Source organism: Hydra vulgaris, chromosome 08, assembly GCF_038396675.1.
Source record: "Hydra vulgaris chromosome 08, alternate assembly HydraT2T_AEP".
In the NCBI taxonomy this organism is placed as follows: domain Eukaryota; kingdom Metazoa; phylum Cnidaria; class Hydrozoa; order Anthoathecata; family Hydridae; genus Hydra; species Hydra vulgaris.
The window spans coordinates 28,812,738-28,884,826 of record NC_088927.1 but is presented as its reverse complement, the minus strand read 5'-3'; the positions used below and the strand labels follow the sequence as shown (position 1 = coordinate 28,884,826).

At 27.0% G+C, this 72,089-nt stretch overlaps 2 long non-coding RNA genes across 3 annotated transcripts; one reads left to right on the top strand and one right to left on the bottom strand.

The window, feature by feature from the left end:
• Window positions 1–6,961: 6,961 nt before the first annotated feature.
• LOC136084266 (uncharacterized) lies at window positions 6,962–12,006 on the bottom strand. The gene is made up of 5 exons (XR_010640442.1): window positions 10,543–12,006; window positions 8,338–8,503; window positions 7,331–8,229; window positions 7,145–7,177; window positions 6,962–7,070 (listed from the first exon to the last, which is right to left on the bottom strand). It is a non-coding gene; the product is annotated as an uncharacterized LOC136084266 (long non-coding RNA).
• A 15,724-nt stretch (window positions 12,007–27,730) lies between these two features.
• LOC136083726 (uncharacterized) lies at window positions 27,731–35,173 on the top strand. Of its 2 annotated transcripts, XR_010640022.1 has the most exons (5): window positions 27,731–28,090; window positions 28,658–28,733; window positions 32,775–32,858; window positions 33,545–33,902; window positions 34,914–35,173. It is a non-coding gene; the product is annotated as an uncharacterized LOC136083726 (long non-coding RNA). The 2 variants fall into 2 exon arrangements; XR_010640021.1 differs by lacking the exons at window positions 27,731–28,090; window positions 28,658–28,733 and having other exon boundaries at window positions 29,934–32,858.
• The last annotated feature ends 36,916 nt before the right edge of the window (window positions 35,174–72,089 follow it).

Sequence of the window (72,089 nt, the reverse complement as noted above, 5' to 3'; positions counted from 1 at the left end):
ACTTAGCAACTAAACTACATTTTGGAGCTTGGTCACCATGAACTAAAACCAATTCATTGGTTATGTCTTGTGCTGAAACTCCAAGTAGAGCACAGGTTTTAATATATGTTCGATATTCAAATTTTTCTATTAAAAAAATTTTTTTTTTAAACATATGATAAAATTTAAATAACTTTTTTAATAAACATTCAAAATATTTTACCAAGTACTTAAAATGTTCATAATTAAACACAGTTTAAAATGATATACAAATATTTAACTATTTCCTGTCTCATCGTATCTTTATAGATGAAGTTCTATGAACTTCTCTAACAACCTAAGTATTATTAGGAACTTACTGTAAAATCATTGTCATTGAACATAGGAAGTTGTAAATAAGAATCAAGACAAGTCGTTGACTCAACCAATACCTTCTTAAAATAAAAACTAATATTTTAAATTCATTCATATCATCTATATCATTCATAGAAATTCTCTAGAATATTATTAGGGAACAACCAAATAAACCATCCCTAAAAAATTTGGTAATAAGTTTTCAATCCATATACATATAAAGTAGCACTGCATTACCAATATAAATATATATATATATAAAAAATATCAATACAAGTATTTAACCTTTCTTTTTTGTCTAACTACTTTTCTATCATATGTTTTTATATCAAGGGCACTATTATTGATAAAATTTTCTGGAAGATCACAACCTAACAGCTGATTTAAGAAAAAATATTTTTACAATTATATTATAAAATTATATCCAACTACATTTTCTTCACAAATAACCAGACACAAATTAATACTATTAATTCTATAAAAAATAAAACTCATGATTTATAAAGGATGCAGTAATTTGCTAGAATCTGGCTTATATCAAGAAACAAAATTGCTTGACAGGGATATATAAAAGAATCACAACTTAAAAAATAAATAGCAGTTTACATATCCATGATATGCAGTTTGGTTTTATGAGAGGAAAAGGAACAACATCAGCAGAACTTAAATTTTAAGAATTACTTAAAGAAAAATAAGATCTCAAAAATTCTAAATACCTTTAAAAAGCTTTCTTCAAAGGGTCTAAAAAGATTAACAACTCTTATACTTTATAATTTTGAAACTAATAAAAGGTTATTACAGTAGAGTCCCGTTAAGTTGGGCACTCAAGGGTAATAGATAAATAGTCTGACTTAGCGAATGACTGAGTAAAGCAAAGCTTTCGGATGTATAGAGAGTTCAAGGGGAATTGAAAATTGTGAGACTTAGTAAAAGACTTATCTAGGGTCCGAGTTAACAGAATTCTACTGTAATATAATTTATACTAGTATTATATTATGTTACAAAATAATAAAAAACTACTTCTCATTTGGAGTATCAGGCAGAAACCTTTCTGTACATTTTAACTCCTCTTTACAAGTCTGAAAATATACATAAAAGTTATAATAGATATAAATAGTATATGGTACCACTAGTGGAATCTCACTAGTGATACCATATATAATCCTTTATATATAGTATCACATATATACACATACAACACATATATACATTAGGGCTTCCAGTTTGAACATGTTCAGGTTCGAACGTTTGACCTTTTGACAGTTTTTAATGAGATTAAGTTCAAACCTTTTCCTTCTAAAATTTCGAACATTGTGGATATATTAAAATGGACAACTTTGTTTCAATTTTATAACATAATTTAATAAAGTTTGTTCCTAAAACTTATAAATTTAGTTTGGCTAGTAAAGTAATACTTCTAAGTAATACTGAGCTTTATGATTTTACTTGTAAATAACAACTAATTTGGATAATGTTAAAGTTGTTAGCACAACTAAAATAGACAAAGGGCTATTTTCAATTTTCATGAAAGTAATTTTATAAAGTGCAAACTTTGTCAACTTTCCCTAAAAAACCTTAACAACAACAGTTATTACAAAATATTCAAAACCTAACATAAAATGCAAACTTTGAAATGCAATAACCTCGTAAGCTTAAGTCATTTTTTTTTTTTACCTTTTTTTAGCTTGTATTACTGATAGTTAGTGATATGTTTAAGCTGTTCTTGCAGCTAGTAAAGATTAGTAATTGAATCTTGAATATCAAAAACCTGTTGAAAAAAGATAAATATATTTTTGAAGAAAGAAAAATTTTTTAGATTGCCAGTAATGATGTGATCACCAGTAATCACATCAAATGACTTTTTGAAACTATGACAAGTCTTCAATGATACTTTTTTTTTTGTGTAAGTTTAACATCCATTTTTACTGGTAACATGTAATCCAGGTTGTACTGGATTACATGTTACCAGTAGCAAGATAACCTGACTTTATGTAAGGATAACCTGACCTGACGGATACTATTTAATTTATCACAATTAATCAGTTAAATATTATACAAAAAATATTATACAAAAATTAATATTATACAATTAAAATATTATACAAAAAAATACTTTTCTGACTACTTTATACTATATTTTTTTGTATTTTAAAACAGAATTATAAAGTTAGAACTATTTCGAACTTTTTTCAGAAACATTTCGAACTAGTTCAGCTTTTAACTTTTAAAAAAAGGTTCTAACTGGAAGCCCTGATATATATATATATATATATATATATATATATATATATATATATATATATATATATATATATATATATACACACTTATATAAATATATATACACTTATATAAATATATATATGTATATATATGTATATATATGTATATATATGTATATATATGTATATATATATATATATATATATATATATATATATATATATATATATATATATATATATATATATATATATATATATATATATATATATATATATATATATATATATATATATATATATATATATATATATATATATATATATATATATATGATACTATATATAATGTCCTTTTGATATTAGGGTTATAAGTGATCTGACATTTTGCTTTATTGAATTAAAAATTTACAAAACTAAATTATGGAATCAGTAAAACCAATTAGCTTTCAACATTCTTAACTTATTATTATAAAAATCATTCATAAAATAAGAAATATGAATTTACCTTAAAATCATTGTCATTTGACATAACTGGTTGCAAAAAAGAATCAAAAAAAGGCACTGATTTAACAGTAAACTCCTTAAAATAAAAAACTATATGTGTTATTCATATAAATATTAGATAAAAATAATTTCAATAATATTAGAGAATAGTCAATTAAACAAAACCACGCAGCATCTGTACAATATTAGGTCTTGAGTTTTTAATATATAATAATGTCAGTAAATAGTACTAATGTCAGGTACTTTCAATGTTTTGAACAGTTATGCAATCAAGATCAAGAATTTCACAAAAGGTATAAGTTTCAGAATAGATATACCCAATATTTCCTCTATTATAAATGGTATTAATTTAATAAACAATATCAATGTTATTAATAAATAGGAATGCTGTAATAAAAAATGACTTGGGATTTTATATTATCAGCTTGTTTTACACGTTTAGCAATTACATCAATCGTTTTCTGAAAATGATTTTTAACTTCAATATGTTGAATTTTTTAATTCAGAATCTATGAGGTGCATTATATTATTAGTGTAATCAGTGATCAGAAATTCGTTGAACACTCATCTAAGGGGTCATCCAAAATCATGCTGAGTTTAATTAATAGCTATAAGCAAGAAATTATTGTCTCTCATGCTCAGAGGATTTTATATTATTAAAGAGATTTTAATAATATAAAATTATTAAAGAGACGATAAAATTTTCCACACAAGAGAGACAATAATCTTAAACTTCTTAAAATTTATTTCTGTATGACGTACTTTTTAGAAAACTCCTTGTGTCTCATGTGTCTTAAAAAAAAATTTATATTACATTATGGAGTAGGTAAATCAATTGGACCATCACAATTTTTAACTTATTAAAAAACAAATCATTCATAAAATAAGATATTTATTAGTATAATTTACCTTAAAATCATTGTCATCTGACATAACATGTTGCAAATTAGAATCAAAACAAGTCTCTGATTCAATGATTACATCCTTAAAATAAAAAAATTATAATTCCTATATATTTATAAAAAAATTATTATGCATATATATCTTAAAATTATTATTTTTAAATAATAAGGAAATAACCAAAGAACAAAAAAGCATTTAAGAAAATTTAACTATGAGTTTAATTCAATAAAAATATTATAACCTATATTATCACTATAGTATATATAAATATGCTATAAACGAATAGCAATTTTCTAATTATTAAATCTATAGGGAATATATATATATATATATATATATATATATATATATATATATATATATATATATATATATATATATATATATATATATATATATACATATATATATATATATACATATATATATATATATACATATATATATATATATATATATATATATATATATATATATATATATATATATATATATATATATATATATATATATATATATATATATATATATATATATTATAGGGATATATATATATATACATATATTATATCTATAGGGAAACCAAAGAACAAAATAGCATGCAGATTTGCTAAAAATTTAAACATGAGTTTTAATTCTATAAAAATGATATACTTTATATTACCACTATAGTATATATATATATACTTATATACTATAGTGATAATATACTTTATATTACCACTAAAGTATATAATTGTTTAATAAAAAGTTATATAAAATAAAAAATTTAATAGTCTAATTTACCTTAAAATCCTTGTCATCTGACATAACAGGTTGTAAATTGGAATCAAAACAATTCGCTGATTCAAAGGTTCCCTCCTTAAAATGAAATAATTCTTATTTGTATACATTTAGACAAAAATAATTTAAACAATATTAGGGAAATTAAAACAAGTAAACAAAAGACCATGCAGCATGTTCTATTTTTAAATATATATTCTTATTCATATATAGTTTGTAATTCTTTTTTAATTAATAATAAGGGAAACCAAAGAACAAAAAAGCATGCAGATTTGCTAAAAATTTAAACATGAGTTTTTAATTTAAAAAGCTGTTATAGTTATATCAACACTGTAGTATATGTAATTGCTAATAATTATCACATTTGTAGTCGATATTTCTAAACTGATGAATGGCTACACTTTTACTAAGACTTTTACTTTCCTTCGTCTTCGATTATCTTTTAGTCTCTCATGGAAACCTTATAAATAAATCATTGCAATATGAGCATCTGCTAATGTTGCTTCTCTTTATTGTGTTTTCCATTTTTTACATATACAAATCTTTTATCCGTGTCTGTATGAAATACTGTTGTCACATTTGGGCTGGTTGATCCAATGATGCCTTTTCTCTTGCAGACAAGGTACAAAAATGTATTGTAAACGTAGTTGGAGCTGTTTTATCTTTTAAGCAAAAATGGGAGTGAATAAGACGTATATATATATACATATATATATATATATATATATATATATATATATATATATATATATATATATATATATATATATATATATATATATATATATATATATCACACACACACACACATATATATATATATATATATATATATATATATATATATATATCTGTGTGTGTGTGTTGGTGTGTGTCATATTATTTATACATTTGATTTAAAATATATTTATAGTATTTGCTTCAAATAGCCTTGTAGTATGTGAAACAAAAAACTATTTCATTTTATTTTAAAAATGCAATAGTAAAAATTACCTTCAAATCAATGTCTGAGATAACAGGTTGCAAAAAAGAATCAAAACAGGTCACTGAATCAAGTGTTAACTCCTTATAAATTTTAGAGAAAAACAATTTGAATATTACTGCGGCATCCTTAAAATATTTAGTCTTGAATTTTTAATCTATATAAATATTATAATCTATATTAGCACTGAAGTAAGAATTTATTTCCACTGATAAAAAACTGCTTTTATTCTATCAATGTAAGTATTTAACCTTTATTTGTCCAACCGTTTTTCCTTTAAAAGTTTTGATTTCAAGGGCACTATTATTAACAAAAGCTTCTGGAGCGTCACAACCTAACAGCTGATTCAAAAAAAAATTAAAATTTGGTAATTTACAAATTATATACATTTATGTTCTCTTTACATAGTATAAAAATTTATATCAAAGTGAATTTTCATGAAGGTGAATTTTCAATTATTATAAAAAAAATTGCACTGTCAAGATTTAAAAACTAGGCATAAACTCACTAGAATGTGGTTTATATTAAGGAACAAAATTGCTTGACCAGGATATGAGAATTTTACTATAGCTGGATAGCTAGAGCATTATTATAGTTGGTAAAGGTTAATATTTATTATTATTTTGGAATTCTCTAAATATTTCATTTTTTGTTTCCATTAAAGCCATTCAAACTGAAAATTTAAAATCCATCATTTCACCAACTTAATCAAAAATAATTACTCCTTATCACAACACCATCACAAACAATTTCACCAGCCAACTACGGAACTATAGTTATAATAATCCTGTAGTAATACTTTAAAAATTAACCAACCAATTATTTGAAACTGTAGTAAAATAGTTTCCGTGATTCTATAAGTGATTTCAATAAATATAGTTTTGTTGTAATGTATTTACGTTGTATTATAAATACCTTTAAAAAGCTTTCTTCGAAGGGTCTAAAAAGATTAAAACTTTTATATTTTATAACTTTGAAACAAATAAAATATTGTTAAAATTTATATTGGTTATAAAATACTAAAAAACTACTTCTCGTTTCGTGTTTCAAGCGGAAACCTTTCTGTAAATTTTAACTCCTTTTTACAAGTCTGAAAATAAACATAGAAATTATTTAATAGATACTTATATATGAAATTAATAAAACTTATATATGATATGTGAAAATAATGATGATGATGATGATGATGTGATGATGATGATGAAACCTAAATCAAGATTAAAAAAATTTTTTAGGTTAAGATCTCTCAGTATTCTCTATACCATTACAAAAGCTTTATTTATAAAACAGACCTTCACTGCAGGATACCCTGAATTTTTAGGATGAATAGAAGCAAAAACCTATAAAATAAAAGCATATTTAATTCCAAAAAAAAAATTAAGTTCATTGTCTATTATTTATAATAAACACACACCTCAGATGCCTTTAGAAAACTTTTTCTCAAAATCTAAATTGAAAACCAAATTTTTAAACAAATATTAATTGTTCTCCTAATAAAGCAATCTACTGTTGCTTAAAGCTATTTTTTTAAATTTTTTACAGTTGTCAAGTACATTATCTGAGTAAGTATAAAAAATAATATGAATAAAATTTCATAAACCTTTCCGCGAAGTAAATCACAAACATCATCCATTGTAAATGGTTTTAAATAGTCAGTCTAAAATAAATCCATTTTTTTAAACATAGTATTTAGTAGACCTAGGTCTGGTATTTAGTATAAAAATAACTATAACTGTAACATTTCTAGATAAATAGAATCTAAAAATTCACTTCTCCCTACATATATAGCAGGGATTAACAGTGGTTTGAAGTAAATAAATTAATTAGCAGGCAGTTGTATTTTAAAGAGTAAACTTGTACATGTAGCTCTCAATGAGCTATTTGGCATCACAGAACTCAAAATCCGAAATTGTAGATAACACTCGAATGCATTTATAAGCAACACTCATTTGCATTTGGCATATCCTTAGATAGTTGATCAATGTATGTACATAGTCTTTAAAGATTATGTTTTTTAAAAGGTGTGATATATAATTATAATAATTGAGGGAAAATATTAAATTTCATTAAATTGTCCTGGTTTAACTGCACTTTAAGTCCCTTATAACAACAACAAATCAAAGAATAATTAGTTTCAATTCAAATATTCAAACAATTAGTACTTCAAAATATTTAAAAAATATTTGCACGTTTTTATATTTTTTTATATAAATTGGCTGTACACACTTATAGTAAACAAAAAAAATATAAAAAATATGATAAATAAATAATAATGCTAAAGTTAATAAAGATTTAAACCATACTGAATCTCTCCACTTTTGATTTATTTTATCACCATAGTCATAGCGTAACTCTGTATGGTTAGCAATAAAACATTTTGCAAAAAACAAGACATGGTAGCTTTCACCAATCTTGCAGGACTTAGGCCTGCAATTTGCATATTTTTCAGGCGAGTCATTTACATAACGCCCATATGAAGATGTAGATGTTGCATCGATACTAAATTTTATTTTAAATATAAGTATACTATATTACTGACAAATAGCATTTTTTAACAAATAATTGAACTAATCAATTTTTTTATTAATTATCATGGTTTATAAATACCTTATTTTTTCAGAGCCAAAATTGACATCATAAATAAAGCATCCTTTTTTTAAAAAATAGTATTCTTCATGGCGTTTTTTTGCCTCCAATCGAGATATAATTTCTCCTTTATATTCTAGGAGAACTTCATTCGCTTCAAAATCTCTTAAAGTAAATATTCCGTAACCTGTATTAAATAAAGTATATATATATATATATATATATATATATATATATACACACACACACACACACACACACACACACACACACACACAAAAACACACACGCACAAACACACACACACACACACACACACACACACACACACACACACACACACACACACACACACACACACACATATACATACACACATACAACCACATATAAGTATGTATGTATGTATGTATATATGTATATATGTATATATATATATATATATATATATATATATATATATATATATATGTGTGTGTGTGTGTGTGTGTGTGTGTGTGTGTGTGTGTGTATGTGTGTGTGTGTGATTTAAGTGTAGACATTGTGTATAGGAGCTTATGGTATTTAAAAGACGTCAAATAGTAGGAATTCTCTTAATACAAATAATAATATATTTTGAGTAATTCAAAAAACGCTCAAAAAAGTTTTATAACATTTTACGAGTTGATGATGCTGGTGACCATAACCCAGTGAAAATTTCTCAAAATAAATTATTATTTGTATTAAAAGAATTCGTATTATTTGATGTCTACTTATTAAAGGGTGATGTGGAAGTTATCAGACAAATCTGAATTTAATTATTTTAGCGTAATATTTAGTTTTTGTAGTTTTGTGCGCAGGCATAAACGTTCTATAAAATATAAACTTTATTATTTGAAACACAATTATTTAAAATGAGGTTAAATGCAGCTGAACGAGAATCTTTTCGAAAGCGACTCAAAATGTTTTTTGTAAATAAACCTAATATAAAAAAAAAAAAATCATAAATCATTTTGAAAAGGAAGGATTTGCTCGAAGTACAATATATGATAACCTAAAAAGACTTAAAACTATTCAATCCTTTTCTGATAGAAAGCACCCTGGCCGTCCAACATCCTAGACTAGAGAAAAAAAAAGCTGAATTAGCGATACATGTCAACAATCAAAAATGGGTCAGTCAGAGAAAAATAAGTTTTAAATTTGGTGTAAATCAATCGACAATTGGTCGTCAGTTAAAAAAAATGAACATTAAACATAGAAAACAAGCAAAGATTCCAAAATACACTATAGAACAACAGTTAAAGGCAAAGAAAAGAAGCAGAAAACTAGTTAACCAACTCTATAACACAAAATCGCTTCTAGTCACCGATGAAGAAAAATACTTTTGTTTTGCAGGGGACAACATGCCTGGAAATTCTGGATACTACACAAACAATAAAAATACATGCCCAAAAAGTGTTCGTTTCATAGGAAAAGAGAAATTTCTGAAAAAATTATTAATGTGGATAGCCATATTTGACCATGGTATGTCCGAGCCATTGTTTCGCACTTCCAAGGCTGTAGCAATTAATTCATCGATCTATATTGGTGAATGTTTAAAAAAATGATTTCTTCCATTCATTCACAAGTATCATGGAGACTTTAACTATTTATTTCGGCCAGATTTAGCAAGTTCTCATTATTCAAAAGATTCTATAAATTGGATGGACCAATATGTCTATTACATTGATAAAGAATCTAATCCCCCAAATCTGTCTCAAGCACGACGAATTAAAAACTTCTGGGGACATTTGGCACAGAAGGTTTACGAGGGAGATTGGCAATCTTAAACAGAGCAAGTTTTGAATAATCGAATTAAATTAAAACTACAAGAAGTCGATTTAAATTTTTTACAGTTGCTTATGAAAGGCGTCGGAGCAAAATTGAGATCAATAGCAGATTGTGGTGTTTTTTCATTTAAAAAATAACTTATTTTTTATTGAAAGATAATTACATTATTTTAAGAAAATATAATAATAGTTTTTTTATTTATATATAGGTTATTGACATTTTTATTTTGTCCGTAACCTACGCATCACCTGTATATATATATATATATATATATATATATATATATATATATATATATATATATATATATATATATATATATATATATATATATATATATATATATATATATATATATATGTATATAGTATAAAGTAATATAAAGTATAATATAAAGTAATGTAGAAAATAACTTACCAATTTCATTATTGATGAGCTGTTTTTTAAAATAAATAGATTCATCTTGCTTGCAAGCGTTAGTCAGCTTGACTTCTAAAGATTCTTCTGATCGTCTCTATAATAAAACTAGTTATAAAAATATGAAAAAATAGTGTTTTCATCCCTGTAGACTCATAATCTCAATGGGGATACTAAAATCAATAGATTATTCAGTCAATCAATAATCATCTTAAACAATTTAGATTTTATGACTCTAAGCCTAATGTTCAAAGTAAACTCTGAACATTAGATTAAAATAATCAAAAGTAAAGGTAGAAAAAAAAATCCCTTTAATTAAATTAGAAGTAGTATTTGTTTTTTGCTATATTTGCTGGATTTTAGATATGCTCACTAGTTTACCTCACTGGTAAACTAATGAGCATACTATGACATATTGTTTTTTATATCCAATTGATTTAAATTGTTCATGGTTAAATCTATTACAGTTAATAATTTATAAATGATTTTTGCTTCAACTGCTTCTTTTTTAAGATTGTTCCATATATTTACTGATCTTTTTGTTAGGAAATTGTGTATTGGATTGCATCTTGTTATTTCTCTTGAATAACTCATACTATTTTCTTGTGTTTTTCTGCAAGAGTTTTTGTTATTCATTAACAATCTTAAATAATTTTATTAAATCAGCTCTCTTTTTTCTTGTTTCAAGAGCTGAAAAAGATCTTTCTTCATATGAAATCTTTTTAAAGACTGGTAAAAATCTTGTTACTCTGTGTTGTATTCTTCCGCTTTATCAATATCATAAATTCACCAATAATGTGATGATAATGGTGCTACAAATTATATTACCGATCTGATCAACGTTAGATATAGTATTCTAAACATTTTAAAGTCTATATAGCTGAAAGTTTTTCTTATCATATTTATTACAGGACTACCTTTCAATTTGCACATATCTATATGGGTTTTCTACTGAAATCGTTTGAGAAATGTGCGCCTAGATCTCTTTCTAGCTTAGTATCTATTCTAGTTTTAGATCTCCCATTTTGTACTCTACTTTTGGATTGTTTAAACCACAACACATCACTTAACACTTGTCTACGTTGAAGCTTAGTAACCATTTGTTAAACTGTTTCATTCCATAATCTAAACCAGATTGAGCTGTTTTTGATTCTTCTTAAGAGCCATTATCTGAAAAAATTAGGCAATGCTCAAACGTGATAACCTTCAATTGCGCTCAATTTTATATAGTAATGCTAATAGGGTAAGAAGGAAGCCTGTAAATTTTTTTTGTCTAATTGTTTTTATTTGTTGAGTTACGGTTGGTCAAACTTTTGTTTTTTTTTAATACTTTTTTATAACTTCTACGGTTTTTTGATTTTTAAAGTGAATTTTAAAGCAATAAGACCATTGCACCAAAATATTTTTTTCATTTAATGAAAGTATAGGCAGAACTTTAAAAAAAGAAAAAAAAACAGGGAAAAACCATTTCACTGTCTAAAGATCATAAGTTGAAATCACACACTTCTGAATTTAAAGTCAGTTTTAAATAGAGTTATCTTAGAGCAGAAAAGGAGCCTGCGAGTAGCCTTGTTATTTATATAAAGAGTTGCTAATAGTGACTTTAATTGTGCAAAGAAAATGAGGGGGTATCGTTTACAAAAAAACTTATGAGTCTTCAAACTATAAAAAAATGTTCTATCTAGCGTTTCAAAATCAGACATTATGGAAATTGGGAAAAGTACCCAGGTTAGCTGTATAGATTTTGTATTACTCCATGTTACTATTCTTTTATTTCGATAAAAAAAATTTGAGGGGTAATATTGCATTGCTGAAATAACTTCACTGCAAAAAGTTATATTTGCTATATATTTAAAAAATATATATAACTTTATTCTTGAAAAACATTTTCAATTATTGTTATAACAAACAAAATGATAAAATAAATATATGTGCTTTAATTTTAAATATTAAAAAATACCGCTTATTGTTTATTTAACACTGGTAAACTAAATTATTCCGTTAAAAATTAAAAAAATCCGGTTATTTTTATTTTGATGAATTATGAAAAAATAAATAAAAAATTTAAACCGGATTTTTTTAATTTTTACCGGATTAATTTAGTTTAAATTAAAGCACGTATATTTATTTTATCATTTTGTTTGTTATAACAATAATTGAAAACGTTTTTCAAGAATAAATTTATATATATTTTTTTTAAATATATAGCAAATATAACTTTTTGCAGTGAAGTTATTTCAACAATGCAATATTACCCTCCAAGTTTTTTTTATCGAAATAAAAGAATAGTAACATGGAGTAATACAAAATCTATACAGCTAACCTGGGTTGATTATTTATATATAGTGAATAACAAAGCTCATAAAACTTGATCTTTGTTGCTTTCAGTTTTTACTCGTCGTTTTCTACCGCTTAGAAACAATTTGATCCATTTTATCACCTTTCCAGTTACTCTGTAGTTTCCAGTCTGCTGCGAGTTTCCCAAGTAGTCTTATATTTGACACTGTATCATATGTATTTTTCAAAATCCAAATAAATAACATCAACTGGGTCACTGGGTCAAATGAGATATAATCTAACTTTATTGATTTAATGAGATATATTCTAATATAATTGAAGGAAAATATTTCATAGAATAATTAAATACAAATATAGATTTTAAAAGTATCAAATTACATACACAAAAAATTACAGTATTTCATAAAATGAAAAAAGTTGCATTCAATATTCGTTTGATTATTAGAATGTGAAATAATATGTTTTTTCACTATATTTAGTGTTATTGTAGTAAAACATTTTATTTTTTAAGATTTTAGAGAAAAACTAAAAGATTTTTTATTTAATTTTTTTCTATTATTCACCTCTCCAAGGCCCGAGGAGGTAGATTGCTAGCCTAGACCAAAGCCCTCAGTTAATGTATATACACTCCACTGCGCCAATCCCTAGATAGTCTGTAGATGTACACTCCGGTGCCGGCACAAATGCGTGTGTGGCCCTCCACACACGCATATAGGGGGTAGAAGACGACCCCATTAATGGAATTTTTGCTCGTTTTTTTGACAAATTAATCCTTTTTAGATCAGTCAGTTTGCAAATGTAGAACATATAGTAAAGCCTGCAAACTTAGACTTATTTTAGTCAGCAAATTTAAAAAACAAGGACCTTTTTTTTGAGTAATTAAACATCCTTAAAGCACCCCCATCCTTAAACCACCCCAACTTGTGCAGACACGACTGCACCTATATCTAAATCAGTACACTTTGAACCACATGTTCAAAAATTTATAAATTAAAATAATCTAAATTCGAATAAACAACGTATATATTTAAAACTATATACATTTAATACTACTTACAGAACTAATTAAAACATAAAGTTTCATAAAAATAAAATTTCTTCTCAAAGAATCAAATTCTGGTAGCCTGTGTTTAATTTCAAAGTAACTACCACTACACTAAATAGATAACACAGCTTGCTGTTGTTAATAATTTTATTCTATTTGTAACATATAAAAACAACTAATCAGAAATCGCTGCCATCTATATATGAACTAATCAGATTTAACTACCCTGACTTTAAGAAAAAAACTAAAGCCATAATATTGTTGCACTAGACACATCATGAGAATAAAATACAAGTAGCAATTTTATATTTGAAAATATATAATTACATATATAAATTCATATATAAATTACATATATAAATTCTTATATCTTAAAATAAGACTTTTAGTAATTTTCACATTTTTAAAAAAGCATGGGAAAAAGTTAAGGACTTTGTAGAACTTATTATTCTTGATTTTTATTTTGTTTAAAATTATTTTAACTGACACTGCAAAGATAATTTTCATTTCAATTTTTGATTTTAACGTTTTCAAAAATTTGTTAAAGTCAAACCAGTCTTTAAGTTAAGTGTTGGGTTTGTTAGTCCATATGTTTTAACAAGATTTCACCATAGAATCCATATCCAGTCCACCCCTCCCTCATAAAATTTAATGCATCAGTTAGTTCAAGAATCCATATCTTCTCAAACAGAGTGTCAAACTTTGGAATAAACTTATACAAATAGTTGTAGAGTCTGAGAGCTTAAAAAAACGACAAATGAGAAAACCTTGGTTTAGAACAATAACAACAAAAAAGTGCTTGGCTGCTAATGCTGCTAAAGTGCTTGGCAACAAAATGCTGCTTTGTCTGAGCTTGCTGATAAAATCCGCATAGCTTTACAACAAACTAACAAACCAATATATATATATATATATATATATATATATATATATATATATATATATATATATATATATATATATATATATATATGCATATATGCATATATACATATATATATATATATATATATAGATATAAATAAATTATGTCAGTGTATTTTACAAATAGAGTGCTCAATGTTCTTAAAGAACAGAGCAATAATAAATTATATACGTATATATATATACATATATATATATATATATAAATATATATATATATATATTATATATATGTATATATTATAAACATATATATATACATATATATATATACATATATATATATATATATATATATATATATATATATATATATATATATATATACATACATATATATATATATATATACATACATATATATATATATATATATATACATATATATATATATATATACATATATATATATATACATATATATATATATACATATATATATATATATACATATATATATATATATATATATATATATATATATATATATATATATATATATATATATATATATATATATATATATATATATATATATATAAATCAGTAAAAAACACTTATCCAACTTTTATCTTCTACTTTAAGTTTCACCATTGCTGGATCATCAGGAAGAGTACTCTTCCTGATGATCCAGCAATGGCGAAACTTAAATTAGAAGATGAAAGTTAGATAAGTGTTTTTTACTAATTTATTATTGCTCTGTTCTTTAAGAACATTGAGCATTTTATTTGTAAAATACACTAACATAATTTACATATATATATATATATATATATATATATATATATATATATATATATATATATATATATATATATATATATATATATATGTAATATATAAGAGAGAGAGAACAACTAGAAAAACAAGTGAGTTTTTAAAATAATCACAATTGGAATTAAAATATAAAAACAAAGAACAAAAAGATTTCTAATGAATTCTTTTTATAATGGTTTAAACCATTATTATGTAAGAACCATGTTGGGACTATTGTAAACGTTTACAATAGTCCCAACATTTTTCACTGATGTGTGTAAATCAAATCAAATATATTCTGAAATTAGTTGTTGACGTTTTAAGGGTATTTACAACAGAAAAAGTACTAATATAAAGTAAATTCCTAACGAATACAAAATTAACATAAACATAGCTAAGCTATCAAATAGCATAGCTATGTTTATGTATTCTAAAAATATTCTGAAACTGTATAAAAACTGCAGTATTACGCAGTATTATTGCTGTTATTACTGCAATTTTTTTTTTTAATAATTTAAATTACAGGAAGTCATAAATGTTTTTGTTAAATAAAGACATTTATGACTTCCTGTAATTTAAATTTAAATTTTTGAATTCCTCGACTAATCTCAATACATATTTTAACAGCTCCTAGTATTAAATAACATTCATTATAATAATGATTTACACTTACATTTCCATAACTTTTCTTCATTATTTAGCTTGGTTATTTTGTTTTGGATTTCGGTTAATTTGTAACAATTATGCTATCGCGTGATTTCAAATTTTTTATTAAAACTTTGTAAATATATTTTGTAGGAAAACTGCAAACATAATTGTAGCAAAACCCCACATGTAACAAAAACGCAAGTTCAATGTAACAAAAACGCAAATATTAATGTAACAAAAACGCAAGCTCGTAACATAAACGCAAAAAGTAGCAAAGGCGCAAATGAGAGTGGTAACAAAAACGCAAATAAGTAACTTAAGCGCAAAGCTTGTAGCAAAAGCGCAATGATTTCCCGGATAGATATTCTTGTTATTACTATTGTTATTATTATTATTATTATTATTATTATTATTATTATTATATATATATATGTATATATATGCGTATATGCGTGTGTGTGTGTGTGTGTGTGTGTGTGTGTGTGTGTGTGTGTGTGTGTGTGTGTGTGTATGCGAGTGTGTGTGTGTGTGTGTGTTTGTGTGTATGTTTAATTTATCAAGTCACTAGGAGTTCTTTGTATAACTAATCCTTCAGCTTCATTTATAGAATATATTGGGATTGGTACATTTTTGCATTCTTTTTTTTTTTTTTTTTAATAAGATCTGTTTGTGATTTAGGTCGTCGTCAACATAAGAATTTGTTTTTTCACATATGTTATGCAATACAAAACAAGCATAAATAACAGTAGGAACAGACTCTAGTTTAAGGTCAACCTTTCTTGTTAAAATACCCCATCTAGCTTTAAGGTGACCAAAAGCGCACTCAATAGGATTTCGTGCTCCTCTAAGCATGTTGTTAAAAATTACTTCTTCATTATTTGAATAATGTTCATATTCTTTCATACAAAATGGTAGTAATGGATAGGCTGGATAACCAATAAGATAATTAGGTAACTTCTCTGCTTTTTTTGTTGATTTTTGAAACGTTTGAGGAAGGATAAAATTTCTTAACTTCATATTTATTGATGAGTTTTCAAAAACTTTAAAATCATGTACACTTCATGGCCACATGTATCAACATCCTTAAAATAGCATTTGTAATCACATACAACTTGAACACTAAGAAAAAGATATTGCTTATAGCAAAAAAAGTCTTTGAGTTAGTTAATGGACGACGAATAGAGATATGGGTGCTATCGAAGCATCCAAAGGCTTGTGTCATTCCAAATTTACATTCAAACTCTAAAATTTTATTTCGCATTTTGGTTTGATTTCTTGGAAGAGCTAGATACTTTGGCCAGAGATACTTTGATATTGCCTTACAGACTGAAATTATAACGGCAGAAGCAGTGAATACTGCATTTCCAAAAGTATTTGTAGTCATTCTTAAAGATCCAGTATCTTTTAAGTAAAATAAAGTAATGGCTACTTTTTTTATCTGCTGATAGAGTTCTAGAGTTAGGCGAAAAAGAGTCAGGAGATAAATAAGGACTTAACTCTAAAACCAAATTCATGAAATGAAACAGTAAATGCCTAAAATTTGTTTTCCATACATTAATGGAAGCTACACCAATTATTATATTATCCGACCATAAATCGGTTTTGCCAGTTTTAAACCAGAAACTACGATTTTTTCTTTTAAGGCGCCTCTCTCTTTCTTGTTTCATCTTTTGTGGTGATTGTGATCGTTTTCGTAAAAGAATAATATTTAAAAAATTATCAAATTTAAATTTGTGAAGATTATATAATACTATTAGGCTTTTAAGAAGTATTATTTGCGTTATAACACCAGTTAAACATATTGTTAAAATGCAATGTATTTTTGTTGTCGATAGCCGCCATCTTTAAAGTTATTATTTTACCGAAAAAGAGGCTAGCCCTGCTAGAAAAAACCAGGCTTACCTCAATATCATTTTTTATTTTTTTGGCAAAAATTCATATAAACGCACTTTTAAAACTGGCTCGTTTTTCGGGCTAGCTCAGAAACGGGCTAGCTCTTGTCCATACAAACAGGCCCTTAAATTAAAAAATATAAATGAGCGAAAAAGGAAATATTTTTACTAGATGTTTGTTTAAATTGCAAAATAGTTTAATTGACTCTATTAAACTATTATTGATATATATATATATATATATATCCTGATGATTCTTCCTGATGAACTTACTAATGGAGTAACACTGTGTAGAAGAAAGAAAAAATTAGATAAGTGTTTTTACTAATTTATATATGTATAAAAATATATATATATATATAATATATATATATATATATATATATATATATATATATATATAATTATATATATATTTATAAATAAATATATATATATACATATATATATATATATATATATATATATATATATATATATATATATATATATATATATATATATATATATATATGTAAATAGGTATATATGTAAATAGGTATATATTTATATAAATATATGAACGTATTTACATATATATATATATATATATATATATATATATATATATATATATATATATATATATATATATATATATATATATATACATATATACATACATATATACACATACATACATATATATGTATATATATATATATATATTTATATATATATATTTATATATATATATATATATGTATATATATATATATATATATGTATATATATATATATATATATATATATATATATATATATATATATATATATATATATATATATATATATATGTTTATATATATATAAATTAGTAATGTTCTTAAAGAACAGAGCAATAATAAATTAGTAATAACACTTATCTAACTTTTATCTTCTACAGCATGTTTCGCCATCAGTAGGCTCATCAGGAAGATGAGCCTACTGATGAAGCCTTACTGAGCCTACCAGATGAGCCTACTGATGGCGTACATAAGTTCACAGATATTTATTAAACAAAATAAAATTTAAAAAAATTAATATTTAAAAGAAGAAAAATTCAAATTCAAAGTAGATTTCTTATTTTTCAGAAAAAAAATTAGTTTTAATTATCGTTATTAAAATCTATAAATGCTGTAAATCTATAAATGCCTTTTTTCTAATATAATCGACTATAATGTAAATAATTAAAGACTTTACACTTTTTCAGACAAATATAGTACACACTAATAGATAATACAGTATGCACTAATAGATAATAATTTTAAACAAAAATTCAGCAATTTATATTTAAAAGAAAAAGAAATGAGATTTAGAAAAAAAATTTAAGTACCGAAAGAATTTGCCGTCGAGAACTGCTGTAAAATGACGTCACATATTTACTTGCCTAATATTACAGGTAATAAAAAAGTTAGCGTTCTGCAAAAATAAAAAGAATAACAAGATTAACATATCGTCAGTTTTATTAACTATTTCTTTTAACTTTTTTTTTTAAAAAAAGATATTCAAAAAAAAGTTATTCCAGACAAATTTGTTCCAAAGATACGGTCTACGAAATGATATGCAAAAAAGACTATGATTGGTTTTCGAAAATAACTGCATCAAAAAATCATCATTTTGTAGATCGTACTTTTTGTTTTTTTTGTTTTGTTACAAATAAACTATGAAAAAGAGACGGATATAATTTCGTTTTACATTTGTACATAAAGCAAAGAATATAAAGTTAAGTTGATATATGTTTAAGAAACTTATTTTGCTTAGGAGAGGCTTCGAATGAGTTTGCCGATCATACGAATTATCGAAACACGTTCTGATAACGATGAAGAGGCTCTAGCTTACTTTAGTTTGTTTAGGTATTAATGTTCTCGGCTCAATAAGTATAAGAAATCAAAAACAATATGCTGGTAGTTGTAACTCTTTTTTTTCTTTCTATTTTCTTGAGGAATATTCTATTGTTCTATAGCCTTTGTAATGATTAGCATGATTCCAGCACCAAGCAAAGTCTTCAATTAAAAATAGAATCTAAGAACTTGAAAGATTTGTAAATTCGAGCTAAATATAGTATTCAATAATATACTGAATTTATGTTATAATAAATTGACATAAAATCTTGATAGGTATATTACAACTAAAATAAATTTTAAAAAATTGTTTCCCATCCACAGCAAGATTTTTGGTGTTTTCTCTTTAGACAATATAATCGTCTATCTTGCAGACCAGATAGTTTACGGAGATATCCCGATTGTTTTTTTTTATTTTGATTATTCTTGATTCTGATAACCTCCAAACGAGGCTGCAACAAACCACTATTAAGTTCGGAATTACTAGAGAAAAAGAATAGAGTTATACTAGCTCATATCATTATAATTAAATGAGCAATGATCGGTTGACAAAAGATTTAAGTTGAATGTTGTAGGTTGTAAGTTTAAATTAATAACTGAATAACAGAAACTTCTTATAAAGAATTTTAACTACGATGAATATGCTGTTACTTATTCATTGTAGTTTGCGTGGCATTTATAAATGAATAAATGGGTAATTTAATTGAATTAAGATGCATTTATTATATATGTATAAAACACAAAAGTACAAAATTTTATCGCACATGTTAGCAATGAGAATTTTATACATAAGACTTTTGACGACCTGAACAAATAAATATATTTTATCGCTAAAGATCTTTTAATGGTTACATCATCAGCAAAAAGAAGAAACACGTTATTAGGCAGCAGGTGTTTTTTTATCGTAAGGGTAAAAAGTTTTTCATTTAGTTTTGTAAATTTTTAATGATATTTTGCCTAATTTAAACTATTGAGGAATTTTGACTAGCTCAATGTTAATGTTGCTAAAACGTGTCATAATGTTATTGTGAGAGAGAAATAAATTAGAATCATTAGGAAATATAACAGTCATTAGGTTTGATGCTTTGATAATAAAGTTCCTTGTGTGTTTCAAATGTAGTGTTTTATACATACCAAACGATACGTTCTAACCTGCATAAACAAGTTGCTTTAGATTTTTTAGATAACATTTAAGCCAAAATATTATGTTATCTATATTTTCCACATCTGATGTTAGAGAGCTTTTTTATAAATATGTAAATTTTTAGCTTCTTTCGTTTTATCTGATTTGGTAGAGCTTTTTTTAAATGTGTTGGTTTTTTACGTACTTGTATCTCATCTGATGTGATACAAGTACGAAAGCTTATACCAAAATGTGTTGATGTCTAAAGTTCTTATGTTTTTTCAATCCTCTTAACTTTCTCAACTTGCTTTAATGTTAATGAAGGTGAAAACGCCTTAGTTCTCTTTTCATTAAAAAAACAAATTCTGTTTTTGGAAAAAACATGCACTGCACTCGTTTATGTATTTAAACATGGATTTTTTTAAAGCTGATCGTACCGCGTCCCTGGAAATGCCTCAAATTCTCAACTTGTTCCTCCCACCTTGTTCTTCGTGATTCGTATTTTTTTGGTTAAAGAATTGAGAGAGGGTTGTAACCATAATAAAATAGCCTTCTCAGCTGTCGTAATCCTCTCGACATAGGAGAAATAAATAAAATTAAAAAAAAAAGCATTACTTTGCACAAAAAAAAATAATAATAAAAATAAAGGCTGAAAAAGCTCTAAAGTTCTCACTGATTATTCAGATAATTCAGAAAGAGAAAAAGTGCAATAGATTTATCATTTACGCAAAACGAAACTTAAAAATAAAAAAACTTTCAGTTATAAAAAATTACAAAATCAAGAAATTTAAAAACTAAACTAGATTAAAAATACTTTAACCTATGATGGGCAGCTAAAAAATTACTTACAATTGCAAAAATTATCAAATCATTTTATAATCATTTTTTCGCATTCTTATATAATACTTTTATATTAATATTGGTGCTATAAGTTTAAATAATTATTTTGTTTTACAAAGTTAAATACTATTTTCAACATTAATACTATTTATTTAAGAAAACTCACATGTTAATCAATAGGAATAATCACAAAATATGTTATAATATTAGCACAAAATATTAGCATTTGGTTAAGCCACTTTTTGCATCGTAACTGCTTCTATTCTTTTTGGCGTACTTTGAATTCAATTTTTTACATTTGCTTTCAATTCCTGATCAATATGCCAGACATTATTTAGTGTCTCTATGCAGGACCGGCGCGAGTAGGTGTCACGTGTCGGGTTACCATAACAGAAACTACCGACAAAAAAAGAGAGGTCCTCGTTTTTTGAAATTCGCCGACTGCCTAGCTTCCTTGTCGACATTTGCCGACTGACTTGTCTAAAAGGGTAAAATTTGCCAACTAAATGAACAAAAAATGTAGTGAGGAGGGATGGGGGGATGAGGGAGGAGTGTGTCTCAAACACCCCCGTATCCTCTACTTTGCGCCGGCTAATCTCTATGAGACTTTTTTGTTGATTATAATTTCGTATCAAATTTTTCGTTTTTGAAGTTCCCAGGTATTCTCAAATGGGCTTTGGTCATGTTTAAGAAACAACAGGCCACGACTAAACAGTAACATTTTTTGACTATCTTGTCAGACTATTTTTTGAAATATCTTGTTTCTGATTTAGCTTTATGACACGGAATCATTCATAAAAATCATTTGGTTGGATTATTAAACCATTCATGCAACTGAGGAATTATTTTGGTAGCAAATACTTTCTAAAATATATCCTGGTTCAACTTCCCTTCAGTAACATAAAGAAGGCCAAAGCCCTTATCACTTATAACTAACGACACAATCTCAGAGGTTTTACCGTCTCTATAACATAGTAGGAGTTGTATTTTTCTTCTTTCCAGCATCTAACAAAAGAAGACATATAATATTATTTCGAATTGGGAATTATCTAAGAAAATAACTGAAAATAATTATGAAATAAATAAAAATAGCATTGTAAAAACTCATATAAATGTCTTAATCAGTGATGTGGTTGCAATAAAGTATATACTTACACTTTCCCAATCTTCAGCAGACTAATGTAGATATTATGAAACCCAAGTGAGACGTTTTGACTTCATTTACTTGTGGGTCTTTAGCATAAAACCCCAGTTCTGCTATTCGATTTCTTGTAGTTCTCTAAGGATTCTTGATACCGACTTCTTGGATGATTTTATTAATTACTTTACTACCTTTTCTTTGGTTTCCAATGTAAATATTACAAATTGCCCAATTGTAATATTTGTAAATACAAAATGCCAATCATCCCTACACGCATGATGCGTGGTCTCCCACATTTTCCACATCTTGCACTTCATATGGATACTTTTTATTAAGTTTTTCTTTTATTCTGCTTTCCGCCATCATAGAAACATTAAATACATATGAAACTTTAATTTTGGGATTGATTTGAATAGTTAATTATGAAATTTGTATGCAGCCAAGATAACAATATTGCATAGAATATGTGAAAGAGCTCATTTTTAGGTTTTTGCATATTATAGCTTATCAATGCTAAAAATTACAACAATTCTTTATAAATGTTACAAATTCAAAAAAAAAATCTTTTCTTGCGAGATCTAATTTCACATTAGGGAGTTTGAGAAAACTATTTTGATTTCTATTTCTAATTATATGAATGCTATTTTGTATATGAATGTAATTATGTAAAAATGTAATTATTAATAATATCCATTCTTATCTATTTAATAATTTCCATTTATATATTAGTTTCTATTCATCAGAAAATATATTCCGAATATTTTATATCCTCCATTTATTAACAATTATTACCATTTTTTGTACTGTTAAGAAAGCGTTCATAATTATAAGCCTATCAGTTAATGTTACGTTAGTATATATTAAATGTTAAATTAAATACATTATGAACATCTTGGGAGAAGGTGATAACTTTGGCTTGAACATTACTTGATTAAAAATATTGTGCTGTGTTATTGTGAAAGTAAGGTTATCAAAGCTATTACAAGTTAGCAGTAGCAGTGTGAACTTGATTTAACTTTGAAGGTAATGCTTTCTTCCTAACCCATGTCCTTTCTTTGATCAGAGCGGGCATCAAACGTTGGTTTTGAGCAATACCTATAAAAAACTGCGCCATGGCTGCTCAAAACCTTGAATAATAGTATAAAAATTTTCAAGTTTTTTGTAAGGTCTTTCATCTTTGAATTGCTAGTTTTGGCATTATTTTTGAGTCTGAATTTTTAATTTAAGATTTATGTTTTTAATAATAAGAGCGGAAGTAAAAGCGGAATATTACTTTTTTTATAATGTTTCTGTCAAACAAAAATCTTTTTTTGTGATAATGTCATATACATTTTTTGATAATATTTTGAAAATTATCAAGATGCTTGAATCACAAAAACTAAAAAACACGTAACACCTTGGTGAGGATAATCGTTTTTTATTTTTAAATTGCTGTACGTTAAATAGAAAAACAAAATTTATAAATAAACTAAATTTTTTTTTTAATTTTGTTAAAAAGTGTTAGGCTTCATTAAATGCAGACACAATTATTACGATTTTTTTTTTCTTTTTATCTTCAAACCTACTGAAACAAAAAAATTGAAAAAAAATAATCTGGCTTAAAATTATTTAAATGACTTAAAAACTTTCTAAATTGTCTAATTCTGAAAAAGGCTGAACTGAAAAAGAGGTAAAAATAACTTGAACTAAAAAACAATTTTCTATAATAAATGATTTGATATTACGAAAAAACTGTTCTCAAATTTGATTCTTATTTAAAATCATTATTTATTTTTCACTAAAAAATTAGACGCTGATAAATAACGTCAAATTCGATTATAATTTAAAGGTGACAAACAAATACATTGTGTATTTGTTTGTCACTCGAAATTTAAAATTCGCGATTAGGATTTTTAGGATTAAAGATTTTTAAAACGAGTTTTGAAAATATTTTTTGATATTTTTAAAGAAAAGTACGACTTTATAAAGAATAAATTCAAAGAAGTTAGCATCTTAGGAAAAAAAGAATTTTTAACAAATAAACAATGTATACCAATGTTGGTAAAATATGATATAAGAAGTTTTGAAAAGATCACAAACAGTTCTTATTACTCCACCATAAGATGTGGTATTAAGAATAAATAACTTTTATTCCTAGCAAAAGTTTACTGATATTAAAGTGCGAGAGGTTAATAAATTAACCTTTCGTACTTCAATTCCAGTACACTTTTGAATGGCCTGATACTGTCAACGTTGCTCATAAGCAACGTTGTCAGTATTAGACAATTCAATTGCGATTACGTAAACAATAATTTTGATTCTTTCGTGGTTTGTCCAGAAACTTCTGCCAGGTACAAATTTTAGAGATAGTTTTATAGTTTTAGTTGAAACTATGTTTTAAATTTTACTGCGCATGTTTTTTATAATTTATATACAATATAAAATATTTAATACACCTTTTCTATTTATATTTTTCAAAAATAAATATTACGTAAAATCAATGTTTAAACTTTCATAAAAAATGTGCTTACTTTTTTGTTTGTTGATCTTTTACTTGTCTATCTTTAATATAATTTTTTTTAATTTAAAAGAGGACGCTGGGCAAAGCCCCACCAACCAGTCGGATGTTGGACCAATCCATTACTTTATTTAATATCTGATAAAAGGTATTTGAACTTTTTGTACCTATTTTTATAATATAATTCATAAAGTGGAAAGTAATTAAGCTAAATATTTTATATTGTAGTTTTTTTTAAGCATTTTTAATATTACTTAAGTTACATGGACCATATCTAATCTAAATGCCAGATTTTACTTTTATATCACACAGGTGATTATCAGTTTTTAATTTATTAGCTAGAGTTTAAACCATAAATAGTAGCACATTTATTAGCCTATTTTTTCTTTTTATATTGCCCGAACTATCATTTTTTATCATTTTACTTAATGTTTGTTATCTACTTATTTTATTTTATTATTTATTGTTTTTTTATGGTGCGATAATTTTAACCATTAATAAACCAGCGGATCTATATTGACTTGTTTTATCATAGACCATTGTTTTATCATTTGTTTAAGATGACTACAGCGTGAGTTACAGTCACCCTATTCCTGAGTCCTAAAATTTTATTCCTCCTACAAAATAGTCTTTCATTTATGATTCTCACCCAATGACATCATCTACAATCTACTTCTATTTTCACAACTCCCAGGTCTACGTAATTGGACGGCTCCTTTGGTCACTTTTTGCGACCATTGTGTTGCATAAACAAACAAATTTATTCATTGTGGCTGGTGAGCCCCGACTTTTTCCAATGTACACCACAACGACAAAACGGACATTAGGCTATCCCGCTGGATGTGGTTACGGCGCTCATTAACCTAATGACCACGCTGACACTCACGCACACTTACATTCAAAAGCTCCACAATGCACGTCAGATCAGCGCTCGTTGACTATGTGCTCGGATCTAAAATCTCACTCCATAGCACATCATTACACACCACCTTGGGGCAGAAGCTCTTTTGGCTAAGAGTAATGGCTTGTGGCCTACGGTGACTAATGTGTGCATTCGATCAATTGAAATCCATTCTGTAGATCTTACGTCTGGCTCTGAGTGCTAGCTCATAAGTGCAAGGAGTGAGTGTATTTTTTAGTGTTTAGTTGTTTTTTCTGAGTGCTAGCCCATAAGTGCAAGGAGTGAGTGTGCTTTCTATTCACCCGATTTGAAAGTGAACGAAAACATAACGAGACCAAACGAGACGACCAAACGGTACATACTTATGCACTACACCCTCACACCTGTAGACATAAACAGTCTCTAAAATCAGTATATAAAATATATGTTCTTTATTATTAATTAAAATGAAACATCTGGTATAGTATGTAAACTTATCCTCTTTCTTATAATAATTTACAATATTTCTAGGGGTTATATATACCCTCGTTATTCAAGTAATATAAAAAACCGTTAAAAAAACAAACAAATAATAAAACTTCAATGCAATGTGTTCTTGCGTCTTAAAAAAGAAATATAAGGTTTCCAAAACGACGTTGTGACGTAATCACCGTGGTCTTCATTCAAACCGCCTTCACCCGGAGAACACTGGTGAAACTGTATTTCCAAGGACTCTCTCACTTTTCTCTTAAAATAGTCTTCCTCTACTTTAACAGTGTTGTTATTATTCCAGCCAAAGGCACCATGGCAATTTCTGGAATGCCCCGCTACGGCCGAATTTTTCCATTTTGATGTTTTTGATGTTGGCAAATGCGAGTTGAAACCTTGAGTTTTGTTTCACCTGCATAGGGCTTTCCACACGAACACTCCAGTTTGCAGACTCCAGGATAAGAGTTGTTGGGAAGTCGAGGCTTGTTTTTTTGAGTTATTAATTGTTGAAGGTTTTTTGGTGATTTAAAAACTGGAGTATAGCCTACACTTTTAAATATCTGTTTTAATTGATTACTTAATTTTGGTACCCATGGTAGAGAAATATAATTTGGTTCTAGTTTATTGATGTTATTGTTGTTGTTTTGTTGATTATTTTGCTTATTGTTTTTTATTTTTTTGACAATGTTTTGAAGTTTTTTTTTTGTTATAACCATTTTTTGTAAACATTTATTTAAAATATGTTCTTTATTATATACTTTATTATCTGACGTCGCTAAGTTAGTTTGTTGTGGTTTGCACTATACAGTGTTTACTAACGTTTGCACTATACAGTGTTTATTAACATTTAAGGATTTTTAAAATGAGTTTTGAAAATATTTTTCGATCTTTTAAAGGAAAGTATGACTTAATAAAGAATAAATTCAGAAAAATTAACATCTTCGGAAAAAAAGAATTTCAACAAATAAATAATGTAAAGTATTGTTGGTAAAATATAATATGAAAAGTTATATAAGAAGTTTTGAAGAGATCACAAGAAGTTTTAAAGAGATGCTGTCGACGTTGCTTATGAGCAAGTTATTAGGCAGTTCAATTGCGATTACGTGAACAATTCCTTTTATTATTTCGTGTTTTGTCCAGAATCTTTGGCCAAGTACACATTTTAAAAATAGTTTTATAATTGTAGGGCTAATTGTGAAACAATGCCAAGCCACAAAAACAAATATTTGAGAAAAATGACTTTTAAGTTTTATTTAAATCTATAAAATCTGTGCTTTCAGTAAGATGATTTTATAATTATAGCTTCAATTTTAAGAATTATGCCTTAATATCTTTTTGGCTATTGCGTATACTATTTATGATTATAAAAATGATAAGAACTCATTTTTGAAAAAAGAGTGGCTTGTCATTGTTTCACAATAAGCCCTTCAATTTTTGTTGAAACTCTGTTTTAACTTTTATTGCGCATGTTTTTTATAAATCATATACAATCTAAATATTTAATAAACCTTTTCTATTATTATTATTTATATTATTCAAAAATAAATATTACGTAAAATCAATGTTTAAACTTTCATAAAAAATGCGCTTACTTCGTTTTTTGTTGACCTTTTGCATTTCTATTCTAATACTATGTCTATGTATTATATATAGAAACAAAATGTCAATAATATTGACCTTTTGCATCTATATATAATACATATTTTTTTCACATTTAAAGGAGGACTGTACGCAAAGCCCCACCAACCAGTCGAATGTTGGACCAATCGACTACTCTATTTAATATCTGATAAAAGGTATTTGATCTTTCTGTACCTGTTTTTATAATATAATTCATAAAGTGAAATGTAATTAAGCTTAATACTGTATATTGTAGTTTTTTTTAAGCATTTTTAATATTACTTAATTTACATTGACCATATCTAATCTAAAAGCCAGATTTAAACAAGTCTTCTATGTTCATATTTTTTTTCTTTTATAATTTACACTTAAGCGTTATTTTTTCATAAGACGAAACGTATTTTGCTCCCTGTATTAAATGTGTAATACCATTAAATAAATCGAAATATCTTCTTGTTTGTCCTCATACTCTTGAATATCATCTTATTCAGTTTCATCATCATTTAATTCATTTTTGTTCTTTTACTTTTAGTTTGTTTATTAACAGTTTTATTAACATTAATAAAGCAAATAAAGTAAGTTTTAAGTAACTTGTTCAAATATCTTCTTTTTTTGTTTTTGAGAAATTCAAGGCATAAAAACTCTCCAGAATAAATTTTTTCTTTTTCAATAAATTAAATGTACAAAGCAAAGATGCATTTGTATAAATTTTTTTTTTGTTTTCTAGCTTAAATAACAGTTTTACATGCAAAGTATCCTCAATATATAAAAAAGTTAAAATGCTAGAAATTTGTTGTGACGTTGTTACGACGCTCTCACGACGTTGTTAAGTTAGATTGTAGCTAAGTTCTCGCAAAGTTCGTTTAAATTCGCAAACTGAGTTAAATCGAAGCCATATACTGAATATTCATTATGCTTTGATTACGATTTTGTACTCATAAAATTTTGTTTAATAAAAGTACTGTTTTCTATTTGCTCCACTATTCGTTAAAAAATTCGTACCATTGTTTGTTAAAATCCAGTTCAAGATTCAAGAATCTGGATTTAGCTTTTTAGTCAAGTTAGGTATAGTATTAGCTATGCTATTTAAAATTTCATTTTCATTCAAGGAACCTAAATAAAGTGTAGGAATATACTCCACAATAGGATATGTTTACTTTGGGTAAATTTAATTTTGATTATTCAATATTTAAAAGCCTAATATCTTAAATAAATATTAGTTATGTACATAACTAATATTTTTTATGTATATTTATGTAATAAATATTAGTTATGTACATAACTAATATTTTTTTAAGATATTAAGCTTTTAAATATTGAATAATCAAAATTATATTTTCCCAAAGTAAACATATCCTATTGTGGAGTATATTCTTACGCTTTATTTAGGTTCCTTGAATGAAAATGAAATTTTATGAAAGTTTTATGAAAGTTTTAAATTTTATGAAAGTACATTTAGCATATACATCCTAAATGTACTTTAAAACTTAAAGTAGTACATCTCTTTTGCTATTTTAATGTTGTCTTGTACGTCCAAGTTGTTAAATGTATAATAATTATAAGTTATTCTGTTGCAAAATGCAAACATCAGGCAGGCTTTTTCTTAAATATTTTTTTACTTTTTTCTGTTTTCTAATGTGTTTGTTGAAATTATTTATCATTTTAGTTTGATTCTAGTAAATAATAAAGATTTACAATGGCAAATCAATATCTAATACTGCCTTTAGAAAATATTAATAATGAGTTATTTTCTGCATACGAAAATTCTGCAATAGAAGGTATGCAAAACGCTGCAAATAAAGCAAAAATGGAAGAAATTATCCCAGGTATACATTCTTGTTGTGTATCAATTGATGGAACTTGACAAAAAAGAGGAAACTCCTCGTTGAACGGTGTAGGGAAAGCAGTAAGCAAAGAAAAGTGTTTGGATGTTATTGTTTTATCAAAACATTGACAGGGTATAATATGAGAGTGTATAATATGGGGTGGAAAAAAATGGACAACAGAATAAGAATGGACAACAGAATAAAGTTGGAAAGTTGCACATAATTGTAAAATTAACCATTAAAAATTATCAAAAGCAATGCAATCCTCGAGTGCTATTGATATATTTCAGCAATCTGTAAGTTGAAATAAACTAGTTTATAATGAGTATTTTGGAGACGGAGACGCAGGGTCTTACAAAAAACTTGTAAACTCCAAATCCTACGAAGCGCAGTTTGGTATTACATCTGTTAAAATTGAATGTATTGGACATGTAAACAAACAAATAGGTTCTCGACGTAGCCAGTTTTTTGAAAATACAGTTGTTTTGAAGCATAACTTTTAGTAGAAACAAGATCTTTTAATTAAAAAATCTCACGCACGAGATACAGGTAGCACTCACAAGTATACTAAGTTTGAAAGTAAAATGAGCTTTCACAAATGAGTAATTGTGTTGTTTGTAAACTCTATTTTTAGGGGTTATTATGACTATTATAGGCTTCTATGTCATCATGTATTTTTGGAGTTCAAAAATATATAATTTTTTACACATTCTGTATCTTCTTTTGAGAAAATTAATGTTTAAGAATAAAAAGTAACCTTTTTTGATTACATAGGAACCAACTTAAACACAGTTTTTTATGAAATCTTTCAATGTGCTAATTTAATTGTTAATGTGCTAAACTCCTAATTTAACATTTCTTATTTGTCTAAATTTTTAATTAAAAATTTATGTTTTTTATGTATGTGAGCGGAATTTTTTTTTTTTGTTATTCGCCTCCCGAAACGCCAAGAAGGCCACTACAAATGAGGAAGCTACTTGTGGTTATAACTCTCTCTCAACTCTTTAATTCCGAAACACGAACCTTGACGAACAAGGAAGCTGCACAGAGAATCAAGTTGAGCGCGGTTTGTCCGTGGTGTGGTGGAAATCAAACTCGGAACCTCTTGATTATGAAGCGAGCGCTCTACCACTACCCCACTACCGCATCAAATGAGAGCAGAATGTTACTTTTCTATTATGTTGCTGTCAAACAAAAGTTTTATCTTTTATCGAAATTTTATATTGCGATAAATTTTATATTGTTGAAACACAAAAACAAAAATACATTCAATGCCTTGGTGAGGATAATCGTTTTTTTTGTTTAAGTTGCTGTACTTTATAAATTTTCTATTATTATTTTGCCTCAAAAACTTAGTCTTCATAAAATGCAGATCTAATTAGTTTGAAATTTGTTTTTTAATGTACAAACCCACTGAAAAAAATTGAGAAGAAATAACCTGACATAAAAATATCTAAACCTTCTAAATTTCTGAAAAAAAATGAACTAAGAAAGAGTTATTAAAAAAAAACATAGATAAAAATAACTTTAAAAAACTAAAAAATAATTTTCTCTAATAACTTAATTGATATTACAAAATTACAAAACAATTTCAAATATATTTAACATTATTTAATATATTTAACATTACAAAATAAGAAAAAATATATTTAAAATGTACCTCAAAATCGACTTTTATTTAACATTAGACGTTGATAAATGACGTCAAATTCGATAATAATGTGTAGTTAAAACTTATTAGTTTGTCACTCGAAATTTAAAAAAGTGTTTTAAAATGAGTTTTAAAAATATTTTCCGATCTTTTAAAGGAAAGTATGAGCTTATGAAGAAGAACTTCAAAAAAGTAAACATCTTTGGGAAAAAAAGATGTTTCAATTTTTTTTCTATTATATTTTAATAGAATTGCTTCACAATATGAACCAATTTTATTGAAAAATAATGGACAAAGTTTTGAAGAGATCACAAACTTGTATATCGTATTACCCAGCTATAAGGTGTGGTTCAGAGATTAAAAAAATTTATATTCCAAGCAAAAGTTAACTGCAATTAAATTACGACAGGCTAATAAAGAACGTTGACTGCATAAGGCAGTTTAATTGCAATCATGTGAATAACACTTTTATTGCTACGTGGTTTGTTCGGAAACTTCGGCAAGGTACAAATTTTAGAAATAATTTTATAATTTTTGTTAAATCTCAGTTTTAACATTTACTGCACATATTTTTTATAAATTATATTTATAATTTAAAACATTTAATACATCTTTTCTATTTATATTATTCGAAAATAAATATTCCGTTCAAAAAATGATTAAATTTTCGTAAAAAATGTGCTTACTTTTTTTTGTTGTTGACCTTTCAGATGTCTACCTTTAATATAATTTTTTTTTAGTTTCAAAATAGTAATGTGGGCAAAGCCCCACCAAACAGTCGGACGTTGGACCAATCCTCTACTATATTTAATATCTGATAAAAGGTATTGAGCTTCCTGTACCTGGTTTTATAATATAGTTTATAAAGTGAATTGTAAATAATACAGCTAAATACTGTTTTCTATTTTCTTAATTACTTTATTTTATTAACAATTTTATTAGCTTTAATGGAGCTAAAAAGCATGTTTTAAGTAACTTGTTGAAATATCTTCTTTTTTTTGTTTTTGAGAAACTAAAAGCATAAAAAACTCTTCAGAAAAGATTTTTCTTTTTCAATTAAACAAAAATGTACAAAGCAGAGATGCATTTGTATATATATTTTTTTGTTTTTTTCTAGCTTAAATAACAGTTTTACATGCTTACTATCCTCAATATATAAAAAAGTTAAAATGCTAGAAATTTGTTGTGACGTTTTTACGACGCCCTTACGACGTTGTTAAGTCATGTTGTAGCTAAGCACTGGCAATTTTCGTTTTACTTCGCAAATTGAGGTTAAACGATGTCAATTACTGAATATTCGTTAAGCTTTGATTACAAAGTTTATCAAGTATTCTGTCCTCATAAAATTTTGTTCAATAAATGTACTATTTTCTTATCGCTCCACTATTCGTTAAATAATTCGTTCAAACGTTTGTTAAAATCTAGTTCAGAGTTCAGGAAACTGAATTTAGCTTTTTAGTTAAGATATGTATAGTATTAGCTGTGCTGTTTGAATTTTTTTTCCTCTTAGATTAAAAAATGATAGACTAAATGATGATATGTAAAGAAAACGTATCACCGAATCTCAAGAAAGAGTAGTAAAATAATCCACAATTGGATATGTTTTTTTTAGGAAAATTCAATTTTAAGTATTCAATATTTAAAAACTAAATCTCAAGAAAGTATTAGTTATGTTGTTAAATATTTTTTGTTCTTTTAAAGACAAAATGGAGAACGAAACAAAATTGAGTATATTTCCAGACATTGTTTCACCGTACTGAAATAACATCTGGAAATATACTCCATATGTTTACATCGGGGAACAAATACCCTTCGCAACTTTCTGCTGAGCAATATTTGGTATATTCGTACTACAAAGAATATGACAGGTAAGAGTTATTTCATTGTAGTTTTATCCATTGCGTAATTGAATTTCCTTTTTTTAGATACACATAGATACACATTAAAAAAGTAAAAAATATAAAAAATTAAAAAAAAAATAGTTACAGTTTATGATGTACTTTAATTTACACTTTATTAATTTATAGAAATTCATAATTAAAAGGTTGTAATGTAGTTTCGAAATTCATCTCACCTGCCATAGACTAGCAAAATTGAGCAAACAATTATGGTATTTGTATGTTTGATATTTCTCACACGCCTATGTTAAATCACTTTTAAGTTTAATACGCAATCGCAGTAAAGTTAAGAGTACATTGAGATACTGAAAACAAAAAACGCTTGCTGATTTTTGTTTTCAGTATCTCAATGTATTCTCCATGAAAAAACGCATGTTCTCCATAAAAAAAAAGCATGTTCTCCATGGGTTCCGTGAGGGTACTGTGTGGGATTCATGGGAAGTTATATTATAATTATAATAAAGATTAACATTATTTTATACTATTTTATCTATTATAATTTTTAATTTTGCAAGTTATTATTTGAATAAAATAATATAAAATGAATGTTTTCAAATCTTTTTAAAGATTACACAATACTACATCATAATCATCAAGACAAGGTTGAAAACAAACAAAATGTTGTTATTGTTCCTGGCAAAAATAGTTTTATTTTAAAAACGTTTTATTTGGTAGAAAATGGTATGTCTGATTTATAAAAGTTTTTTAATATTTTTTGTATCTAACATACTGTATATCAAATGTATTCCGTTTAGAACAATGTCATACTAAAAATGTTAATTTAATTTTTTTTGCTGATATTTATTTTTGTAGTCATTCTTATTAATATTTCTACATGGATTCGATTTTCAAATTCGGGTTCATGTTTTTGAGATGTCGGGTCAAAAGTTTTCGTTTTAAGGATTTTTTATACATATTTTACATTATAAATTTAACATAAATATATATAACTCTTATTTTTAGTTTTTAAATTGTTTTTAGAAAAGAAATCAAGAAGATTTGTTATACACTGGAAAAACACAAACTTAAAGGATAGCCACGAATATATTCGAAGTGAGGTATCACGAGAACACTCATTATATATCTTTGTCTTATCATTGTCATATTATGTTGAATAGTATAATAAAATATTATGTAATTTATGTGTGAATAAATTTTTATAATTATAAATGTAATAATAAAATATTTGTGTCAAAGTTATCCCAAATGGAGATATATTGATAAAGAATTAACTCCTTTTTTTATACCAAATTTATTGATAAGTTTAACTTTTAATCTAATTAATCTTTTCAATTTTAAATATTGTGACCAATACAGTTTCTACATCCAAAATGATTGGCATATATGTTTATGACTACGTTAATTATATATCCTTTTAGTTTTATAGCTACAAACTTTATTTAAAAGTACATTTAGAAACTATATTTATAAAAGTTATGAATTTAGACGATACTTTTATTTACTAAAAGATTTTTAAAGTTTATTATTAATTTGTAAATTAGTTTTGTATAAATTAAGAAAATGAAGTAGTTTATTGGTACATTTCGTCCTTCCTCAAGTTTTAACATTTTGTAGTTTTAATACTGCTCCTTTTTAATATTACTTCTCCTCTGTGTTCAATGAATATTTGTTGGTATACATGAAATTAAAAAAATATTTAAGTGAAAAATATTTAAGTAAAAAAATATTTAAATCATGCTTTTGTTTCTTTTTGTTTTTGTTTTTTTGAAATGTATACCGTGCTTAGTGTGTATGTTGGTACCCCGTGGATGGGGTACCTTGTTACAAAAGATAACCCACACTCTCGTTACACTTGATACACAAGGTACCACATGATACACATGGTACATGGTACACACACTACTTTTGTATTACAACGCACTATGCGCTGTAATACAAAATGATATATTATTACAGAGCACCACTGATGTGCATTTAATTGGAAGTTAACGCATCTTTCTTTACCGATGTCGCAAAACTTGCCCAGAGTTTGAACCTTGGAACCTTTGTTTCTGAGGCAAGTGCGCTACCACTGAGCCACGACTGCTCAGAATTTATTATCAGAATATTGAGCTGATATTTTTACAAGACATCGAATTTTTGTTTATATTTCTGTGTTAAAAAAAAAAATTTCTAATTTAAACTCTATTACATTTGTAAATTAGGTTGTGCACCATGTGTATTAGGTATCTTGTGTAGCGAAAATTTTAGCTCTTATTTGCAACATAATATAGTTCACACTGGTAACAAAAAAGGAAAAAATAAATTCATTATTGGGGATTTAATTATGGGCTGTTTTCTTCATAACGACGTCAAAGAAGTGAGAAGTTTCTATGATGAAATTTTTTTAGCAGGCGCAGTTCCCCTAATCAATCATCCAACTAGAGTAACTAAGAATTCTGCTACCCTCATTGACAACATTTTACTACAGACATCTTTAATAACTCCATCCAAATTGGTATCATAAAAACTGATTTATCGGACCACTTCCCTATTTTCCTAACCCTCAACACAACATTATCTAATAAAATTAAACAATATAGAACTTAAACGTATTTCCATCGACAAAAAAATAAATGATTTTAAACATCAACTATCATTACTTCATTGGGAGCATATCAACTTTAATGAAGATGCAAGTACTATTTATAATAAATTCTTCGAAGCCTTCTACTTAGAATATGACGCGAACTTTATTTGAAAAAGTTCGTTAAAATCTTCAAAAAATTATTATTCTAATCTGATAATCTGATCAATAAGTTTAAAAACAACTCAACGCGCACCTGGCATAGAATAAAAGAAATAACAGGAAAATCAAAAAATCACTTAAGTTCTTTGCCACAAACTATAAAATTTGAAGATGTATATATGTGAACCGTGCAAAATTGCAAACATGTTTAACAAATTTTTTACTAAAATTGGAACCAATCTCTCTAAAAAAACTCCTATGACCGAGAGTTCGTTTGATGACTACTTGTGTCATATAAATAAATCTCATTATAACAACGACGAGCTTGATAGAGCCTTTAAATCTCTAAAAAGAAATAAAGCTATTGGTGCTGATGAAGTAAGTGGTAACATAGTTGTAAATTGTTATGAAAGTCTGAAAGATATCCTTTATAAAGTATTTAATGCATCTATAAAACAAGGAGTTTTCCGGATCAATTAAAATTTGATAAAGTTATACCAATTTACAAACAAGGCGATAAAACAAATATTAACAACTATCACCCAATTTCTGTTCTTTCAACTTTTTCAAAATTATTAGAAAGAATAATATATAATAGAAGATTTAAATATTTTGACCAAAATAATATACTATATACCAAACAATTTGGCTTTAAAAAAAATATTTCATCTGAGCACGCAACTGTTGAATTTGTTAGGGAAATCACAGAATCTTTTGAAAAAAAACAATATACTCAGGAGTCTTTATAGCTCTTTCGAAGGCTTTCAATACCGTTGACCATAAAATATTGCTTAAAAAGCTCTAATACTATGGAATTAATAATAATATGCTAAAATGGTTTCATATTTACTTATCAAAAAGAAAGCAATTTGTTACCTCTAATGATGGCCTTTAAAGTGACTAAATTGAAATAACCTGTGGTGCTCCACAAGGCTCTATTCGAGGTCCATCTTATGTTATTAATTTATATTAATGATTTAAGTAAAGCAGCTAATCTACCGAGTATTATGTTTGCTGATGATACGAATTTGTTCTTATTAAACAGTAATAATATGGAGCTGTTATCTGATATGAATAAAAAACTTAAATGCGTATCTGAGTGGTTTAAATGCAACAAATTAACTTTAAACTTTGATAAAACAAAATACATTCTGTTTTACCCTATATCTAAAAAATGTTTTTTCACCAACAACCATGCCAAAAATTCTTATTGATGAACTTAAAATAAAAAAGGAAACTTATACTAGTTTTCTTGGCATTTATCTTGATGAGAATGTTACATGGAAACCGCATATTGAATACATTTGCACTAAAGTTTCTAAAAATATAGGAGTCCTCTTTGAGTCAAGAAAGTGTTTAAACAAAACCATTTTAATCCAACTCTATTACTCATTAATACATAGTTATATTAACTATACAAATATTGCTTAGGGGAGTACAAGCAAAAGTTAGTTGCGTACTCTTTATCATCGTCAGAAACACGCAATAAGCTTAGTTTGATTTGAAAATCAACTTTCGCATAAAGGTTTTTATTTTAAAAGTATAAAAGTACTTAATATTTATGAAGTGAATGTATATAAAACACTATGTTTTATGTTTCAATGGAAAATCAATCATTTTATCATTATCATTACACATTTTAAAATATTTTATTACCTTAAAAACAAAGTATACACTACTAAATGATAACTCACTCTATGAACCCTTTGGTAGAACAAAATTCAATCAGTTTGTATAGCTTATTGTACACCAAATCTCTGGAGCAAAATCATTTTACCTAATTTTGATTTATCAATTACCTACCCAGTCTTTAAAAAGAACTTAAAAGAATTCATTCTTTTTAATGACAATATTTTGAAAAACTTTTAAAAATAAGAAATTAATATAAACACGCTCTTTTGTTTTTGTATTTTGTCATTTTTATTTCTTTATATTTATTAATAGCTTAAGTTATATTTTATTGTAACGTTCTATGGTTCTGGCAACAAGATCATTAGATCTTCCATCAGATACCAAGTTTTTATTTAAGCTTTCTTTTTGTTATTTTTGTTTTTAATCTTATTGATGTGGTGATTATATTCTCTACTATAATTTATTAAAATTATAAAAATTCCAATATTTGTAAATGTAAAACTTTATATTAAAAAAAAAAAAAGAGGAAAATTTATACATATTAAAGTGTATGTATCTACACATACACTTTGGTATGTATAAATAGCCAGCTCGTAGCGTGTGCGAAGTGTGCAAAACACACAGACGCAGCATTAAAAAGGTGCAAAATTAAAATTCTGCTTAGAAACAAAATATATAGGCCTTTCTAGATCTATAACTAAAAATGAAAAAGCTACTAAGTCTATTTTAGTAAAAACTGAGTTGTGCCCCTTGTCCAATCCCAATCAGTTTTTTTTTCAATGTTTTCTGCTAACCAATCAGACGGAAGTTTACATTTTATGTTTATTTCTGGACAAGATGGCCGACATTGATGCTAGCTTTACTAATATAGGTCCCCGGCTTAAATTTCTTATATCAGTTGTGAATGACATATCTGCACCTTATTTTCCAGATTTAAAAAACATTTTCTTGAATGTTTTTATTATACAAATCTCCTTGTTTGTCTATTATTTATATAATTATTTTTACTCATTTTTTGTTTTGGTTATTTTTATATATATGATAATGGATCCAATATCAAAGGTAAGGTGTTTAAAAATTATGAAATTTTTTTCAAAAATTCAAGCTATTTATAATTTTTTCTCTGCGACTACAAAGCGTTGGCAATTTTTTGAATCAAAATGTTGCAAATTGACAGTAAAGTCATTAAGTACTACCAGATGGGAAAGTCTTGTGAATGCAATTCGTGCTCTAAAATTGGGATTAAAAGGAATTTATTGTGCATTGAAAGATGTTGTTAACATTGAAAAAGATTCTGTTACTAGATTAACTGCTGAGTCATTTGCATCAAATTAGGCAGTTTTGAATTCATGAGTGGCGTTATGGATTGGCACGATGTATTAATTAAAATTAATTGTACTAGCAAACTATTACAATCTCAAACTGCAGGCGTGAAGACTGCAGTAAATACATTTAAAAAAAAACTATCAATTTTTTTGTTACTAAACACACTAAAGATTCTTACAAAATATATATTTCAAAAGCCAAAATTCTAGCTAATGATGCAAATTTGACTGACGAATTCAGTTCTATTTCGTGAAAGAGCAAGAAAAAGAAAAAGATTTTTTGAAAATGAACCTTTTGAAGAAGATGGTGATATACAATCAAACCAAAATTTTAAAAAGCAGTTTTTTGATCTTCTCTTTAAAATAGCTAAAGAATCGATAAATGAACGATTTGAAAGTTTTTCAAGTACAATAGAACCGTTGGAGTTTTTGTATGATATCAACGATTGATAAAATAGGAGAAGAAGACATAATAATAAATGAAGATTACCAGAAAAAGTATTGACTTATGGTGAATCAAAAATTGTGTATTCAGAGGATTTGTTTCTGGAACTTAATTTGTTATTACGGAAATTAGATGAGAAAAAATCACCGGAATCTGTGCTTAAATGGATCTATGATAGTCAGCTTGAAGAACTGTTTCCTAATGTTTGTTTTTCCCTACAAATATTATTAACACTACCGGTAACAGTAAGTACAGGGGAACGTAGATTTTTCAAATTAAAATTAATAAAAAACTATTTACGATTAAAAATGGGCCAGGAACGTTTAAATGGTTTATCAATAATTTCCGTTAAAAACAAAATTGCTGAATCTGTAGATATTGATACTTTAAGATTAAATATTGCAAAATCTGAAGTTAGACGTTTTCCGTTTTCTAACTAAAAATATGTTTAAAATCAATAAAATTGTTAAAAAAAGTTATTTTATTTGTTGTATGTATTGTTTTATAATTTAACAAAAAATATATTTTTCTCGAGCAAGCTGACGCTTGCTCGCGAAAAATATATTTTTTGTTATATATGTAAGTGAGTAAGTATGTGTATTTATATATGTTTACATACAAACAAAAATAAAATAAAAAAAATTATCACACCGGAACACATTGGTCAAAACAGCAATTACTTAGTATCTACGTCTTTATTGATTGTCAAGAACTTGAGACGATTTGAAAAAAAAGAAGGAAAAATAAATAATAAAGTGATATTTTATTAAAACTGAAAAAGAACATATCGGTGAAAGAAGAAAATATTATTAATTTCTTAAAAAACTGAATATTTGGATGTTCAAGAACTAAAAATAACTGAAAATTTGAACAAAATATTACCCGGATATAAAAATTCGTAAAAAAAATTTCTAAGTAAAGACACACAAGTTCTGCAAGTAAACATTTTAACCACTAACAAGTTATAAAGATAAAAATGTAACCTATGCAAACTATATTATGGAAGTATATTAAATAATAACTAAAAAAATATATATATATATATATTTATATATATATGTATTTCAAAAAAACAAAAACAAAACAAAAAGAAACAAAAGCATGATTTAAAGACATAAAAATTTTTTTAATTTCATTTATCAGTTCGATATCCTAATTAAAATTATGTGAATGGTGTGTTGTATTTCTGTGATCAGTGAATTCTGTGAATAATGTGTTTTAATTATTTCCTAATGCCTTAATACATGGTTGTGTAAATGAAGAGCAGTATACCTAAAAAAAAGGCATTTCTAAATTCAAGAAAACTAAAGAGTATGAAGCTCTGCTAATCACAATTAAATGTATACCAATAAATATTCATCAAATAATTGAACACAGAGGAAAAGTAATATTAAAAAGGAGCAGTATTAAAACTACAAAATGTTAAAACTTGAGGAAGGACGAAATGTACCAATAAACTACTTCATTTTCTTAATTTATACAAAACTAATTTACAAATTAATAATAAACTTTAAAAATCTTTTAGTAAATAAAAGTATCGTCTAAATTCATGACTTTTATAAATATAGTTTCTAAATGTACTTTTAAATAAAGTTTCCAGCTATAAAACAAAAAGGATATATAATTAACGTAGTCATAAACATATATGCCAATCATTTTGGATGTAGAAACTGTATTGGTCACAATATTTAAAATTGAAAAGATTAATTAGATTAAAAGTTAAACTTATCAATAAATTTGGTATAAAAAAAGGAGTTAATTCTTTATCAATATATCTCCATTTGGGATAACTTTGACACAAATACTTTATTATTACATTTATAATTATAAAAATTTATTCACACTTAAATTACATAATATTTTATTATACTATTCAACATAATATGACAATAAGACAAAGATATATAATGAGTGTTCTCGTGATACCTCACTTCGAATATATTCGTGGCTATCCTTTAAGTTTGTGTTTTTCCAGTGTATAACAAATTTTCTTGATTTCTTTTTTAAAAACAATTTAAAAACTAAAAATAAGAGTTATATATTTTTATGTTAAATTTATAATGTAAAATATGTATAAAAATCCTCAAAACGAAAACTTTTGACCCGACATCTCAAAAACATGAACCCAAATTTGAAAATCGAATCCATGTAGAAATATTAATAAGAATGACCACAAAAATAAATATCAGCAAAAATAATTAAATTAACATTTTTAGTATGACATTGTTCTAAACGGAATACATTTGATATACAGTATGTTAGATACAAAAAATATTAAAAAGCTTTTATAAATCAGACATACCATTTTCTACCAAATAAAACGTTTTTAAAATAAAACTATTTTTGCCAGGAACAATAACAACATTTTGTTTGTTTTCAACCTTGTCTTGATGATGATGATGCAGTATTGTGTATTCTTTAAAAAGATTTGAAAGTATTCATTTTATATTATTTTATTCAAATAATAACTTGCAAAATTAAAAATTATAATAGATAAAATAATATAAAATAATATTAAACTTTATTATAATTATAATATAACTTCCCATAAATCCCACACAGTACCCACACGGAACCCATGGAGAACATGCTTTTTTTTCATGGAGAACATGCGTTTTTCTTTGGAGAATACATTGAGATACTGAAAACAAAAAACAAAAAGCGTTTTTTGTTTTCAGTATCTCCATGTTTTATTATTGTAGCAGCCGTGGCGCAGTGGTTAGAATTCTGGCTCAGAACCCAGAGGTCCGAGGTTCGACGCCAGCTCTAGCTCAACAAGCGACATTGGTACGTAAGGAGGCGTGAACTCCCTGTTAAATGCTCTCCCGCGGTGCTCTGTGATAAGACCGTAAGGACTTCTGGGAGCACCTAAAATACCTACAAAAAAAAAAAAATGTATTCTTAACATTACTGCGATTGCGCATTAGTGTATCAAAAAGGTGATTTAACATATTCGTGGGAAAAATCGAGCATACAAATACCATAATTGTTTGCTCAATTTTGCTTGTCCATGGCAGGTGAGATGAATTTCGCAACTACATTACAACCTTTTAATTATGAATTTCTATAAATTAATAAAGTGTAAATTAAAATACATCATAAACTGTAACTATTTTTTTTTTAATTTTTTTAATTTTCTATTTTTTTAATGTGTATCTATGTGTATCTAAAAAAAGGAAACTCCATTACGCAATGCATTTAACTACGTTGAAATAACTCTTACCTGTCATATTCTTTGTAGTACAAATATACCAAATATTGCTCAGCAGTATTCTTTATAGAGATTTAAAAAAATTCGCTCTATATCATTTTATTCAGATAAAAACTTGCAAAATTAAAAATTAAAATAGATAAAATATTATAAAATAATGTTAAGCGGTTAATAATATCTTAAACTTTATTATAAATATGATATAATATTATATATGTGGTACAAAAAGTTGTAACTTTTCAAGTCCATATATAAATTTTGACCACACTGTATCGTATCTCTTCTAACTCTTTTTGTATAAAGGGTTTTTTAACTAAGAATTTATTATGATATCCTAGTGAAAGAAAAAAATGCATGTCCCACCTCCTTTGGGCTCCGTATTAGTTCCCATAAATCCCACACAGTACCCAAATAGAACCCATGTAGAACATGCTTTTTTTTTTCTCTGAAATGTTTTTTATTTCCATTATGTCAATGTATTCTTAACTTAAATGCAATTGTGCCTTAGTGTATCAACTTAGAAGTGCTTCAACATATGCCCAGGAAATATTGAGCATACAAATACCGTAATTGTTTGCTTAATTTTGCTCGTCAATGGCAGGTGAGATGAATGTCTTAACTATATTACAACCTTTTAACTATAAATTACTATAAATTAATAAAGTGTAAATTAGAAAATATGATGATGTGTAACTATTTTTGTTTCAATTTTATAAATTTTCTATTTTTTTAATGTGTTTCTACAAAATAAAAAATAAAAAGAAATTCCATTTCGCAATACATTTAACTACGCTGAAATAATTCTTACCTGTCATATACTTTGTAATTCAAATATACCAAATATTGCTCAGCAGAAAATTTCGAAGGGTGTTTTTTCACCAATGTAAACATATCCTCTTTTGGAGTGTATTTCCAGACGTTGTTTCGGCTGGGTGAAACATTTTGTTAAGGTGATTTTACTGAACTCATATCGCTATTGTGTCTTTAAAAGAGCAAAAAATATTTAACAACATGACTAATATTTTTCTAAGATATTTAGCTTTTAAATATTGAATAATCAAAATTAACTAAAAAGCTAAATCCAGATTCTTAAACTTTGATCTGGATTTTAACAAACAGTTGACCGAATTATTTAATGAATAGTGAAGCGAATAGAAAATAGTACATTTATTGAACAAAATTTTATGAGTACAGAATACTCGATAAACTTTGTTAGCAAAGCTTAACTATTATTCAGTATTTGGCTTCGTTTAAATATAATTTGCAAAGTCAAACAACCTTTGCCAGTGCTAAGCTGCAACCTGATTTAACAACGTCAGAGCGTCGTAACAAACTCAAAACAAATTTCTAGCATTTTAACTTTTTTATATATTGAAGATACTAAGCGTGTAATACTGTTATTTAAGCTAAAAAACAAAAAACAAAAAATTTTTTTAGAAACGCATCTTTGCTTTGTACAATTCTTTTATTGATAAAAAAAAAATCCTATCTAGAGAGTTTTTTTGTTTAAAGTTTCATAAAAACCAAAAAAGAAGATATTTCAAAATGTTACTTAAAACTTGCTTTATTTGCTTTATTAATGTTAATAAAACTGTTAATAAACTAAACCAAAAGTTAAAGAACAAAAATAAGTTGTCAGATGATGAAACTGATTAAAATGATATTTAAATATATCAGGATAAACAAGACCTTTCGATTTATTTAACGGTATTACACTTATGTATAATTCGGTATACAGCAAGATACGTTTTGTATTATGAAAAAATAATGCTAAGTATAAAGTAAAAAAATATGACAATAGAATACTTGTTTGAACCTGGCTTTTAGGTTAGGTATGGTCAATGTAAGTTAAGTAATTATAAAAGTGTTTAAAAAAACTGCAATACTGAAAACTGTATCTAATAGTATAAAATATAATATCATTGTTTGATACTTTATTATTTATTGAAGTCAATATTTAAACTATGTTTAATAATAAAACAAATAAACTTACGTACACAAACAAGTTTTAGAGATAATAGAAAACAGTATTTAGTTAAATTAATTACATTGTACTTTATGAATTATATTATAAAAACAGATTCAAAAAGCTCAATACCTTTTTTTAGATATGAGGTAATGTAGTGGATTAGTCCAACGTCCGACTGGTTGATGGGGCTTTGCCCACAGAACTCTTTTAAATCTAAAAATAAATTATATTAAAGATAGACATCTGAACGGTCGACAAAAAAAGGAAGCACGTTTTTTATGAAAATTTAAGCAATTATTGAACGGTTTATTTATTTTTGAACAACATAAATAGAAAAGATGTATTAAATATTTCAAATTATGTATAATTTATAAAAAAGATGCGCAGTAGAAGTTAAAACTGAGATTGAACAAAAATTAGAAAATTATTTCCAGAATTTTTACCTGGCCAAAGTTTCCGAACAAACCGCGTAGGAATAAAAAGTGTTATTCACATGATCGCAATTGAACTGCTTTATGCAGTCAATGTTCTTAACTAACCTTTCATATTTCAACAACAGTAAACTTTTGCTCGGAATATAAATATCCTCATTTTCTGAACCACACCTTATAGTGGGGTGATACGATGTACAATTGTTTGTTATCTCTTCAAAACTTTTTCTATTATATTTTGTAAGAATTGGTTCACATTGTTTATTCGAAAGCTTTTTTTCGATCTTTTAAAGAAAAGTATGATAAAATCATACTTTTCTTTAAAAGATCGAAAAATATTTTTAAAACTCATTATAAAAAACCTTTATCGCGATTTTTTAATTTCGAGTGACAAACTAATAAATTTTAACTTTACATTTTAATCGAATTTGACGTCATTTATCAACGTCTAATTTTAAATTAGAATCAATTTTGAGTTACTTTTTAAATATATTTATTGCTATTTTGCAATGTTAAATATATTAAATAATGCTAAATATATTTGTAATTATTTTGTAATTTTGTAATACCAAATAAGATATTAGAAAAAATTCTTTTTTAGTTTTTTAAAGTTATTTTTATTTAAAATTTTTTTATGACTCTTTCTCAGTTTAGTTTTTTTCAGAAATAGAAAATATAGAAGATTTTAGATATTTTTACTACAGGTTATATCTTAGGTTACTTTTTTTTAGTAAGTTTTTACATTAAAAAAAAAATTATCAAAATAATTGGATCTGCATTTTATGAAGCCTAACTTTTTAAAACAAAATCTTAAATATAAAGTTCAGTTTGTTTATATTTTATTTTTTCTATTTAAAGTAAAGCAATTTAAAAAAAAAAACGAATGTCCTTACTAAGGCGTTGAGTGTATTTTTGTTTTTGTGATTTAAGCATCTTGATAATTTTCAAAATATTATAAAAAATGTATAAAACATTATCGCAAAAAGAAAAATTCTTTTTTGTCAGAAACATAATAGCAAATTAATATTCTTCTCTCATTTGATGCATTATTGATGTAGTGATAAAGCGCTCGCTTTATAAGCGAGAGGTTTCCAGTTCGATTCCCACCACGTCCCTGGTAGTTTCGCGTTCAACTTGTTTCTCCGCGCAGCTTTTTTGTTCGTCAAGGTTCGTGTTTCGGATTTAAAGAGTTGATAGAGGGTAGTACAACCCTTCGGGCATTGGTTTTTGAAAGTTAAGTTTTAAATGTCTTTTAAACGTTTTTTACACGTCTTTCAAACGTTCTTTACTTAAGAATGTTTAGAAGACGTTTAAAAGACATTTAAAAGCTTCCTCATTTATGTTGGCCTTCTCGGCCATGGAGAGGTGAGAAATAAAAAAAAATTACCAAAAAAGCCTCAAAATTTTGGACTTCATCCTCCTGCTCCAAACGTGAGAGCAACAAGTTGATGAAATATTTTTTATACTCTTATTAACTAGACTTATATTTATCCAGAAATTTTTAGTTTCATAGTATAATTAAATAATATATAACGTTCAAAAATTATGACCTATTTAAACTTGCAACTCTCTCAAATTAAGGGAGATTTAAACTTTATATGGTCATATTTTTTGAACGTTAAAATATTTTACTATGAAAGTTAAAATATATCGATGAATAAAATAGTTTGAAAAATGTTTCATCAACTTGTTGCTCTCACGTTTGGGGCAGGAAGAGTGTTAAAATTTTGGGTTTTCTGTTCCCAGGCTACAATCATCGCAATTTTTTGCAAAGCATCCTTATGTGACATAGGTATAATTATATAAGTGTTTGAAGCTCGCTCCATGTCTGGAAGTTAGTAATCTCGAAGACCGAAAAATGCTGGCGCCACGCTTGGTTAGAGTTCTATGCAAAGATACAACCCCCTCAAAATGAGGGGAGTTTAAACTTTATATGGTCATAATTTTTGAAAGCTTAAATATTTTACTACGAAAATTAAAATATATCGATGAATATAAGTCTAGTTAAAAAAAAGTACAAAAAATATTTCATCAACTTGTTGCTCTCACGTTTAAGGCTGGGGGGCACAATGTTTAGGGCTTTTTTGTTCCCAGCCTCCAATCATCGCAATTTTTTGCAAAGCATCCTTATTTGACATAAGTATAAATATATAAATGTTTGGAGTTTGCTCCATGTCTGGAAGTTAGCTACTTCAAAGACCACTAAAAGCTGGTTCCGGCTCTGTTTAATATATATTATTCAAACATTAACTGATTGGAATATAATAAGGAACGCTTACTTTACAGTACAAAAATGCTTTAAGTTGTTGTAAATTATTAAATAATTGGATCATAATTGTTGATAAATAATTAAGAATGGAAATTGTTGATAATTACAATTTTTCATTTGAATATTTGTACTTAAAAATAATGTTTATGTGCAACCTGCTATAATAATTCTTTAGCAAAACAACAGTTTGATAAAATGAATATTTTTTTAAAATGTAAAGGGTGTTGTCAAAATATGTTGAAAGTAAAATTAAGTTACTAATAAAATCTTGTTCAACAATGATAAACATTCTTACTGTAGTAAGAATTAGTACTAGTTAACAAATTTGAAAAAATAAATTTAAAATAGTGAAAAAACAATGAACAAATAAGAACTTGAACTTGAACTAAATCTTGAATTTCAATTAATTGGTACTAATTTGTTCAAGCATAACCTTAAAAAATAAGTTTATATAATAAATATTATGTATAACTAGTTATACATATAGTTAACTATCAGGAGTTATATGTATAACTGCATGCATTTTAAAGCATTTTATTTAATTTATATATTACTTTAGATTGTATTACTTTGAATACTGGACCCAGAGACTTTATTCCCAATTACACTGTGGTACTCCAGATTAAAAATTGAAAGGTTTCTGTAAATATACTGTTTTTGTTCCTCAATGTACTTCGTAAGTCCCTTAAGTTTTATGAACCTTATTATGTATAAAGTTAAAAGTTTTGGAGCTTAAAAAAAGTTACAGAAACCTCCCTATCTCCCCCCTATTTTAATTTTTTTTTTTAATAAAGAAAATTTGACTTTCAAACTAGCATTTCTTTGTGGTACACTGCAGTGTCCCATGCATGCATGCTTGGTTACACTGCAGTGTCCCATGCATGCATGCTTGGTTTTTGACAACATTTGAACATGCATCAGTCAATTGTTTGCAGATAATATACTCAAGAACTATATTCAAATATCATATGAACATGTTAGAGAATGTTCATATGATATTTGAACATCACAAATTTAATAACATTGTTGTTATTAAATTTGTGATGTGGTCACACATATTATATTATGTGTGACCACGGCCTTCTATTATAACAGGCCTTGACATCGCGCAACAAAGTTGTTAAACTGAAGGCAAATTCCTAAAACTGTGTTTACATTTTCATATTTTAACATTAGACGAAAGTTTGTGTTCACGCTTTTTTAATAAATCTTTAAAATTTGATTGGTTTTTAAATTAGATAGCGCAACTTCAAGACGATAATGTTGTAAGGTTCAAGGCGTTACATTGTAAGATAATAATATTGTCAAACTAACGGTAAGTTTTTTCAGCAAGTAAAGTTAGAAAAACTGCAACTTCAAGCGGTTTTCGAAGCATTTTACCAGATGAGTTAAATGATTTTCTAAAAGAGGATGAACTTATATTTGACGATATTCAATCTTTGTTAAGTGATAATAACGATGTTATTGTTTTCCAGCTTAATAAAAAAAGTTTACACATACAATCAAAAATGTACAAATTTGGTGTTCCATTATTTATTTTAGTAATTTTCAATGATTATTCATTTGTAGCTAACCATAATGGCACAACTTGTAATATTTCATCTTTAGCTGTAAACAAATTAAAGTTAATGAAAATAAAATCAGCTTTATTTGAAGCAGTTAGATTTTAAAAAAATAAAGAAAGTTCGTTTCAGTTAAATATTCTATTCGAACACCTTAATGCTATGAGAAAAGTTAATGTTAATGAAGTTTTATATACTTCAGATATTATATGTAGAGCATATGAGTATTTTGCTATGCGACGAAGTTTATATGATTGTTTGTGTATTGACTACAAGTTGTCAAGTATTAGGACTTTAACACGATTGACTTAAAACATAAGCTCAATGGAGGATCTAAGTTTCATAAATAGTATTTTATCAGAGTCTTGTTTTTCAGTCTGCTGGAATCCAGCATCGATTATCCCTATTTTCGAAAATTCTGGAGAGTGATCTGACTCGTCTAACAACCGTTCTAATATTTTTTTTACTATCATAAGCAACGTTTTTGAATCTTTAATAAAGAGACACTTAATCTCTCATCTCGAATCTAATAACTTTTTTTTCTAATCATTAATATAAGTTTTGATCGTCTCGTTTTTCTGCTGATTTGTTAACGGTAAAAACCGTTAGGTTCTATCGTGCATCGGAAAGATATGGAAAGGTTAAGGCTATTGCTCTCGATGTTTCGATAAAGTTTGGCATGCTTGTCTTCTCCATAAACTCTCTTCTTACGGTGTATCAGGAAACATTGTTATGGTTATTGAATTCTTCCTTACCAATCGTAGTATAAAAGTTGTCCTCGAAGGACAGCACTCTTCCTCTTATCCTGTAATTTCAGGATTTCCTGAAGGTTCTTTTTTTAGCCCTTTACTCTTTTTAATTTACATTAACGAACTTACAAAAACTCTCACATCTAAGGTAGCATTTTTTGCTGATGATACTACCTTGTATTCTTGTCGTTATAAGAAGCCAACTCTCTAATTACTTGGAGGGGAGATTAGAGCTATTGCATGGGGCTCTTAGTGGCTCGTGAAATTTAACTCAAATAAAAACTTTTTTTCAGTTTAGCGTTACCTTAGCAATCTATATCTTCCTATATTTATGAACGGTAAATATATATTTATGAACGGTAAATATATATTTATGAACGGTAAATATATATTTATGAACGGTAAATATATATTCATGAACGGTAATGTACTTGATGAGTCATCAACCCTTCAACTTTTATGGTTAACTCTTACTTTCGCTCTTTCTTGGAAACCCTATATCAAATCAATTGCAAAGCTAGCATTTGCTAAGGTTGCATCTCTTTATCGTGCTTGCCACTTTCTTCCACAGAATTCTATTCTTTGTCTTCATAAATCTCAAATTTGTCCTTGACAAAAGCGTATTGTAATAATAGTTGGACCTGCTATGCAGCCAACCTCCAACTATTATCACATCGTCGTAATGTTGCTTCTAGTTTCTCTTTTCTATAAATACTATGATGGGCACTGCTCATAAGAGCTAGCGTCTCTTGTGCCATCTACTAAAATTCATTCTCGTGTTACTCGTCATTCAATTAAGTCTCATCATTTTACTTTGACTGTTCCTAAATACTCCAAAACTTCTTATTCGTCCAGTTTTTACTTTGAATATCAATCCTTTGGCACTCGCTTCCTTAATCTCGTTTTCCTAATTCATATTTTAAGTTGTCTGTTAATCATTATATTGCTCTATAAATTTCATATTTTCGCTTCCAGTAACTTCCAACTCTAATAGCCTTGTTGGAAGTAAAGATGTTGAAAAAAAAAATGCTTAAGCTTCACTGAAGCATACATACAAAGCATGCATAAATCTTAAATTATAAAATCAGACAAATGAGATTCTAAATTATTTTTTAAGTATTATAAGTTACATAACAATAAAGCATTCTTTCTATATAAATGTGCACTTGAAAAACTTTTTACATTCTCATTTAGTTGCATTCAACTATTGCTGATTTTTATTTATTACCAAGGAAGCCACGTTTTTCTTAGAATCAACAAATGTTATTATTATAAATTATTATGCTTATTTGCAACACGCAAATTAGTATGCATTTTATCAATTTTTATGCACTGCTTTGAGTATTTGTTTTTATCTAACACGGAGCGGGATCGTTTGCTTTTTGAGATGAAATCTTATAATTTGAAATTTTAATCCATGTCATATCTTCTTTGCTACCTAGAGATGACATTTTTCTATCGATTAAAGTTATTGAGACTGGTGGTCAGCTCAATCTCCTTCTACCTATACAAGTTGAACCTGTGAAAAAAAAAACAGTTCAAAAAAAAAATCACCTCCCATTAACCTCTTTTGTGTTTCAATACGTTCAAGAAATTCTGTTAGAAAACAAAAGTGTTATTTTGTCACAAATTCTCAAAATTAAAGCATAAAAGGGATCAAAATCATTGTCATTGTAATAAAAGTGCCTAATAAAAGTTTTCTTTTTAAAAAAGGTTTTTGATGAAGACGAGATTAACAATTTTACTGACATATTGTTTCTTTAGATGTGAATTTAGAAAGATGAATTTTATCGATAACTTTTAAGAACTCATTTTTCTTATCTATTAGCTTGTTACGATAGCAAAATGAGTATTTTCTAGCGAAAACCACGGTGACTTAAGAAAAAAAAACCTTAGCAATATTGTTCATTTAAAATTTACATTACATCTTCAAGTTAGTATAAGAAAATAAAGTACTTACAGATAAATCATGGATAATCTTAATTAAATTGAAGTCAAAAACAGTTTTTTGAGTTAAAAGATTCGAAAAAAATTTTTCGAATTGTAATGATTCTCCTCTGGATTTCGAGCCACGCGTAATATAACTATTTTGCTTATTTCCATATACTTTTGGTTGCTTGGTTAAATCTAATGCTAATTGGTCAGAGAAGTTTGTGTAAATCCTTAGAGATCCCTGTCCTCAATTAATTTTAACGAAATAAAAAGATTTACCATTAGCAACGATTAACAAGGTAGTCTCTACAGGTAGGTAGTCTCTACTAATAGCTCTACCATTCTGTTTAAAATATAAGTTAGTAGTTGAATTTCTAAAAATAAGTTTGGATAAGAATTTTTTGTAGCAAAAGTTTCTTGTTTATATTTACTAAATCAAATTAATAATAATTTTGTTAATCAAAACTCTGACAAATTTTTTTTTTTAAATTTTTAAATACTTAAATAAGTTGTTCAGCGATTGACGTTTATTGAGATTAACTTACCTCTGTAGTGAAGTATTTTGAACAATATTTTGCAATTATCAGTTTAATAAATATTTTGGTTTGAGGCTAACGCCAAGGTAAATGTGAGAACTAGACCAAGAATACCTTTAAAAGTGCCTCTAGAAACCCCAGAATTTAGAAGAAAAAAAAAATTGATTGATCTTATAGTATCTCAACTCGTATATCGTAATTTGTAACTCAAAAAAAAAAAGTTGATATTTAATTTGTCTTCATCTGTTTTTATTTTATGTCAATCTAATTGAAATAGTGGTTTAAATTAATCTAAAGTAAAAATAAACTTCAACTGAAATTCTATAAGAAAGCGGTGGACTGCAGATGATCTAAGAAGACCCTACGGTCTTAAAACAAAGTGTCGCAGAAAAGCATTAAACTGTATGGCTCATGCATCTTTCCTTACCAATTTCGCATGTGTCAGAGTATCGAACCTTGAATCTCGTAAATTTGAAGCAATATTTTTTTTTTTTATAAAAGACCCCTACGGTTTTCTCACAGAGAAGCGCGGAAAGTGATTGCAAAGCTTTATTAAAACACATGAATGCAAATAAAAAGACAAATATAAATCAGTTCAACTCCGTTATTTGGTTAATTGATAAAATTCTAAAAAGGGTTATCGTGGTCACTAATAAGTTAGTTAATAGGGTTATCGTGGTCACTGATAAGTTAGGATACTAATAAGTGGTCACTAATATGTTGGTCACTAATGGTTAGGACTAATAAGATGGTCACTAATAAGTTAGGACTAATGGTCACTAATAAGTTAGGACTAATAAGATAGTCACTAATAAGTTAGGTCACTAATAAGTTAGGTCACTAATAAGTGGTCACTAATAAGTTAGTCACTATCGTGGTCACTAATAAGTTAGGACTAATAAGATAGGGTTATCGTGGTCACTAATAAGTTGTCATTAAGATGACAAATTCCAAAAACTTACGAATGACTATATGTTTCAGACAATTTTAAAAGACAAAACAATATTTTTTTCAATATAAATATATATATATATATGTATAGGGAAATGTTAGTTCCTTAAATAAAACCATATTTAGAAACTTTTTTTATAATAAAACTTTATAAAAATAAAATAGACTCACGTACTTACATTGAAAATTAAAATTTTTCAAAATAATCAAAAGTTTAACTAGTTTTTTAAACATACAAACGAATAAACTTTTTAAACATATTTAAAAAAACAAACTTTTTAAACATATTTAAACGAATAAACTTTTGAAACAAATTTAAACTTGTAAAATAAAGTCTGAAACTACTGAGATTATATTGATGTTAAGGCGTCATTTTAAACAAACTAATTTTATTTTTGACTTTTATTGAGAATAAGTTTAGTTGTTCCCATAAGTAAAATATTTATATGTAGGTAGTGTGGTAGGTATTTATATGGTAGGTATTTATATGCGGTAGGTATTTATATGTAGGTAGTGCGGTAGTGGTGTAGTGGTAGAGCGCTCGCTTCATTAGCGAGAGGTTGAGAGTTCAATCCCCACCACGTCCCTGGTAGTACCACGCTCAACTTGTTTCTCCGCGCAGCGGCCTTGTTCGTCAAGGTTCGTGTTTCGGAGTTATAGAGTTGAGAGAGGGTTATAACCACAATTAAGTAGCCTCCTCATCTGTAGTGGCCTTCTGGTCCTTGGGGAGGTGAAATAACAAATAAAAAAATAAAAAAATTTAGCAATATTATATACAAATATTTATCTTATTTATAATTTTCCTCTTGAGGCATTCAATTTATAAATTAAGGAAAAGGTATATTGGTATCATACACAGCCAGTCGATGTTAGGAACCTGGTTTGTGGAATTCAATTCTTGACGAAAATATGAAAAACATATCATCGATTAATATATTAAAAAGATATGTAAAAAAAAAGCATTTAAAGCACTCAAACACCATATACAATCCTTTCATTTTTTTTATAGGCACAAGCGCAAAACCATATATATACACATACACACATATAACATATATAAACTTAATATTTACACTTATCCTTATATAATCTACCTGAGTGTCTATATAAATAAATAAATAAACAAATATAAATATATATATTAAATATAAATATATATATATATATATATATATATATATATATATATATATATATATATATATATATATATATATATGTAATTTATGTTAGTGTATTTTACAAATAGAGTGCTCAATGTTCTTAAAGAACAGAGCAATAATAAATTAGTAAAAAACACTTATCTAACTTTTATCTTCTACTTAAAGTAGAAGATAAAAGTTAGATAAGTGTTTTTTACTTATTTATATATATGTATATATATATATATATATATATATATATATATATATATATATATATATATATATATATATATATATATATATATATATATATATATATATATATATATATATATATATATATATAATAAATAGCCAACTACAAGTTAGCTGATTCTATTTTAGCTATAAAAACCGTTATAACCAATGTAATTAAGCGCATTAAACTGTAACTAAGCGCACTAAACATTGAATTGGACAAATAATATTAAGACTAGAATGTCCAGAACCGTAATACGAGTCATAAAAGGTCTGTTTCACAACTCCCACATACCCTTTATTTGTTTCCAATAAGTTACAGAAAATTGAATATAATAATGATCTTAGTTTGGGGCTTAATAATAAGACTAAATTTGTCTTCTTCTAGCCCCGGTCATGTAATTATTTTTTTATAAGTTACGACTGTAAATTTTTTTTTATCGGCAAAAAAAAGTGTAAATAAAATCTTAACCTCATTAGAGATTTTTATTTACCATTTTCTCTTGTGTGTTACAGGTTCTTGAGTGTTATATTTTATTTACCATTTTCTCTTGTGTGTTACATGTTCTTGAGTTTTATATGTGCACATAGCATAGCAAAGCGGGAATATTAAAGTTGGATTTATTAAACATTTTGGCTCCGACAATATTGAAGCTCAGTTTCAATGGCTATTTGTTGCTTTTTTAACTTTAAACTTTGAAACTTCATTCTATTTTATAACTGAAGCCATCTTTATTTTATTTGATATAGCGTCAAAATTATACAACAAAAAAAAAAAAAAAAAATTAAAATACTGTTAAAGTTATCCGGATCATATTTTTTAAATGCGTAAATTATCCGTAAAAAAGTTTTGCCTTTAATCCACTACTCACGGCGATCTATACTGAAGGCCTTGCCGTCGCGCAAACAGCGTATTTGACTGGGGGCCTATTTTAAACTGTACTATAATTGCCATTTTCTTTATATTGAAATATGGGTAAAAAGTGTTGTGTGTATGGCTATACTACAAATTATTTATCTGCTAAAAAGAAATCGGATAATTTGAAGACTCAGTATATCGATTTCCTAAAAATGAAGAAGAAAAACAAATGTGGATTAAAGTAATTCCAAATGCAAATCTAAATGTAACTAATGAGACTGTAGTTTGTGAGTTGCATTGGCCGATAAATTTTGAAAAACAACAAGTCAGAGGAAAATATTGTTCTAAATTTCCACCATCTGTTTGGCCAGGCATACCTTCTTGCTAAATTCCCACTCAATCTCCTCCATTACGTTCAACAAATTGTGCTTCTTTGTGTTCTCGAAATTTCGCTCAAGATGAACTATCAACCTTTTTAGAAAAAGATAGACTTTTGCTGAAATGAAAAAAATTATTTTAAGTAATGAAAGAGATTTAGGTATTCCATCGGTATGTTTTATGATTAATAACGCTATTCATTTGCAATCACAAGCTTATTCAAATGGGGTACCATGTTTTTTAATCAAGATTAGTGACGATTTGCATTTTGAAACTTATCGCTATGGAGTCAAAATTAAAATTTCTACAATTTCTAAAAACAGAGTTTCCAAAATTAATGCATGGTCAATATTAGATGGTCGTACGTTATTGAAAGAATTTGATTCTTGAAAGAAAAGAAATTGTAATTCAAGAACATTTAGCTTCTATGGGTTCACAGTGTATTGGTAGTAAGATTTATTCTAAAGAAATTCTTATTAGATCTTTTCAGTTTTGCTACGTCCAGAAGTTTGTATTATAAATTGGTAACAGATTACCAATTGCCTTCTGTACGAACTTTGACAAGAATAACTTCAAAAGTTTCTAAATTAAACGAAAAAGCTTTTTTTGACAAATATTTTCCAATCTATTGAAGAAAAACAGAAACTTTGTTTGTTATTGCATGACGAGGTTTATGTTAAAAAAATGTTATTATATCATGGTGGTACATTGTTTGGAAAAGCTGTAAAAACTGTATTGGGTTTAATGGTTAATTGCTTATTTGGAGGACCATCGTTCATTACCAAAATGATACCTATAAGTAAATTAAACTCGCAATTACTTTTCGAACAAATTGCCATTACTATCCAATCAATAAAGGAATCATCGGACCAAGTCAAAGCCATAATATGTAATGGAAATAGATTTAATTTGGCATTTTTTAAAATCTTCGAAAGAACAGTTCCAAATAAACCCTGGTTGACTAATAATGGTATTTTCTTAATCTTTGACTATGTACATTTGCTTAAAAACATTAGAAATAACTGGCTTACTGAAAAAAATGGTCAACTTATCTTTTATGATAAAGGAGTACATAAAGTAGCACAATGGGATCATCTTAAAAAGCTTTATGAACTTGAATCCAAAAATTTAGTTAAATTACCTGATTTAAACGAGGTTTCAATATTTCATAAGCCAATTGAGAGGCAGTCAGTTTCTACCTGTTTAAGGATATTTTGTGACAAAACTTACCATGCTTTGATTAACCATCCAGGATTGCAGCTTTCTAAAAGAAAGACAAGACACAGCAGATTTTATTAACATTGTTGTATCGTGGTGGAAAGTTGTCAATGTTAAGGGAACATGTGCAGATATTAGACTTAATGATGAACTTCAAGCAGTAATTAGAGATCCTAATGATAATAGGTTGGACGATATTTTAAATTTTGAAAATATGGCTTTAAAGGTGGCTGGAAAGCAAGGAAAAAGAAAGAAACAACTTACTTGTGACACTGCACAATTAATTTACCACACGTGCAATGGTGTTGTTGAACTATGTTGATCATTATTGAATAGCTCACATCAATATGTCATTCTTAGTGAGTTTTCTACTGATCCATTGGAAAAAGAGTTTAGTAAATTGCGACAATGTTCCGGAGGCACATATTTTATAACAGTACAACAGGTGATTGAAAAATTGAATATTTCAAGAGCCAAGCTTTTACTGTCACTTGATAACCTGGCTGTTGACATAGGTCTTGATACAACCCAATCTTGTCCAAATTGCGGCTTTTTATTATATGAGTCCTCTACTGAGATATTTGACAACTTACCAGATCTTGAATCTTTTATTTCTCCTGATACAAATATGGCACTTATATACATATCGGGGTGTTTAACTAGTAAAGATATCGAACTATCTGAAAATGAGCTGATAGAAAAAACCACTTTTTACCACCAAAAATACAGACAATACATAGACTCAATACCTGTCAATGGGTAATACCTGTCAATGGGTAATATTTTCTTATATAATTTTTAATGCGATTAAGGATCAGGAATGCAGAGTTTCATTGAGCAATATTCTAATGATGGTATCACAGTTTTACAACTTTGAGATGCATCAACATCACGGAAATATTCTTTCAAACATTTTTTTAAATAATTTATGTAATCTTCTAACTCCTCGTTCAAATCAAGAACCAGCTCAAAAATATATATATATATATATATATATATATATATATATATATATATATACATATATATATATATATATATATATATATATATATATATATATATATATATATATATATATATATATATATATATATATATATATATATATATATATATATATATATATATATATATATATATATATATATATATATACATACATATATACATATATATATATATATAAAAGCATTCATACCTACAAATGTGCTAAGCCGACCAAGTCTTGTGTCACTGGTAACTCGATTGAAGATGACGCCAACACAACAAGCAGCATTCACGCAAGGATTGATAAATGAGTCCGGAGGCGATGTTTATATGGTTGCTGCTTCTTATGCAACTGCAGATCCTTCACGACGCAAATAAAATCCACGATGATTGGGTACCACCTAAACTGTGTTCCTTGCATTGGGATGGTAAAATGACTTCAACTCTTAGGAATCATCGTATTACAGAAGAACGCATGACTGTGATTGCTGGCGATGCATCTAAAGATTGAAGCATCAAAATCACCAGAGGTCGCATTATCTACAAGACGTTGCAGTAATTGCGATTTGGTATCACATAGTTCCTCTCAAGTACTTCCAGTACAGTTGAGCATGGCATGCAGGCTCAAGAGCTCCTGGAAATGATGAAAGATGAAATGATCATTCTAGTCAACGAACAGGTTGAATTTCTACGTGATGACTACCAAGAATTTTCCGAGCTATCGCTAGTCTACCTGTCTGCTTCCAATGGTGAAGTGAATTTTAGAAGACCTGGTGCTCTGCATAAGGCTCGCTGGATGGCCAAGCTTATCTACAGCCTCAAACTTGCACTTTTAGAATCACAAATTGCAGAACTTTCACCGGGAACAATTACCAGTCGCCACCAAGTTACAAAAATACGTGCATTTACAACATTCGTTACTCATATTTACATCACATGGTGGCTCACATGCAAGAAAACCGCAGATGCGCCTTGGAATGATATACAGCTCTACAAGCGCTTACTGGAATATGAGGTTGTTGACAAGTTATTTCTCAATCAGCAGTTCGAGCATTAAATCGCCATCTTTGGTATCTAACTGCAGAAATGGTTCCTCTCGCACTGTTCAGTGATCGTGTACCTTTGTTAGAACGACAAGCTCTAGCAGATGCTATACTCAAAGTCAAACCGTTGGCTGATCTGCAAGCGCCACTCAATCAATTTGGTAATGGATGGGGCAAACCACGATTTCCATTGTCCATTGATCGTTCAACACGGCTGTGCGACCTTGTTCAGGTTGATTCATCGTTCACAACTTATCGTCTTCAGTTGGATACCAACTTTTTACAAGTTCCTGTCGATGAGTGGAACAAGTCTGCTGCTTATGTATTGAGTAATGAAAATGTTGCAGCAGTGAATGTTGTAAATGATGGTGTCGAGAGAGGTGTCAAGCTAGCATCGGACTTTGTCAAAACTGCTCGATCGGATGAACATTTTCAAAATGTTCTTCAGGTAGTCGAAAAAGATCGCAAAGACATTACAAATCTGCGCCTCAAAAGAAAAAATGTCACGACACAACAAAACTAACTGGCATTCTGATAACTGCATTATATGCAAAAATGTTAATCACAGTCAAACTGTTTCAGATTTAGACTAGAGATTTAACAAATTTATTCGATAATTTCAAGTAAAATTGCAGTTTTTTTAATGTGGCTCTAAAACATTGAATTTTGAGGTTTAACATTATTATAGTTAAAATAGACATAATTTTCTTTCACATTTGAACATCTCTTACCTGGCAAAAAATCTGTCATTGCACTCAAAAACTTTTATTTGCACAAAATTTTCAAAAACGCGGAAAACATATAATACGATCTTACTCATACTAAGCGTAGTACTGAACAATAATATACATATATATATATATATATATATATATATATATATATATATATATATATATATATATATATATATATATATATATATATATATATATATATATATATATCATATATATATATATATATATATATATATATATATATATATATATATATATATATATATATATATATATATATATTTTCTAATAAACCCACAGAATCTAACATGGTTACATTTTATAAAATAAATATTTATCCAAAAAATTTTGCAAAAAATTAAACAAAAGGTGTGAAATAAATATTAATAAACAAAAAAGGAAACAAAAAGTATTATAATTGAAAAATTATATTGTTGTAATGATGGTATATAATTTATTTGTGCTTTATATATATATATATATATATATATATATATATATATATATATATATATATATATATATATATATTGTAATACAAATTTTGTTCTTAATAATTTAGCGCTTGTCAAACCAAATGGATTTAATAATCTGTTTTAACTGGTTTGGTTGGGGTTACTCATTTTAGATATTGAACTGCTGTTTTTATTTAGGTGTCTTGAGTGTCACAAGAAACGAAATTCACCAGTTTATTAGACTCAACAGTCTTTCAATACATAAAAAAGATGACAGTATACTTTTATACAACTTTATTAAAGAGCATGATTTGAAGTTTTAAGGTAAAAAGTTTGAGAGTCAATTTCATTTATTTATTTCTGAATATGGTAAAAGATGGACTCGAAGTAAACAAACCGATGCAAAGTTTATTAGGAAGAATTCAGCTTGGCTCGAAAATGATTTTAATACCACATTAATGAAGGAGAGTGAAAATAAACAACTCGGCAGACCTACATTACCATTTGAGGATTTGTCTTCAAAGACTAAGAAAAGAAAATTTGAAACTTTGTCAGCTTTAAATTCTTGTGAGTTGTTGTAACAAATTATTCTGCAAGCATCAATTTCCAAGCATTGGTAGATCATACTGTGCTGCGGTTCTTGGAAGTACAACATGATGTTATCAATTCGTTTGTTTTTGGTAGGCTAATTCTGCGCTCAAAGATTTGATGGGTCAACTGAGCAAAGCATTTATACACAAGTTACTGATGAGCTGGAAAACAGAAAATTTTTCCAAGAAGCAAGTTTGTTTCTTACCTGCTTTGTACCACTTGAATTGACAGGATTCTCTGGTCAGTAGGGAAGATTGTTTGGAGAAATTCACATCCGTCATCAACATTGTACAGCCGATATGTGCGGTTTAGGTTTGTAAAGGAGACAACTGATGTAATGAATGCAGAGCATCAATTTCTTGAAAATGCTATTGGAAACTTAACTACAACTCCTGTGCCTAAGTATGAAAACTTAACTTTTCTTCACAAAGTTGATGTTACCATGATAGATGGAAAAGTTGCCACTGCATTATCTACAGTTACTAATTCAAGTCAGTGCTGCTCAGTTTGTGGTTCAATGCCAAGTCAAATGAACCAACTTAATATTGTTTGCAATTTGCCATTAACTCCGACCGGATTGAAGTATGGCTTGTCAACACTTCATGCATGGATTCGTAGCATGGAGTGTTTGTTAAAAGTTGGCTACAAAGCTGAAGTGAATAAATGGGCATTAAGGTCAGATGCAGACAAAGAAAAAGTTAAAGCTAAAAAGAATTTAATTCAATCTCGGTTCAGAAATGATGTTGAGTTGGTGATTGATATTCCTAGGTCTGGTGGTTCTGGATCATCAAATAATGGCAATACTGCCCGACGTTTCTTCAGAAACGCTAAACAAACAGCAGCAATTATTAATGTTGATGTGCATTTAATTAAAAGGATATATGTTGTGCTGTGCACTTTGTCATCTGGTTTTATGATTGATGCTGATAAGTTAAAAGACTATTGCTTAGAAACAGCACAGCTTTTTATACAACTTTATCCCTGGTACTACATGCCACAGAGCTTGCACAAAATCTTGATACATGGGTGGCTGGTTGTTGATGAGATGGTGTTGCCAATTGGGATGATGAGTGAAGAGGTCTTAAAAACACGAAATAAAGACTTTAAAAAATTCCGTAAATTTTTTTCAAAGAGGTGTTCGCGTTTAAAGACAAATGAAGACCTTTTACGACGTTTTATGTGCTCATCCGATCTAGTATTCAGTGCTTTATGAGCACCTAAGCACTCTAAAAAATAAAATTATCCAGATGATGTGTGCAACTCTTAAAAGAAAGCCATTCTTTTATTTTGTAATTTCGTCTGAATTATATTGTACATAATTATTTTGTATTTTTAAATACATAGACCTACCACTTACTAAGCTTGTACTACTTGTAGCATACATTGTCAAAGATTTCGTGAATGCATGGGTACAATAATACCTATACAAATTTGAAAAATTCTGTAGACGCTTGTAAAATCTGCTAATTAGAAAAACTAATTAACTAAGCTAGAGTATAATTTTTTTGCAGGGAACCAAGTTTATCCAGCAACGTGTATTAACACTAGTTAATCATATTAAACTGAAAAAAGTTTTGCTTTCCGCGAGCGAGGATTAAAGGGAGAATTTAATAATAAAACACGTGCTAAATAGTGTACATAGCACAAATAAAACATATACATCTAACAAAATTTAGCTGCTGCTAAGCAAAATTAGGTATCCATAGCAACTAAATAAAAAAATATGTTTACTGTTTTAAAAAGCGTGATCTCATATTGGTACTTATGTAAAATTTGGTGAACATAGCACTTGTAAAAATATCTGAAAAAAAAAACTATGTTTTTGCTACCCAAAATTAGGTATCCATAGCAACGAATTAAAAAAATAACACCTTCATAAGAAGCTCAGACATCATATTATTACTCATTCTAATTTTAGTCAATATAGCCTTAAAATTAAATAAGATATGAATTTTGTCCAGTAAAAGTGAGTTATGACCCACTGTGCATTGGTGGTAATTTGAATAAATGCTTTTCTTCATGGGGGACCTCTAAATGTACTAAGATTTTCAAAATCGTTTGCCTAAGTTATCTGTAGTCATAATGGAACAAAATAGAAATATTGACAGCTCTGAATTAGACATTCAATTTTTTTCCATGCAGTCGTGATGCTCCCTAATATATATATATATACATATATATATATATATATATATATATATATATATATATATATATATATATATATATATATATGTATATATATATATATATATATATGTATATATATATATATGTATATATTTATATATTTGTATATATATATATATATATATATATATTTATATATATATATATATTATTATATATATATAAATATATATATACATATATATATATATATGTATATATATATATATATGTATGTGTATATATATGTATATATATATATATATATATATATATATATATATATATATATATATAATATATATATATACATACAAATATATATATATATATACATATATACAAATATATAAATATATATATAAGTATATACATATATATATATACATATATATATATATATATATATATATATATATATATATATATATATATATATATATATATGTATGTATATATATATATATATGTATATATATATGTATATATATATATGTATATGTATATATATATATATATATATATATATATATATATATATATATATATATATATATATATATATATATATATAGTATGTATATATATATATATATGTATATATATATGTATATATATATATATGTATATGTATATATATATATATATATATATATATATATATATATATATATATATATATATATATATATATATATATATATATATATATATATCTGTATATATATGGCATGACTTTGATCTTTATTTTATTGTTTTGTTTGATTAATTTAAGAAAAATTTGTAAATGAAGAAATATTTTGTTGGAATTTCAGTTTGTTATTTAAAAATAAAACGTTTTGAGAGTGAAAAGTTTATTGAGTTAATATAAAATTACTTAAACAAATTTTTTTTTTGTTTTCGCCGTTTAAAAAATACGTCAAATACGCTGTTTGCGCGATGGCAACGCCTTCAATATAGATCGCCGTACCACTACTTTAATTAATATCTGAAAAAAATACCTTTTTTTAGAAATTAAATAAAGTAGTGGATTAGTCCCACATACGACTGGTTGATGGGGCTTTGCCCACAGTCTTCTTTTAAATCTAAAAATATTATAATAAAGATAGACATGTAAAAGTTTAACATATAATTTATTTTTCTGTTATTAATAAATTGTAAATAAATAAACACATTTTTAAGAAAGTTTAAACATTTACTTTATGGAAATTTTTGTTTAAATATATAATTAAAAAAAGATGTATTAAATATTTTAAATCGCAAATACCCTTAAAGTTTTTATAAAATATGCACAATAAAAGTCGAAACAGAGATTCAACTCATTTCAAGTAATAGGCATTTCACTTTATATTACAAGTAATATAAATTTTTACAAGTAATATAAAGTAATACAAAGTAATATAAAGTACAAGTACAAAATACAAGTACAAGTACAAAATACAAAATACAAAATACAAATACAAGTACAAGTACAAAATACAAGTACAAAATACAAGTACAAAATACAAGTACAAAATACAAGTACAAAATACAAGTACAAAATACAAGTACAAAATACAAGTACAAAATACAAGTAATATAAAGTAATACAAAGTAATATAAATTTTTACATATTACAAGTAACATAAATTTATTTTTAAAATTTTTACCCGGAGTTTCAGGATATTTGTACCGAACGCTTAGGACATGTGACATACGAATAAAAACTATTGTTTACATAATCGCAATTGAACTGTCAACAAACTTTTTATATTATATTACAACAAATTTTGAAAGTTTCACAGTTCAACATTTTCGGTAAAACAATAAGTTCATCAAATAAACTTACTTGATGAACTTCTTGTTTTTCCGAAAATGTTAAACTTTTTGATAAAAAATGTAACATGTTTGGAAAAATAATGAGCTTCTTCTTTACAAAATCATACTTTCTTTTAAATGATCAAAAAATATATTCAAAACTCACTTTAAAACAACTTCTTCGCGATTATTGTATTTTGAGTGATAAACGATTATCGCGATTATTGTATTTCGAGTGATGAGTTTTAACTTTATAATCGAATTTGACGTCATTTGTCAACGTCTTATTAAAATAAGTTTTTGGGTGAAAAATTTGAAATAAATGTATTTAAGATAAAGTTTTGAACTACATGAAGATTGAAATAACAAAATATATCTATTATTATTTTTTAATGTTGAATATATTAAATATTATAAATATAGTAAAATATAATAAATATATTAAAAAAATGTTAAATACAGTTATATTAAATTTTAAATTTTGTAATAACAATTATAACAGTAATTACAGAGAATTTTTTTTTTAGTTCAAGTTATTTTTATCTCTGATATTTATCGACTCTTTTTCAGTTGGTCAAATAAATAGAACTATTAGAATTTTTTAATTATTTTTACGTCATGCTTTTTTTCTTGTAATCGTTTTTTTTCAGTAGGTTTATAAAAAATAAAATAAACGTCAGACAAATATATGGATCTATATTATATTAAGTCCAACTTTTTGAGAACCAAGTTTAAATAAAAAAATTTGTTTTTATTTAAAGTACAGCAAATTAAAAAATCAAAACGATTTTCCTTATTAGGAATTTGATGGGGGCGTTTTTTAAGGATTTTTTGGTTGTTTTGACTCAAGCATCTTGATTTCTTTCAAAATATTATGAACATTGATCAGTCGTGGCGCAGTGGTAACGCACTTGCCTCAAAACAAAGGATACGTGGTAAGAACCCCACCTTTGCGCAAGACTGGCTACATCGCGCATTGACTAATGACGATCAAAAAACGGCAAAAATTAGATAAAATTTGACATAAATTGTAAATATGTTTTATCATAAAGTAATGATTTTTAGGTCAAAAATTTCAAATTTGTTTGATAAATTTAACGATTTTATTTACTCAACTAGATTATTTATTTTTTAATCAAGAAGAAAACATTGTAATAGCAGAGCAGTAGCAATGTAAAGCTAATCGAGACAAGTCCCCTTTGTACCGAAGGACTACTCATACTCAATGTACTTAAGAGCGGTTTTTTATCTTTTCTTGTAGATTTGAACATTTTACTCGCAATCGCATAAGAACAAAAAAAATTTATCGAATTATGCGGTTCATATCTGGTTCGCATTTTAAATCTATTTAAAAACAACAATTACCGATTCTATTTTGAAAACAAACAAAAAACTAACTGTCCAAAACCATAAAACGGTTCACGTTAAGTCTATTCCACATCTATCATTTTTAAATTTATTCTATATATGGTCTCTTTAATTCAACATTTTTTTGTAAACAGTAGAAAATGATTGGTTTAAAAATCTTGGTGTGACACTTCTACAGGTATTTTTTGAAATTTAATGTTTTTTATAAAGATCACCACAGAGCAAAAGTATTTACAATACTTTTGCTCTTCGAAGCAGATTATTGCAAGAAGTCCAGACATCAGTAGTAAAGGCACAGCCATCAAGGTCAATCTTCCCTTTCAGTGGCGGATCAAGGAGAAAGAGGGGGGGGGGAGGGAGGCTATAGCCCCGGGCCCCACAATTTTAGGGGCCCCGATTCGAAGTTAATAATTTTTTATAAACTCTGAAAAATAAATCTTTCATTACCGTAAAAGAGCCAAAGCTAAATTTACTAAATTTACTAATTAAAATGCTAAGAAAATATGAAGGTGGAGCTTTTAAAAGAAGATTGAAGAAAGAGAGAGAGAGGAAATGGTAGCTAAACTTCCGAAAATGACAATTTTTTTTTATCAAACCAAACTAATATGCAATTTCCACAAACTGTAGATAATAATAAAAACAAAGAAAGAAGAGATGAAAACAATAACACGGAAAATGAGGTAGCCTGTCAAGGTCCTTCAAATGAAGTTCAAGAAGTTGAAAGTGTTGAATCTACAATGCATAATAATGAGCTTGACTCAGGTATTCCAATTTTTACTATCTTTAATGACACCTCTAACATCTGCTAAACAAACAATTTACTTTTTAAGCAGGTAATATTTTTATTATGTAAATTGTCACTTATTATTTTTTTATTAGGCTTATTTATCATGATTTATTTTCCTAGATACCATTCTACGCGAAGACCCTGCTTTATGGCCATTACAATTAAAGGAAAATAAACGTATGAAGTATTTAAACAAGGGGTATGCTTTTTTTCAAAATAAAGACTCTAATTTCGAATCTTCGAAGCGGATGTTAAAAACCAGTACAGATATTATTCGGTTAAATATTTTCAAAAAGTGATGAATAATGGCGAAAAGTGTGACCAAAAATGGTTAATGTTTTCTCAATCCACTGGATGTGTATTTTTGTATGTTGTTTTCAACCGATTACGACAGCGTATTTGTCAAAAGTGGCTTTTAGAATCGGAAAAAAGCTAAACAAACTATTTTTGGCCACGAAAACAGCAAGGAACATATTCAATGTATGATTAAGTGGATAGAATTCATAAAACAAAATACTCATGTCAATGAATATATGGTAAGCCAGATTGAAAAGGAATTTAATTATTGGTCTGCAATCTTAAATAGAATAGTAGCGGTTATTCGTTTTTTAGCCGGAAGAGGTTTAGCATTTCGAGGCCATAAAGAAGTTATAGGATCGTCAAATAACGAAAATTACTTAGGCATGTTAGAACTGTTAACTCAATTTGATCCAGTTTTAAAGCAACACATTGATACTTTTGCAAATAAAGGCAAAGGTAATGTAAATTATTTGTCTAAAACTATTTGTGAAGAGCTAATTGATATTATGTCTCAAAAGGTTTTAACGCACATTATTACCGAAAAAAAGAAGCAAAATACTGGGGAACTATCGTAGATTCGACTCCTGATATTTCTCACGTGGATCAACTTTCTGTGATATTTCGTTATTATCTAAATGGCCACGTGCATGAACGATTTTTTTGTTTTTTACAAATTAAAAGCCACGACGGTAAATCTTTGCTTACTGACATTTTAGATCTACTGGAAAAGATATGATATTGATATAACCAATTGTCGGGGACAGACATACGATAATGCAAGCAATATGTCTGGTAAATATTCCGGATTACAAGCACGTTTAAAAGAACGGAGTGAATTAACTTTTTATATCCCCTGCGCTGGACATTCTTTAAATTTAGTAGGGCAGTGCAGTGTCAGTGAGGCATCAATTCTATCAACTATTTTGGCGTTCTCCAGAGTTTGTATTCATTTTTTGTAGCTTCAACGCATAGATGGGATTTATTGAAAGGAAATCATGCTACTTTCAAGCGCCTATCAAATACACGATGGTCATGTAGGTCAGATGCTTCAAAAAGTTTAATAGAAGATTTTGATGGGATTCATGCAGCGCTATGTCATATAGCTGAGGATACAGAAGAAAAATCTGATACTCGTCATGAAGCTTTGTGTTTATTAAATAAGATCACTAAGCTAGAGTTTGCATTCATGGCTGTACTTTGGCATCACATACTTAAGAGGTTTAATGCAGTTAGCAAATTTCTTCAAAAAGTTGAATTAGATTTGCATACAGCAAACAGTACTTACTTTCACTAGTTGACTTTGTAAAAAACTTACGAAACGACTTTACGAGATTTGAGAATGAATCAAAAAAACTTAGCTCGTTTATTGAAAAAGACTATTCGGATAAGAACAAAAGAAAGGTAATTAAAAAATTGAGCAATGGAAATAACCAAGATTCTTTATGCGTATCCTACAAGTTTTGAGTGAATACATTTTTTGTCATTATTGACAAACTTGTGACACAATTAACTATAACAAGTGATGGTTACAATCATGTAAATAAGTTATTTGGATTTCTATCGAAGCTGTTAACTATTAGTATCATGGAATTGCAAGTTAGCGCAAAAAAAATTGTAGAAGTGTACCCAAATGATTTAGAAGATAGTTTCATATTTGAAATAGAACAATTTGTAACATTATTAAAGTTGCAGTCTCCGGGGTTTTTTTCGCATAAAAAAGATAATTCTGAGACTGAAAACACATTGATTCCTCTGCATGTTTCAAATTGGATTATTGAAACCGATATGTTTATATAGCATATCGCTTGTTTCTAACTATTCCCATAACAAATTGCGAGGCTGAGAGATAATTCTCTAATCTTAAAAGAGTTAAGAACATGCACCGATCAACAATGATCCATAGTCGTTTAAGTAATAAAGCAATATTAATTATTGAGTCAAAATTATTAGAAACTTTGGATTTCGGCGATGTGATTGCAGAGTTGGCGGGGAAGAAAAAGCAGAAAAAAATCACTCAATTTAATTCAATAAAATAAATATAAAATTTTTATATAAATAAATATCAGTGATAGCATTTTCAAGAAAGTCTTTGTTTTACTCATTTTTGTCGTTGTTAGTGGAACGGGGCCTCCTACTTTTAAATAGCCCCGGGCCCCGAAAAGTCTTAATCCGCCACTGTTGCCTTTGTCAATAATATTGTTCACATGACCACTGATGAATTTATATAATTTAGGAATTCTATCCTGAGAAAGTAATTTTCATGAAACAGGGTTATAACTTCGTTGATTGTTTCATTATTTCATGAAAATATATGTTATCCACTATCCTAATAGGTAATTGATTGTGGACGATCCATTTAGTCAATGATGTAACTATATTCACATTTTCAATATGGTCTTTGGGCCATGGAGTAACAACACGATAAGTTTTAGACGCTTTATCACTTCTCGATTTACTAGATGATGTTAAAAATTGAGGGTACGACTCAGGACTGGCAACAAGACAAGTTTGTTAAGGAGTACGGATTAAATCTGTTTCTGAACAGTTTTCATCATCAATAACTAGAGACTTTTTCGCAATCTGTTGTTTTGCAATCTGTTGTTTCGCAATCTGTTGGGCATAATTGAGTTTCTCATATTCCAAAAAAATTTGGCATTACTGCCCTTTTAGATGATTACTAAGACCTAAAGTAGTACCGGCTTTAGCAACAAGCTCCTTTTTACACACATTACACTTTGCATGAGTTGTATCAGTCATTTCAAAGAATTTCCAAATACAAGAATTTCTGGGCGTTTTATGAAGAAAGGCAGCTTGCACCTGAAAAAAAATCCAAATGTTAAATCTAAATTAACAATTGTAAATAAAAAGGAAATTCCTTTCGAACATTATTATAAACAGATCAAATTTTTTAGGAAATAAACAAATGAAATTATTACTATAAACAGATAAAGTTTGTTTGGAAAGAAATACCGCTGCCGAAAATCGGCAAGGTTAATAGCTAATATTTAACTAACTTTAGCGTATTGTTTCATGGGCGTCCAGACATCCGTAAGACGTCTGACAGACGTCTGGACGTCATAACACCCACTTTAGTTACTTAAAAAATTTCAAATTAATATTTGAAATTTTTGAAGTAAGTAAAGTGCGTGTTAAAATAGACGAAAGTTGATAATCATTTCTTAAGCAAATATATAATGTCATTGATGTTGAAAAATATGCTAATCAGTGCATAACTATTTGAGGTGTATTAAATTTCTATTTAAATCTCCAATTGTTTTTGGTCTCATTACTGAAATATCTTTGAACTCTTGGTCTCATTATTAAATTATGTTTACTGAAATATTACTTCCTTTTTTGTTGTCGCAAAAGTCGCTTTAACCTTTTTAAAAAACGTATCTAGCTCATCGTATAACGTACTTCTAATGCCACTAAAAGATCTTTTGGTAGTTCTTTCAGTTGGGTTAGCAGTTAGAATCTGAGATAAAGCCAAAACAGAAGTAGTGTTTTATGGTCGACTTTTTTCTCCACGAACTATAGCTTTATCAAAATGTGGAGGCCAGTGTAACTCACAGATAACAATATACTTGAAAACAACTAATTTGTAGTAGAGATTGCTATGATTTTAACTTGTAATTAACTAATCTAGGAAGACTTATATCGTGAACTAAAATGTTATACTGATAACCGGTTCTGTGTTGAGTATTTTGAAAAACTGATATTTTATAATAGCATTTATTCAAGAGGTTCAACGCAGAACAGCTTATTAGTATAACATATCATATGATGATATATAACGCAGAACAGCTTATCAGTATAACATATAATATGATGAAATAACTATTTCTAGATTAGATAATTTTAAGTTAAAGTTTATTTAATTATTTCTTATACTTTTTTCAGAAACATAAAACAATGAAACTTTAAACAGTTATTATAAACAATATTGAGATATCTTAACTAAAATAAAAAGTTTATAAAAGTAGTCAAAACAAATAACAATAGCATAAAGTCCCGAAACAACTTATGCATTCTGATTTAGGTGCTCTCCGTGGTACACTATCAATAATAAATAACTACATTATACAGACCTAACGAAAATTTTCTTCAAAATATAAAATATCAAAAATCAAAGAGGTTCTCCATTTTTACTATTATTTGATAATATGCAAATAAAACTGAAGAAATTTAGAAATTATCTTATGTAATATAAAAATTTAGTAAAAACCTGGGTTTTTTTACCCTTGATAATCACGGCGTTTATATTTGGCCAAAAATCCTTCAGCGCGAACTGTTCGCGCGACTATTGAAACTAAATGTCTACTCTAAAATCTGCAGTTAAGTAACCAAGGTTCATGGCTCAATTGGTCAAAAGTTGAATG